Source organism: Nuphar pumila, chromosome 1 (assembly GCF_984573655.1).
Source record: "Nuphar pumila chromosome 1, dmNupPumi1.hap1.1, whole genome shotgun sequence".
In the NCBI taxonomy this organism is placed as follows: Eukaryota; Viridiplantae; Streptophyta; class Magnoliopsida; order Nymphaeales; family Nymphaeaceae; genus Nuphar; species Nuphar pumila.
The window spans coordinates 6719808-6791896 of record NC_143249.1 but is presented as its reverse complement, the minus strand read 5'-3'; the positions used below and the strand labels follow the sequence as shown (position 1 = coordinate 6791896).

Below are 72089 nucleotides of genomic sequence, written 5' to 3'. Positions count from 1 at the left end.
CCAAAGCCCTGTTGTCCATGGCTTCAGAAATATCAAAGCATTCGTCTTCCTTTCAGGTTTCATAGGCACGATCATGGACACGCCGGTCTCTGTGTAGGGCATTGTGAAATCCACATAATTTGTCCGGTTGGCGGTAACAGTAGTATCACCCACCACGGCATCAAATTTCTGTTTAATTTACACCAAGACAATGCGTTAAACAACTTTATATATTAATATTTAATAATGTTTTTTATTTAAGGCAAGCTGGGATTAGGCAGACCGGTGAAAAGATCCGGCAAAAATTTCTGATAAAAAAGCACCTGTGCACGTATCACATGCACCTAATGTTAAAGCACCTATGCTCTACTATATATACACACACATGGAAGGGGTACCATCTAACCAAATTAAGGTCCAAAAGCTACAACGAATGACGATCAAACAATTTTCTTCGCCAATGCTTGAGTGATCTCATTGATCAGACCTCATATATTTGTTATTTATAATTTATTTAGTAAGAAATATGCTTTACACATCATATAGACATGTTTTTTGAAATGTAAAAAATTGACGGCTCACAATGCATTTAAAACTACAATACAAAGTAATGTGGGCGGTTGATTTTTTGTGCGTTCAAAACTACATCTGAACATCAAAAATTTATTCAAAACATGTCATTCACTAAATAAATGATAAAAATACAATGTATAAAGTTTGATCTATGAAAAACTCAATCGTTAAAGAAGGAACACCATCGATTATCAGCTGTTTTGTAGATTTTGAATCTTTCTTTGGATATATATAATGTGTGTGTGAGATATCAACAAAAACCAAAAAGGAAATGATCTAACCTGATCATAAACCTGGTAGACGAGATCATTGTAGGTTCCAGCACTGTTTCCGTTATCATCTTCATAAGGGATGAACTCATGTGGTAGATAGTACGGCATAATCTCCAAGACCTTATTGAATACATCTATGCAGTATCCGTGAACACTTGTCTGATTGTTTGTGGGATTCTTTTGGACCTTCAGTAACTCAGTGAACCCAACCTTCACCGGGACACCAATTCTTAGCTTATTCCCATTTGTAGGTATAACCCAACCTTTTGGCACAACCGTTGTATCACCAGGCCAGATTACCGTTCTAAGATTGGCCGAAACATTAGAAAGGTTACGAATTCCGCCATGCAAAGCCTGTTTGTTTAGAGTTTTTGAGAGTCCGGTCCTTGGACTCCAAAATCCTACCTTTCTTTTTCCTTGCCCAATCACATTCACTATCTCAAAGATACTAGAGGATAGCTCCCCATTTGTTAGATGAAAATTACCACTCAAACCCCTGACTCTGGTCATTCCTAGTGCACGTAATATGCTTGGACCAGTTGGGGAGACTCCGAAATTCAGTATTTCAGTTGAACTGGACGAGTTCTTCCCATTGTGGTACTTGAAACTCCCAGCATTTGTTTTCTCTAGGGCAGAAGCTAGTGCATATATGGTGTCATATGCCCACAAACCAAACACGTCAGGATGCAGTGGTACTCGTTCAATATCGTGGTTACCAGATCGGAACCTTCGTCGCCAACTGACTGTGAAACTGTCCAAAGCTTTCGTTTTGGGCACGTAAGTTTTCACAACCAAGACCCCATTCATGGAATCAACTTCTGAGGGATCCAAGTCATCCAAGAGATTTCCCATCCCATTTGTGATGATCCAAACATACTCTTTCCTCATCATCCCCAACTCTTGCACCAGCGAGAAAAGTCGGGCGCCGAGAGAAGGCATCATGTGCACCACAAAAACCCGAGTCTGCATCGTCATCAGCATGTAGAGTTTTTGCTTAATGAAGTCATCGGTACAGTTGTATGGAAGAATGGTTCTGGAGGGCACCTTGACGTTTATTTCCTGAAGGGCATCCGTTAAGAAGGGCATCACCCCCTTCCCAAACTCGGTGTCTTCGTAGACGAGCACGACCTCTCCCCATCGGTAAGCCTTAACAATGTCTGCTACGGCACCCACTTGGCGTAAATCGCTCTGTGCGGCTCGAACAAAGTAAGGATCTTTGGGTAAAGACAGAGAAGGACTCGTCGCAGTAAATGAAATGGTGGGAACATGAGTTTTGTCCCCCAAACTGGCCACGAATTCTGCGTCTCCGGATCTCATTGGCCCGAGAATTGCCTCCACCTCGACGTTCTTCAAAAGATCAATAGCTACAATCGATGGAAAAAGAAAGAAAGGAAAAAACCGACTATTACACACAAAACATAAGCACCTGTATTTCTTCTCTCAATAATGATATATGGTGGTGCACATCATATATATATATATATATATATATATATATATATATATATATATATATATATGGAACGATTATGCAATATCTTAGTTTTGGATAAAGTAGTAAATGAAAGGAAATAATGCCGGAAAAAGAAAATGTTGGGTACCTGCAGATGCTGCTTGAATGATGTCAAGATGGTAATCGCGTTTATGGAGGACCAATTGTTTGGTGTGGTTACGGTTGGAGTAGAAATCCTCGAGGGCCATCTCTATGCATGAATTGCAGATCTTTCCTGTCAAAGTGCTGAAATCGAGAATCAATCCGACTTTTACTGGTGTTGCAGATTGGTTAACACCTTGTGACTGAAGGACATAATGCGAGATGAGGAAGAGGAGTGTGAGTTGGAAGGTGGTAGTAGCATGCATCTTTCTGCTCATGTAACCTACAAGTGGCCTGCGTATATACGAGAAGTTTTCAATCGTATAAATTTGCAAATTGGTGTTGATATGTCCAATTAAAAGCTCTCTCAAATGATGCATCCAAAGCTCCGGTATTCAATTTGGCCAGGTCCGTGGAAAACCGCGTCAACGAAGATACCAAGCGGTTGTTCTTTTTTTGTCCATATACAGTGCTGCCTCTATTGTTATTTTTTTAGGTTGTTTAAATCGATGCAATGAATGCAAAAGGCCCACACCAAGACCAAAACATTTGACCGTGTTTAATTTGTATGGATCCTTGATATATTGCAATGAGCCGTGTTTGAAAAGGCACATATGAGGGGTTTTTCCACAGTTCGGTGAGGATTCTTCGTCAAAAAAAACACAAGTCATACGATCAAGAATCAACCAACATGATCGTGTAAGTTTTTCTGTCACCACCTTCAAAGAGCGGATCAGGTCCAAGTCACCTTGGATGCAGCCCATCAACATAATGAACCACACCCAAAACTCATGAAATAAGATGTCAGACCACAAGAATTTTTTATGGCACTCATGTCTTGGATGAACCAAATGGTTCCATTCATCACCTATATCATCCCCTATCTTCACACCCTTCCATGGGTTTTCATTGATGCAAGTTATTTTGATCAAATCAGACTCTACAGATGCAATATACATAACTCAGTTAGTGAAGATCAACACTTGAATTGCCAAAATCATACTTGTGTGCCGGATTTTTTTGGCCATTCAAAAATCAACAGTTGACAAAATACAAAATTCTGTGAGTTAAAAAAATCATATTAAAAAAAAAATACAAGCTGAGTCTATTCTGATTAAATCAGCCATACTAAATCCATCTATAGGGTCAGATTGGATCAAAACAACTTGCATTATAAGATTTAAGAGGGGTACGAAGATGGGTGATGACATATGGGATGAGTGAAACTGAACTCTTGGATGAACAACATCAAACACTAAGAAATAGACGGCTGAGATTCATCCAAAACTTGAAGCTTTTAGTACTTCTTGGTTGCAGCTGTTCATTTTATAGATGGATGGCATCCAGGGTGCCTTAATATTTTTCTGTCCAAGGTCCCTTGGACCTGATCTGATTTCCCACTGATTTAATGTTCCCAACTGGTCTGTCAAGAGGTCCGATATCACTCGATCCAGTCCAGATCAGACCTGCTAGGATCCAGGCTCCGACTTAATGATCCCTATTGGCTAAACAGGTCAGTCAATACGATCAGGCTGGTACATATATAGACCTGGGTATAATATATAGAACATTTCAATCCGACCTGTGTTGTGATTAAGATCTGCAGTTTTTCAAAGTAAATATAGAATAGGGTAATTTATATATAAGTGCCTAATGTATGACAAATTTACTGCCTCAGTTTTCATATATTCATGATAAATGTGTATCTTTCTAGGAAATTCTTCATATTCTAAAAGCATAAGCAAGGGTATTTGGTGCAGCCCCAAAGGGGTTTGAGGTAGTGGGATAGAGCTTAGTCTGCCAGACAGACAGTCTAGGTTCAAATCTCACAGGCATCACCCCTTGCTCAAGCCGAAGCATGGTGATTCCTTGGGATGAGGGCTAAGCCCATAGAGTTTTAGGATGTTAGGACAACGACCGTAACTACAGCAGGCAGAGACAACGGCTACGTCTTTGATCTGGGGGGTGGTTTCTCCGTTTAAATATAAAAAAAAGGGCATGAGGTGCAAAAAATTGATTGCTTTATAACTTTTTATTAATCGGCATTCTTGTCATGTGAGTTAAGAATGTAATTAAAAATTTGTATGGGCATTTGTATAGCATTTTCATAAAAAAAAAGTGTTGTTTAAACGGCACATTGTAAACTTTTTTAAAATTAATTATTAATTTATAACTGCTCTCTCTCTTCTTCTCAAAAATATCTCTCCCTTTTCTTAATTGGCATAAACTCTTGTGGGTTGTCGGTGACTACTATACTATAAACACTTCGATACTCAGCGAGTTAAAAGAACCCTTGTATTTTGTGTCTGCATATATAATTCAAATTTGAGGGATTGAATTGACACTACAAGAAAAATGCTAATTAGTGATAAAAATTTGCGACAGATTTTTTCTGTCACAAATTTGTGACGGATTAGAGAGAGAAAACTTTATGTCGCTAACATTTGAAATATTTGTGAAATTAGCGATGAAAAAAATTTCGTCGCGAATCCATCGCTAATTAGCAACGGATTCACGGTGAAAAAATTATATCTCAAACTCCGTTGCAACTTAGCGACGAAATTTTTTCCGTCGTTAATCCGACACTAAGTTACGATGGATTGGCAGACATTTTTTTGTCTCCAAACATTACAAGAAAAGTGCTAATTAGCGAGAAAATTATTCCGTCGCTAATTAGCGTGAGAATTTTTTTATCTCTAATTCATCCCTAATTAGTGACAGAAAAATTCTATCGCTAATCCGTCGCTACTTTTCGATTTAAACTGACCCATCTAGGGCGCAAAAATTTTTCTCTCTCCCCGTGCGAAATTTAAATCGACCCAAAAGTAATTCGATTAAAGCACTGTACGACATGCTTCTCTTTTAAATCGTCCAGCTTCCTCGAGAAGCCTCCAGGTGACGGCCAGAATCTAAGGTCGCCGAGGTTCGTCGGACGGGAGAACTCTCGCTAGAATAACAGGCGATCCGCAACTGCGCTTCACATGCTAGCTCCTTTTCTACTATGACGTCTAGCTGTATCATCATCCTCGTTGTCGTCGTCTCTTTTTTCAGAAAAGCTTGATCTCACTCTATTTCATCTTCGTCAGATTTTTGATGTCTTTTTTATCGGAATGCAGCTTCGCTTTTGAGTGATTTTTGATCGGGTAAGTTAAGCGGAGCTTGTGTTTCCTTGGTTTTCTTTGTATATTTTTGTTATGGATGAGATACAACTTTTGCTTTTCTTTGCAGTGGCGGGCCGGGCCGGACAAGCGGGGAACCAGGTCGAGAGGGCGTCAGAGAGAGCGTCGGTTCTGTGCAGAAGACCCCGCAGTGGGGGGCTCAGGCCACTCGGGCTAAGACCCTGTGAAACGCTTGTGTGGTGCGGTACAAGTCCAGCCTATTGCTGTCGGAATACCGCTCGGCAGGAAGCAAAAAAATTTTTTATTTTTTTTTAAATTTAACGACGGATAATATCCATCGCAAAACCAAATCTATACTTATTTAGCAACAGACTCACGACGGATCATGTTCGTTGTTAATTTATCATAAATTAGCAACAGCTAAGTTCTGCCACTAATTAGTGACCAAAAATTTATGATGGACGCTAATCCATCGCCAATCCGTCGCAAAACAGTTTAGCGATGGATCACTACAACAAAGCAGTAGATTAGCGACGACCACATTCCGTCGCTAATCCGTCGCTAACCATGTTAGCGACAGATTAGCGACAACGCGGCGACAGTATGCTTACGTCGCGAATATTTCGACGCTAACTGGCGACGAAATACTTCCGTCGCCAGGTCCGTCGCTAATTGCGACGGAATAACGAGCGCTATATTCCGTCGCCAATCCGTCGGTACTAAACGGCGACCACGGCTTGGCGACGGATTTAATTCCGTCGCTAGATTAATATAAATAGCGAAGGATGGTTCCGTCGCTAAGCCGTCGCTAGATTAATATGAATAGCGACGGAATTATCCGTCGCTAATCCGTCGCAAAAATAAAAAAAAATAAAAAAAAATTTATTTAAAAATTAATTATCGGGAACTGTACAATTTCTATTTCCTGTACAATTTATATTTCCTGTAAATAAAAAAACAAACCACACAAAAAAATTCATATAACAAGTATCTATAATAATTAATCGTTCCACCTTAAAATTAAGAAGTTTAATTATTTACAATTCAACAATTACAATTAGGAAAAATAAAAAAAATAGAACTTCTTCAACACAGTTCTCTAATCATCGCCAAGATTTTGTGCGTCTTCTTGTTCATTGTCTTTATCTGTCCCTTCAGCTCCACTACCCTGATTATCGCTAGCAGCCTACACAAGAAAAGAACAGTCAGTATTGATAAACAAAATATAATGAAATAAATTACACACTATATGTGATTCTATCATGTGCTCATGTGTGATCTAAGGCAATAAAAAAACTCTATATGTGATTCTATCATGCTCATATGTGTGCTAAGGCAGTCAAAAAATTGAATATGTGATTATAGCATGTTCATATGTGTTCTAAGGCATATAAAAAAACTCTATATGTGATTCTACCATGCTCAGATGTGCTTTAAGGCAGGCAAAAAACTATATATGTGATTCGATCATTCTCGTATGTGTGCTAAGGCAGTAAAAAAATTGAATATGTGAATATAGCATGCTCATATGTGCTCTAAGGCAGGCAAAGCCAAAAATTTTATATGTGATTCTATCATAAATGATATATAACATGTTCATATGTGTTCTAAGGCAGTTAAAAAACTCTATATGTTATTATAGCATGCTCATATGTGTGCTAAGGCAGTCAAAAAACAGAATATGTGATTATAATATGCTCATATGTGTTCTTAGGCAGTCAAAAAACTGAATATGTGATTATAGCATGCTCATATGTGTTCTAATGCAATCAAAAAAACTTTATATGTGATTCTATCATGCTCATATGTGCTCTAAGACAGACAAAAAGTTAAATATATATATATATATATATGTGATTCTATCATGCTCATATGTGTGCTAAGGCAGTCAAAAAATTGAATATGTGATTATAGCATGTTCATATGTGTTCTAAGGCATATAAAAAAACTCTATATGTGATTCTACCATGCTCAGATGTGCTTTAAGGCAGGCAAAAAACTATATATGTGATTCGATCATGCTCGTATGTGTGCTAAGGCAGTAAAAAAATTGAATATGTGAATATAGCATGCTCATATGTGCTCTAAGGCAGGCAAAACAACTTTATATGTGATTTTATCATGCTCATATGTGTGCTAAGGCAGTAAAAAAATTGAATATGTGATTATAGCATGTTCATATGTGTTCTAAGGCATCTAGAAAAACTCTATATGTGATTCTACCATGCTCAGATGTGCTTTAAGACAGTAAAAAAAACTATATATGTGATTATACCTGAGAGGGACCTGGAATCGAAGATCTCCTATCCTGAACAGCGGCCTTGATCTCATTTCGGAGAAAGGGGGCGACGGTGTATTGGAAGTAGTTATTCAGTGATTCATTAATGATCTCGCGTATATCATCACCGGAAAGAATAGTCGGCTGCTTGGAGCTTATGTCGGCGCAAGAAGTCGGTGAGCCGTAACTGGAAGAACCAATAACTGGTGAAGTGTTCATATTACTCCCAAACCCGAACACGCGACCTTTTTGGGGTTCACCTGCTGCAGTCACCCATGCTGTAGGATCAAATGATGGATGCTGAGTAGCGTCTTCGCCATATCGCTCTACCATCTGTTGCTCATATGCCTCCTACAAAATAATGTTTAAAGTATTCATTAATAATTAATGATAACATTATGATAACTTGCATATATATTGCAATGATTATTAATAGAATTAATACATACCGTTGTCGTTCTCGCCTTCTCTGATACGAAGACTCCCGTGGTCTTCCGTTTATGTGTTTCTACAAACACATCCTTATATGGTACACTGTCTCCTTTTTCTGCTTCCTGCGAAGTTAAATGACAAAAGATTTAGTACACAAGTTTGCAACAATACTTATAAAATTAATATTATATATTGATGAGTTACCATTTTCTTTAGGTGGCTCCCAAATGTCTTAGATCCACCTGTGTGTAGATGGGCTTCGGGCATCTTCGATCGATTTTGTGAAGCCTTCGCAGAGCGATTTTTAAATGCATCTCCCGCCCACTTATCACACATTTCATCCCAGTAATCTCTCCTGATAGTAATAGGACCATGGCCCTTCCACAGTAATGGATCATCTACTACGCCAGATACTTTTTTTGCTGCAGTCTTCATAGTGTGCAGCATGTCTGCAAATCGATTGGCAGCCACCTTCTGCCACACCTTCCTTGCATCATTTTCTTCCACCGTAGTTGCAAAGCGATTCGAAGCCTACAAATATTTTCAGAAAGTTAGTAGACATTACTTAAATAAATTAAATATGAAACACATTAACTATGATGAACAACTGTATACCATGAATGAGGACCACAATCTGTCTAACACCTCCTTTGGGTACTCTTTCCATTGAGCAATTGGTCCTGGTAGATGTTGAAGAAGTGAATTCCTAATCTCCCGTACTACTTCTTGTGGCTCAAACCTCGTGCTGCACATGAATTGTTACACAGTAAATATCAATATAAAATATTTAAAAGATATGCAATAATTGAAAACAAAATACTTACGGTCGATTATCGATATACACTATTCGAATGAGTCTTCTTGTGCCAGCCTGAGAAGACCATGTTTCCTGTGTTGGCTTTTGACTTGTGCGATCAACTGGTGTAGGTGGGTCGTGTACAGGCGCAACATCATCTGTAAAAAAATACATTAGAAATTCTCAGAATGTGCATTTGAACTAATCAAGCATCTAATTAGTTATATGATATACCTATCACAGGAGCCCGTGAAGATGAAGGTTGAGCCTGGCTACTACTGGATGAGCGACCACTATAACCTCCACGAACCATATTCTAACAAATAACATATGTCATACAATACATTCAAATAATTCACATCAAGTATTACAATGCATTCAAGTCATTCACATCAAGCATTGCAATGCATTCAAATAATTCAAATCATTGACATCAAGTATTGCACTAATTCAAATCATTCGTTAATTGCATAAATTATAATACATTCAGATAATTGAAATCATTCACATCAAGTATTACAATGCATTCGAGATCAAATCGTGAGATGTGAAACTTCTGCATCAATGAGATGTGAAACTTCGTTTCGCAACTCTAGATCAAATCGTCTGCAAACCACAAATACTTATATTACCGAGTCATGTATCCACATATAGAACATAAAAGGATTTATAATTGAGTTGCATATACATATACTTACTCGATGTATGGGTCGATCGCTGAGCAATTAAAAAGAATATAGATGTGTGCTGCATCTTGCTCTCGATCTGTCAATATCCTTGATCGGCAATTACCAAATGCATGCCCAAGTGGTTGAAATATCGACAGCTTGTCAGCTACAGTTACTTGTTCTCCATCATCGTTACGGGGCGGGCATGTGTAACGTGTTGGAATATGAGATTCGAAGTACATAGATGAGAAATTTGAAATCTCTTCTAAAGTGTACGCCTCACAAATAGAGCCTTCTACTCTTGCTTTATTACGAACCTTTTTTTTAGGTCGAACATGCATCTGACAAGAATATACATTTCAAATTTTAAATATCTGTCATTAAAGAGACAAATATAAAAAAATATATACCTTTCAAATGGGTACATCCATCGATATTGCACAGGGCCACCAACCCTTAGTTCATATGGCAGATGTATGATCAAATGTTCCATAACATCGAAAAATGCTGGAGGAAATATCTTTTCTAACAGACAAACAGTGGTGATGACAGAGTCCTCGAGATTCTTTACATCTGATACAATGACCTCCGATGCGCACAATGTTCTGAAAAATCCGCTCAACTCAGACAATACCCCCCGTATAGGTTTGTCTAACATATCATGGAATGCTAGGGGTATCAATCGTTGCATAAAGATATGACAATCATGGCTCTTCAACCCATATAACTGTCCATCGTCAATCTTCACAGCCCGAGCAATGTTAGAGACATATCCATCTGGAAATCTCAGTTGTCTCAACCATTGACATACATGTTTTATTTGATCAGGTCCGAGCATGTACTTCGCCTTTGGTTTCAGTACTTTGCCATTATACTCTTTGAGTTCCAATTCTGGTCTTTTACATATTAATTTTAAATCCATACGGGCCTTCGGATTATCCTTCGTTTTTCCTTTAATATTCATTACTGTATTGAACACATTATCAAACACATTTTTCTCTACATGCATCACATCCAAATTATGTCGTATCAATAGGGTCGGCCAATACGGTAGTTCCCAAAAAATAGATTTTTTCGTCCAATTGTGTTTCTTCCCAAATCCACGGAAGGGTGTAGGACTGCGTGCATCTGTTAATACATCTGGAAAGTATCACAATCTTCTTAAAATCTCTATGCCAGACAATCTTGAGGATGGACCTTCCGTTTCAGTTGTGCCTGCTGTAAATGCATTCTTTTGACGTCAGAACGAATGATCGCTGGGTAGAAATCGACGATGGCAATCAAACCAGCAAGGCTTCCTTCCATGCCTCAATCTAAAAGCTTTGGAATCCTCCATGCAGTACGGACAAGCCAACCTCCCATGTGTGCTCCAACCAGATAACATACCATATACAGGGAAGTCACTGATTGTCCATAGAACAGCGGCCTTCATGTTGAAAATTTGTTTTTTGTGGGCATCATACGTGGTAACACCATCATCCCACAGTACTTTTAATTCATCAATCAATGGCCTTAGATATACATCAAGATTTTGGCCAGGTGAGGTCGGACCAGGGATCAACAGAGACAAGAAAAGATTCGGACGTTTCATACACAAGCTTGGTGGAAGGTTGTATGGAGTTACAAATACTGGCCAGCATGAGTATGGAGTTGATCTACCCCCAAATGGATTAAATCCATCTGTACATAGACCGAGTCTAACATTTCGCACTTCCATTGCGAAGTTCTGATGAGTACGATCAAAGTGCTTCCAAGCTTCAGCGTCAACAGGATGCGTGATCTTGTTTTCATCGTGTCGAACTTTATTTGCATGCCATCTCATGTGTTTAGCTGTCTTTGAAGACATATACAATCACTGCAATCTAGGAGTGATAGGAAAGTAGCAGAGCAACTTGTATGAAACTTCCTTTGATCTCGTGCTACCATTGCCTCTTGTCTTTGGCTTGAACCGAGGATGCCCACATGACGGGCATGATATGTCGTTTTCCTGCTCCTTGAAATACAACATGCAGTGATTTGGACAAGCATCAATCTTTTTGTAACCCATACCTAGAGCGTTGACCATAACTTTCGCACGATAAAAATTTTGTGGCAATTTCTCATCTTTAGGCAACATACTCTTCACAATCATGCACAAACGGTCAAAACATGATTGACTCAAATTATACTCGGACTTCAAATTCATTAGTTGAAGAACTGCAGACAAGATAGTGTGACTCTCACAACCGTTCCAAAGTGGCTCATCAGCATCTTTAAGTAAATCATAAAATCTACTAGCTGCATCGTTTGGTGATTCTTCATCTACGGCAGTTCTTACATCACTAGAACTCATAGCAGAACCCAGTTCTGTTCCTGCAGCATCAAATATCAAATTCGTATATGGATTATCGTGCACCACATTCACCCGTGCATCAAAATAGTTTCTAAATTCTTCTCCATGAAACGTCCAGTTCTGATAATCACTCACAAAACCCTTCCTGTATAGGTGATGTCTAACGCCATGAGGTTCTACAAATCGATTATTCTTACAAATCTTGCAGGGACACCTAATCCGACCTGTGGGATCCACTGTAATGACACTTGCCGTTACAAATTCAATAAAACTGTCAACACCATTCATATATTCATGCGATAACTTATTGTCCACTATCCTACGGTACATCCATTCACGGTTTGCAGTCATTTTTGTTGTATGATGTTATGAATAGTATCCTAACGAATTAAGAAAAAAACAATCAGAATGCTACGATGAAGAAAATATCAAATTTATCATGCAATATATTATGTCAAACAATAACAAGAATTTTGATGCATGCATTGATAACTTAATATTTTCATGTGCAAACTATTAATGACACGATACAATCATTTGAAGCATGCTTTTATTATAAAATTTCACATGGAAGTCAAAATCAAATTGAAAGTAACTACATGCAAGCATGGATACAATTATATCAAACATTACAATACATCATAATCATTCATATCAAATAAATGGCAAACATGTACCTGCAACAAACACACTTCAATATCTCACTAACTACTACCATGCTTAGCATGGACTTCGTACTTCAAAAATAAGAACACTTCCATATTTCTACATTAAAATCATGCTCAGCATGATCTCCGAACTCCAACAAAGCAGTCCTAGATATCAACAACTAAGTGAGTGTGTGAACAATAAAGTGTTGCATTCAATAAATTAAATAACATGTGATACGTTTGCATCACTCACTCACCACGGGTATTTACCCGATTTGCATTGTTTTTGTCATTTACTTACCACAGGTGGCCGAGCACGAGTTGGTTCCGTTGAAAAATCTGCACAAAAACAAAACAAATTAAGTAACAAACTAACTAATCATGAAACAAGATGAAACACTAACTAAAAAAATTAAAACAAATTAAAACAACTCTAACTAATTGAAAGAAGAGAAAAGAAAAATAGTGTATATGTTAAGCCAAATCTCACTAGAAGATGCTAATTTAACAAACCAGCTATAACATGTTGAACCAGTCGACTAACATAAAGTCATAGACAATTTCTAATCTGAACTACTTAGCAAAGGAATAGTAAATCAATCAATTAGTTTACTAGAAAAGATGTGAACTCCGTTTAACCACCACTATCATAAAGAATTCAAATAGCCCTAATCTAACTAACTGATTGTGAGAACATTAAATACCAATCTATCTAAGAAAAATATAATTATAAAAGACTAATAGATTGAAATACTCTAACTAACCAGATTTCAAGAAAACAAATTGAAGTAAAACTAACTACCAGTAGACATTAACAAACTAACAAATTGATAAAAATTTATGAACTACTCTAACTAGAACAAACTAACAAATTGATAAAAATTTATGAAATACTCTAACTAACCACAGTTGATTAAATCTCAACCTAGCCAGTTGATTTCGATTTGATTTTTTTTTTATAATTAATTTTTTTTTTGAATTTTAAATCTCAACCTAGCCAGTTAAACCCCCTGCCTTTCCGGCAGGGAAGAGGGTTAAACCCCCTGCCGGAAAGGCAGTTCCGGCATGGGGGGTTGACCCCCTGTCGTGCCATTACGGCAAAGGGTTAAACCCCCTGCCTTTCCGGCAGGGGGTTTAACCCCCTTGCGTTTCCGGCAGGGGGGTCGACCCCCTGCGTTTCCGGCAGGGGTGGTCGACCCCTGCCGGAAACGCAGGGGGTCGACCCCCCTACCGGAAAGCACGGGGAGCGGCGGCTGGCGAGGTCGCTGGTGGCCGGCGCAGTCGACAGCAGAGAGGGGGAGACCTGGAGCGAAGCTCGGGGGCCACTGGGTCGCCGGAACTCAGAGCGGAGGCGAAGAGGTGGCTGCAGGGAGGATCGTCTGTCGTCGGCGGCTGAGGACGCCGATTGCGAGTCGCCGGCGAAGGGGAGACAACACCTCTCGGCAGCAGCCACAGGGAGGAACAGCAGGGAGGAGGAAGAGGTCGGCGGCGGGTCGCCGGTGCTCGGGGTCCCTGGCGCAGCCGCTAGCCAAGCAGGGAGGTCGGCAGCGAGGATCGTCGGCGAGGCGGCGGCGGCCGGATGGTGGCGAGAGCCGACGGGCGGCGGGAGGGAGAGGGCGGCGGGCGGGAGCAATACAGCGAAACAGGAAAAAGAGAAAGAGGGATTAGGGATTTACGCGATATTTAGCGACGGCTTAGCGACGGAAACATTCCGTCGCTAAGCCGTCGCTAAATCAAAATACAAAAACCGCGACGGAATATATTCTGTCGCTAATCCGTCGCTAATTAGCGACGGATTAGCGATGACAGAGTTCCCTCTCTAAATCCATCGCTAAAATAGTGTTCTTGTAATAAAAAGTAGCGACAAAAAATTTAGTCGCTAATCCGTCGCTAAGTAGCGACAGATTAGCGATAAAATTTGTTTCCTCGCTAATCCGTCGCGAATTAGCGACAGATTCTATCTCTAGCTAATCTGTCGCTAATTAGCGACGGATTTTTTCCGTCGCTAATTAACAATTTTCTTGTAGTGGATTAACAATGGATTAGCGATGGATAGCGTACTTAACTGTAATTAGAAAATGCACCTTGAATCAACTTATTTTACATATAGAATTAGTAAAATTGTAATGAGTTTTGGCATGCTCATGACTATTAATGCATCAAACAATAATACCAACTTTGAATTTATAATGGTATAAATTTGTGGTCAAGTTTGATAACATTCATGTTGCTTGTGTGTGTATTAATTTTTATTTGTGCACCATTACACATTTTTTGATCAGTTTTCCAAAGTTTTAACTTAAAAGTAGGTTAAGGTGAATACAATTCTGATAGAGAGCAACACAACGGCAATGACCATTCTTTAACTCATTCCAGTACTTCACATCATCGATTCTAAGCGCTCCCCTAGGTACCATCCATCATCCCTTCATTAAAATGGATCATGATCTCCTCTACTTCTGCTGCTACTGGTTTATCATCCCTTTGTTTTATAACCGAATCTCTTTCTAAAATGTATTTTTCTCCTTAATGATCATAAAATGAAAATATTTTATAATGTTTAAATGTATCGATATGTTTATGATTCTCATTATTTTTTCTTTCAATCTTGATAAATGCATATGATTCAAAACCTTTGTTTTGTCATATGGCCAAACCGATTATCTAGTACTCTTAATTGTGGCTACAAAAATGGAAAACTGCAAAAGTAACATTCAGCATTTGAGGCCCCCTGCCTACCGAGGGTACAGCCATCTTCAACCTTACAGCCAGGGATGCCTTCCATGGGTTTCGAATTCATGATGTGCAGTCAACTAAGTAAAGTTCATAGATCGCTCCTACAAGATGAGCTGAGCCCTCGTGGATCCGGCTCTATGACTAATTAGTAGTACCAATGATAGAATTCTTTAGTTCTGATTTGGGGGTTTTCACCTACTTTGACTTTTCAAGTCTATTACTTGAAGATTCATGGAGTGTGACAACAAGGTGAAGCTGGTTCAGAATTCAATTAACCATACTATTCAAGACTAAAAGACTTGTTTGTATCTGGAATTGGCCCTCAAGTCCATGATCTAACCAACCTAAGAAGTCAAGTTTTGTTTAACGTACACTTTTAGTCTTTTGGCGTCATTTTACACTCATTGTGTAAGAAGTGAAATAATGGGAGCCGCCCGCCCAATTCCCCACCTGACCTCATTATGAGGTAATATCAGCAAAAAAAAAATGTTTCTTTTTATGTACATAACCAAGAAAAACCCACTTTACTGGCAAGCTCATTGGTATAAAAACTAGGGGTGTCAATGGGTAGGGTTTTACCCAGACCCAATTCGTACCAAACCCTATAGGGTCAGGACTTGGTGATAAATAAAGAATGCCTGATTAGAATCCGGGTCGGACCCAAAGGATCTGATTAATATATGGAGTCGGGTATGGTTTGTGAAATTTCATACCAGACCCCGGGCCTGACCCGAGTTCCGATTAAGATCGGCAATTTTTCAATATAAAATTGATAAAAAATATTATTTTACCAGGTATGGTCCGGGTCTGATTCATGTAATCCTTATAGGATCTGAGTATGGCTTCTCGTATGGTGGGTACGATTAGATTTGGTACCATCACATCAAATCTGGTTTGGGTATGATTTCACCTGGGTCTGAACCAAACCCGACCCGATGACACCCCTAATAAGAACCCTAGGTCCCCCTTGCCACCAAAAAGTACACCCAGTTTTGGCTTCGTGGCCTTGAACACACACCTGTGGGTTTCGAACTCTGATATGCCTTCAGCTTGGTACAGATCTCCCTCTCTCCCTAGTGGTAAAAAAAAATGCAATCTTTTAACATGGCAATTTACTGAAAACGAAGATTCGTGATAAGATCATGATAAATATAATAATTTTTTATTAATTAGTGCTATTGTGATGCTGTTTTAGCACAAATTTGTTGTTATTTATTTTTGTTTATCCCCTTCATTGACCGTTTTTTCCTCCTTAGCTAATTAATGACTTCGCTCCATTCCCACATTACTGCCCGCCCCTCTTCCCTATTCCAGCGCTACTATTTTTCTGATTTGCTATTCATTACAAGGGGTCTAACCTAAGACTCGGTTTGTTCTGCTTAATCTAATTCCTTTGCCTTTGCCTTAAAAAAAAAAAAGATCCCTTCGTTAGCTTCTATAAGAACGCCTTACCAACAGGGGCTCCGCGTGGTTGGTTGGAGCTGTCAGTGCATGTCTCCTTGTGGTGGGACGTTGCAGGTTCAAACCCCAGTGGTACGTTGAATAATAACTGGGGTGGGGGGCCTCCCTAACCCCAGCTTGCCTTTCAAAAAACGAAAGAAGAACGCTTCTTGACCAAAGCGTGTGAGGCTCAAGACGCTGACAGCCTTATGTTCCAAGTCTTTGTAAGACTCTGAGAGCCATAGAAATTAATCCCTATGACCATACAATGGCTGGTCCAACTCATAGTTTTACTAGTCAACTTGATCTAAGTAAGACTTCAACATTGTGACCAACTGATGCATACGACCTCTCTTTGTCAGCTGCCATGCTTACCAACTTGTGTTTTATGCCTCGGGTTGGAGCTTGGGCTGAATAGCTGATCCGAGATGGACCAACCCAAAAAGCCCAATAAGAGTCAGGCCTAGCTCAGCATAAAGCTTGATAGAGCCTGGCCCAGCTCGACCCCACTTAGAACTCACTGCGATAAGATTCAAACCCAGCCTCAACCTGATAACATGCAGTTGGACAAGCTTTCGGTAGAACCGGGCCTGAGTCGGACCCCAACTGCTGATGGGCTGGGCTGGCCCGATATCCACCCCCTACCCATGGCTAACACTCTAGCAACAGAGTCATGATGCAAGTGCATGTAGTTCTATCATCTTTCTGGTTGCAATTACAGAGCCTAGTTCTTTTCGCTACATAGGTAGCCGGTGAATGGGTTCATCCAGCCAACATGGTCAGAATCCAGTGGGGGTGCAGATGCTAGCTACATGTGTAGCTAATTCAGGTTATGTTTGAACCGAATATGTTGCTCTATTCTAAGAAGGATAAGGAGATGTAGATTGAGTGGGAATGTACTAATTCTAGCATATTAACTATTATTCTTGGGTTGGAAGTTTGAATGCCTCCCATTTAAGTGTCTTGGGCACCAATATTCACCGGCAAAGTTACCACCGGATTATCTAACCATCTAGTTTCTAAAGTTAGTAGCAAATTAGAATCTTGTGATGGTCAGCTTTTTGTCCACGGCAGGTCGGTTGCTGCTCATAAAGACAGTTATTTATTCATTCCCTCTTTTATGGGTGACTTATTTCATTCTGCCCAAGGCTGTTGAAATTTTTTTAGATCGGCTCACAAAAAAAAATCACGTGGCATGATTCTCCTAATAATCATAGACCACATTTACTGGCTTGGGATCACCACAAGAAAATATGGAATTAGCGACGGAATTATTCTGTCGCTAACTAGCGACGACTTAACGAGCGAAATAAATTCGTCGTTACAATCAATAATCTTTACGAAAATAGCGACGAAACTGAATCTGTCTCAAACACCGTCGCTAACTAGCAATGGAGTTTGCGATGTAAGGTTTTGTCGCTAAATAACGATGGATTCAGCGACAGAATAGATTCCGTCGTTATTTTGGTATTTTGATTTACGATGGCTTAGCGACAGAATTATTCCGTCGCTAAATGTTGCGTAAATCCCTAATCTCATCCCTCTTTCTCTTTTCCTGTTTCGCTGTCTCTTCAACTGCTCCCGCCCGCCGCCCTCTCCCTCCTACCGCCCGTCGGCCTCTCTCTGGCCCCCACCATCCACCGCTCGCCAGCCGCAGCTCCCCGTCAGCCTCCCGCCACCGCCCGGCGATGCGCAGGTAAGCGCTTCCGTCGGCAGGGGGTCGCCCCCTGCATTTTCGACAGGGGGTCGCCCCCCTGCGTTTTTGACAAAGGGGTCACCCCCTGCGTTTTTGACAAAGGGGTCGCCCCCCGCGTTCTATGAAACTGCATCTGCCTCGGGTTTTTTTTTGACAGGTGGTGACTTCATTTTAACACAGTATTTTTTGCAGATTTTTCAACAGCACTCGCTTGTGCCCCGCCACCCGTGGTAAGTAAGTGACAAAAACTATGCAAATCGGGTAAATACCCGTGGTGAGTAAGTGATGCAAGCGCATCACATGTTATTTAATTTATTGGATGTAACACTTTATTGTTCACACACTCACTTAGTTGTTGATATCTAGGACTGCTTTGTTGAAGTTCGGAGATCATGCTGAGCATGATTTTAATGTGTGAGAATAGAAGTGTTCTTATTTTTGAAGTACGGATTCCATGCTAGGCATGGTAGTAGTTAGCGAGATATTGAAGTGTGTTTGTTGCAGATACATGTTTGACATTTGTTTGATATGAATGATTTTGATGTATTGCAATGTTTGATGTGATTGTATCCATGCTTGCATGTAGTTACTTTCAATTTGATTATGTCTTCCATGTGAAATTGTATAATGAAAGCATGCTTCAAATAAATGTATCGTGTCATGAATAGTTTGCACATGAAAATATTAAGTTATCAATGCATGCATCATAATTCTTATGATTGTATGACATCATATATTGCATGATAAATTTGATATTTTCTTCATCATAGCATTCTGATGGTTCTCTTTTAACTGGTTAGGATACTATTCATAACATCATACAACAAAAATGACTGCAAACCGTGAATGGATGTACCGTAGGATAGTGGACAATAAGTTATCGCATGAATATATGAATGGTGTTGACAGTTTTATTGAATTTGCAACGGCAAGTGTCAGTACAGTGGAGCCCACAGGTCGGATTAGGTGTCCCTGCAAGATTTGTAAAAATAATCGATTTGTAGAACCTCATGGTGTTAGACATCACCTATACAGGAAGGGTTTTGTAAGTGATTATCAAAATTGGATATTTCATGGAGAAGAATTTAGAAACAATTTTGATGCACGGGTGAATGTGGTGCACGATAATCCATATACGAATTTGATATTTGATGTCGCAGGAACAGAACTGGGTTCTGCTATGAGTCTTAGTGATGTAAGAAATGCAGTAGATGAAGAATCACCAAACGATGCAGCTAGTAGATTTTATGATTTACTTAGAGATGCTGATGAGCCACTTTGGAACGGTTGTGAGAGTCACACTATCTTGTCTGCAGTTCTTCAACTAATGAATTTGAAGTCCGAGTATAATTTGAGTCAATCATGTTTTGACCGTTTGTGCATGATTGTAAAGAGTATGTTTCCCAAAGATGAGAAATTGCCACAAAATTTCTATCGTGTGAAAGTTATGGTCAACGCTCTAGGTATGGGGTATAAAAAGATAGATGCTTGTCCAAATCACTACATGTTGTATTTCAAGGACCAGGAAAACAACATATCATGCCCGTCATGTGGGCATCCTCGATTCAAGCCAAAGACAAGAGGCAATGGTAGCACGAGATCAAAGGAAGTTTCATACAAGTCGCTTCGCTATTTTCCTATCACTCTTAGATTGCAACGATTGTATATGTCTTCAAGGACAGCTAAACACATAAGATGACATGCAAATAAAGTTTGACACGATGAAGACAAGATCACACATCCTGTTGACGCTGAAGCTTGGAAGCACTTTGATCGTACTCATCAGAACTTCGTAATGGAAGTGCGAAATGTTAGACTCGGTCTATGTACAGATGGATTTAATCCATTTGAGGGTAGATCAACTTCATACTCATGTTGGCTAGTATTTGTAACTCCATACAACCTTCCACCAAGCTTGTGTATGAAACATCCAAATCTTTTCTTGTCTCTGTTGATCCCTGGTTCGACCTCACCTGGCCAAAATCTTGATGTATATTTAAGGCCATTGATTGATGAACTAAAAATACTGTGGGATGACGGTGTTACCACGTATGATGCCCACAAAAAACAAAATTTCAACATGAAGGCCACTGTTCTATGGACAATCAGTGACTTCCCTGCATATGGTATGCTATCTGGTTGGAGCACACATGGGAGGTTGGCTTGTTTGTACTGCATGGAGGATTCCAAAGCTTTTAGAGTGAGGCATGAAAGGAAGCTTTGCTGGTTTGAGTGTCATCGTCGATTTCTACCCAGCGATCATCCGTTCCGACGACAAAAGAATGTGTTTAAAGCAGGCACAACTGAAACAGAAGGTCCATCCTCAAGATTGTCTGGCATAGAGATTCTAAGAAGATTGCGATAATTTCCAGATGTATTAACAGATGCACGCAGTCCTACACCCTTCCGTGGATTTGGGAAGGATCACAATTGGACGAAGAAATCTATTTTTTGGGAACTACCCTATTGGCCGACCCTATTGATACGACATAATTTGGATGTGATGCATGTAGAGAAAAATGTGTTTGATAATGTGTTCAATACAGTAATTAATATTAAAGGAAAAACGAAGGATAATTTGAAGGCCCGTATGGATTTAAAATTAATATGTAAAAGACCAGAATTGGAACTCAAAGAGTATAATGGCAATGTACTGAAACCAAAGGCAAAGTACGTGCCCGGACCTGATCAAATAAAACATGTATGTCAATGGTTGAGACAACTGAGATTTCCAGATGGATATGTCTCTAACATTGCTTGGGCTGTGAAGATTGACGATGGACAGTTATATGGGTTGAAGAGCCATGATTGTCATATCTTTATGCAACGATTGATACCCCTAGCATTCCATGATATGTTAGACAAACCTATATGGGGGGTATTGTCTGAGTTGAGTAGATTTTTCAGAACATTGTGCACATCGGAGGTCGTAGTATCAGATATAAAGAATCTTGAGGACTCTGTCATCACCACTGTTTGTCTGCTACAAAAGATATTTTCGCCAGCATTTTTCGATGTTATGGAACATTTTATCATACATTTGCCATATGAACTAAGGGTTGGTAGCCCTGTGCAATATCGATGGATGTACCCATTTGAAAGGTATATGTTTTTTTATATTTGTCTCTTTAATGACAGATATTTAAAATTTGAAATGTATATTCTTGTCAGATGCATGTTCGACTTAAAAAAAAAGGTTCATAATAAAGCAAGAGTAGAAGGCTCTATTTGTGAGGCGTACACTTTAGAAGAGATTTCAAATTTCTCATCTATGTACTTCGAACCTCATATTCCAACACGTAACACATGCCCGCCCCGTAATGATGATGGAGAACAAGTAACTGTAGCTGACAAGCTGTCGATATTTCAACCACTTGAGCATGCATTTGGTAGTTGCCGATCAAGGCTATTGACAGATCGAGAGCAAGATACAGTATACATCTATATTCTTTTTAATTGCTCAGCGATCGACCCATACATCGAGTAAGTATATGTATATGCAACTCAATTATAAATCCTTTTATGTTCTATATGTGGATACATGGCTCGGTAATATAAGTATTTGTGGTTTGCAGACGATTTGATCTGGAGTTGCAAAGCGAAGTTTCACATCTCACTGATGCAGAAGTACAAAAAGAACGTGAAACTAAGTTTGTGGAGTGATTGAAACAGTTGGTAAAGAAGCTAACATAAATTTTGTACTTATAAACAACACTAAGTTACTTAATTGATCGTGATCACAATCATTATTTATGTCTGTGCGTAGGTTCGCCATGGTGATGTTAAAGATCAAGGAATATGTGATTTAGAAAATGGTCTGACCAAAGTTGTGCAATGCTACAACGGGTATATCGTAAATGGTTATTGATTCCATACAAAAGATTACGGTATAAACAAATCAACGATAAATAGTGGCGTGTGTGTCAAGTGTAGCAGCTATGGTGAAAATGAACATGATTACTACGGTGTTATAGAGGAAATAATGGAGTTAACTTACTTAGGCATGAATAACAGGGTAACTTTATTCAAGTGTCATTGGTTTGATCCAATTGCAACAAGACTCGACAAAGATTCAGGCATTGTGGAGGTGAATCATAAATCCAGGTTTGGAACATATGAACCATTCATATTAGCCTCGCAAGCTCAACAAGTTTATTATACTTCATATCCGAGTATAAAAAAATCAGATAGAAATGAATGGTGGGCAGTTTGCAAGGTGAGGTCCAAACTATACCCCGGGTCTGGGGGCTCCCCCCCCCCGTAAGGGCAAAAACTCTAAATCAGAGTCCATAACTCATCAAGTTGAATGATGCTACCAACGCTGGGAGGAGCCCCCAAACCCTCTCCTATAAGGGCAAAAACTATGAATCAGGCTCCACAACTCATCAAGTTGAACGATGCTACCCACGCTGGGAGGAGCCCGCAAACCCCCCTCCTGTAAGGGCAAAAACTCTGAATCAGGCTCCACAACTCATCAATTTGAATGATGTTATCCACGCTGGGAGGAGCCCCCAAACCCTTCTCTTGTAAGGGCAAAAACTCTGAATCAAGCTCCATAGCTCATCAAGTTGAATGATGCTACTCACGCCGGGAGGAGCCCTAAGACCCCCCTTCTGTAAGGGTAAAAACTCTGAATCAGGCTCCACAACTCTTCAAGTTGAATGATGCTACCCACGCTAGGAGGAGCTCCCAGACCCCTCTCCTGTAAGGGTAAAAAACTCTGAATCAGGATCCACAACTCATTTAGTTGAATGATGCTACCCACGCTGGGAGGAGCTCCCAAACCCTCATCCAGTAAGGGTAAAAACTCTGAATCAGGTTCCATAACAGTCAATGTGCAGGTCAGTCGGTGCTTGATGGAGCAATGTAGGATCTTCTGCTAGATGTGCACAGAAGCAGAAAGAGAAGGGAGAGAGAGAAAGAGTGAGAGGGTTGATGTTCATGGTCTCCTTCAGGAGAGATTTCTTTCTCGGATAATCCTGCAGTGCAGAGACTGAGTGTTAAATAATCATCTTCGGGGCACTTAAGTCTTTACAACCACTCCTTCTCTAGAATCGTCATTTTTTTTGCACCAATGGAGGAGAGTTGCAATCGCATCAAACTCCAACGCTATTTAATGCTGACAAACATGGGGATACGAGACACACATGCTTAAATACGTGGTCCTTTTTGGGACCCCCGAGCATGAGATGCCTTGTTTGGGGGGGGGGGGAGAACATATAACCTGCTTCGCAAATTCATAAAGCAGAGCATATGGTAGGGCTTCCATGGCTGCCTTGAATACGTCTATGCTATACCCCCTCACCGTCGTCTCGTTGTTAACCGGATTTATTTGAACATCCACGAACTCCCTGAACCGATTTTTCACCGGAACACCAATCTTCAGTTTCCTCCCCTTAGTGGGTACAACCCAACCTTTTGGTACCGCTGCTGTCTCACCAGGCCACATTACCATCTTCAGATTCATGCCCATGTTAGAATTGCTTCCACCATTGCTCTCCACAACTTGTTTGTTCAGTGTCTGTGAGAGACCCATGGTTGGACTCCAAAATCCAACCCTCCTTGTTCCTTTCCCTATCACATTCACAATCTCAAACGTGTTAGACAACAGATGCCCATCTCTTAGATCAAAATCACCACTCAAACCCCTGAATTTGGTTCGCAGCATTTCCTCCAGCTTTGGACCATTTCGAGAGACTCCCAATCCTTCTAAATCAGTGAAATTCGACGACCTTTCCAAACGGTACTGAAACTTGGAATGATTTCCGGCGTCTGTTTTCTCTAGCGCAGAAGCTAATGCCCACATGGTGTCGTATGCCCACAAACCAAACACGCTGGGATGGAGCGGTGGCGCTTCGATCTCAGGGTGCTCCAAACGGAACCTTCTCTTCCATCTCACGGTGAAATCCTCCAAACCTTTCGATTTGGGCACGTAAGTATTCAATCCCAGCACTTCCTGCATGGAATATATCTCCCTGGGATGCAAGCAATCCAAGAGATTTGCCATCCCATTTGTGATTATCCAAACACACCCTTCGTTCATCATGCCCAACTCTTGCACCAACGAGAAAAAATCGGGTGCCAAGAGGAGGGCCCATGTGCACCAAAAAAACCGGAGTCTGCATGGTCATGAGTCTGAAGAGCTCTTCCTTAATAAGTCATCGCTGCAGTTGCTAGGAAGACGGGATCTGGAGGGCACCTTGACGTCTATTATTTGAAGGGCGTCCGTTAAGAAGGGTATCATCCCCTTCCTAAACTCGCTGTCTTCATAGATGGGTACGACCTGCCCCCATTGATAAGCTTTAACAATGTCTGCTATGGCACCCACTTGGTATGAGTCGCTCTGTGCAGTTCGAACAAAGAAGGGATTTTCGGCTAAAGACAATGAAGGGTTCGTCGCGGTGAAGGAAACGATGGGGACTTGAGTTTTCCGTCCCAACTCTGCTATGAACTCTGCTTCTGTAGAGGTCACCGGCCCAAGAATCGCTTCCACTCCGGCGTTCCTCAGAAGGTCGATGGCTGGTGCAAGGTAAATTCGATTTGTTAATAGCACTTTTTTTTCTCTTTTCAAAAAAACAAATAATAATCTAACAAGGCAATATTCACAAAATCGTTACATTTTGATTTTGATTTTATAAATAAATAATGTAAACTCCGAAAGCAAAGCCTTTTCCTGACGACTAGAAGGTTTAATAGTTGCTACAACGGATCGTACCTACAATCAAGTTAACTGAGTTCGTTTTTTTCACTTTTGGTTTTTTAGTAAATCTACCTCAAACTCAGCTTTTGGGTCTCTGGAATCCAACATGTAAATGGTAATCCAAAAATTGATAGTTGTAAATGCAGTAACTTTTTTTTAGTAAAACACTTGTTTTTTGTCAAAAACAAAACAACACAATCCAAGAGTATTGCCACCGAATGGATCATGCTGTGCATATCTAAGAGATCCAATTGAGGCAAACCAACTTGAATTGTGAGATACAAGTAGGTTATAGGTATAAGACCCCCCAACCCAGTTACACCTCTAAGCAAATATATATATATATATATATATATATATATATATATAGAGAGAGAGAGAGAGAGGATGGTAGGCTATTGGTTTTTCAATCCCTAAAAAATCCCATATACACATTGCTATTGCATGCTAAACCAAACATGATCATCATATTTGATAGGTCTAATGTGCAAAAAGCATTAAAAAAATGAAAAGATTAAATGTTTTCACCAAGGGCTCCTTACCCACGAGGGTAACATGCATTACCCCTTCATACATTGTGAAACCAAGCAACGACGCACAACAATCAAAGATATGGTGTGCCAAGTCTATTTTTGGGGGAATAGGTAAAAGGAGCAAAATCATTACGAGGTGTTTGGCTCACACCCAAAAAATCGTTTCGGGAGCTTAATTTTTCTAAAAGCATGACAACGTTTGCTTACAACACTTCCAAGATGGAATTCTCGTAATAAAACAGCGCGGACCTTGTTTTTCATATCTCTGTTTTTAAAAACGACAATCATTTGCGGGCCCTTCTCATTTCGTCTCCCTTCTCACACCCAACGTTTTCACCGCCAATTGACGATGACTTCAGTAGTCATCTGTCATACGTTTTTGGCTTTCAGACCTCGGTGGTTGGACAGATGGGCGTGGTGGTGGTGGTGGCGGCCGAACAGAGGCAATAAGTTTGATTATTCTTGTGGTTTTGGAGTTTTGGTGGGGGTTGGATGGCTACAAAACACGCTTGGATTGCGCTCATGGCTTGGCTGAATGTTGAACTCTAAAAATAAGCTCAACAAGCTGATCATGAACAATAGGTATCTAATTTTGCTGGGCTTGTATAAGCTCATTAAGTAGAAATATATGTATTTAAACATATTTTTTATATTAGTGTAAAACAAATAATTAAAGTATTTACTTTGCAAGCAATAGGTTTAAACTTTAACGATAAAATCTTGTTGCTCTGAAACTGTTACAGGCCTATTTCCTTCAATGGGTCAGCGCGGCGCGACGATCCCTCCTCACCGCCGCAAGCCTACTTGTCAGCTCGCTTGTCGATCGCGAAAACTTGTAATCATAGTGCAAGAGAGCAAGAGAGAATAAAGGGAGAGAAATTGCAATCACAAGAAGCAATCACAATGAGGGTGAACAAAAGAAAGCTTAACGCATTTACTTCATTCACAATTTTGCCCGCAGGCGATTACAGTGCAAGTATACGGACTGCTCCTTCAGGGTATTGATTCACCTGAACCGGGTAGCTTACATCAGACTCAACAAAAGCAAAACAGACTCTAAGTGCAACTGTACAATGTAAGTCGCACAGGAACATGCTCTCCCATTCAAATCATGCGTCGTCCTCAACGCTATCTGTTTCGTGATAAGCCCTGACTTCAACCGGGTAGCAGTTGTTTATTCGTAATGCAGGCTCTCACGTTGGTTATGTTGTTTTCTTCCACTGCACAAAGTATTTCTTCGCTTCACCCAAGTAGTTGACCTTGTGGCGAAGGATCTGACTGAGGTGCTTTTTGGCCCATTGTGTTGTCGCGACCCTCTGCATGATAGGAGTGCATTGTGGCACACTGCGTTCTGGGTCTCCATCATCTGGATGAAATTGCTTGAGGTTGCACATGTGGAACACCGAGTGCACCTTGAAGTCTGGGGGCAACTTCAGCTTGTACGTCAGCTTGCCCACCTTCTTTGTGATGGTGAAGGGTCCTTCATACTTTCTAAGCAGTCCACGGTGCCACCCGCGAAAGATGCATGTGCGACCAGGATATAGCTTCACCAATACTTGGTTCCCAACTTGGAACCCTACGGGTTGATGATGCTTGTCTGCCCACTTCTTCATTCTCTTTGCTGCCTTGTGTAAGAATGCCTTCGCCAACTCATTCTCCTTGTGTCAGTCATGAACAAACTGATAGGCGAAAGATATCCTTCCCTTTTCTTATGTGGCAAGAGTGTGCGGGGTCAGTGGTTGCTGCCCCGTGGCTATCTTAAACAGGTTGTGGCCTGAAGACTCACTCTTCTGCAGATTGTAACAAAATTGTGCTACGTCAAAGAGCTTCACCTAATTTTTTTGATTGACACTAACAAAGTGCTTAAGGTACTGCTCAAGTAGCCCGTTGATGCACTCTGTCTGTTCATTTGTCTGCGGATGAAAGCTTGTTGAAAATAGCAAATCAGAACCAAGCAGTCAAAATACTTCATGCCAAAACTTGTCCATGAAGCGAGCATCATGATCGCTCACAATGCTCTTTGGTATGCCCTCGTGCTTCACCACATGCTTTATGAATAACTCTGCAGGGCTGTAAACACCCCAAATTTTCCACATTCATTCTCAAACAATCCTCCTCAGGCAGTGCCAACCCTATTAGGTCAGTGTAGGAGTCAAACCCCGAGTCAGTTTCAGAAAATCACCATTTTACCCATTTTCACTAGGAAAATTACCATTTTACCCCTAGGTCATCCCGGACCCCAGTCAGTCAGAGTCAACCAAACTTGTTGGTCAGTTCAGAATAGTTAGAATATCAGTTATTTCAAGCTCATCTGAGCTCACAATGAACAGACCATTTTCATTTCTGACCACTCCTGCCAAAATGGGATCATTTCTTCAGAAATGAACTCATTTTTCACTCAAATCCAAGCCAATTGTCTCAAAGTCAGTCATTTATAGTCAGTCATACTCCCAAGAGTCTAACTTGAGCTCACCAGGAGTTCAAGCGCTCCAGTTTTAGTTCAAAACCATTTCCAAGTGTTCAGGAGCCCATTTTAGTCCATTTCAGCTCTTTCAGCTAAAATTGAGCTGAGTTCAGCCAATTGAGCTAGTGTTCGAGCTTCGATTTTAGTTCACGTCAGTATTATTGACTTTTTTTTTAGCTCGAAGTCAGTTCAAGTTCATAATTCACTTCACTCCAACGACCATTCCGTACCATTTCTCTAAAAATGACAGCTTTTCCTGAAAATTCAGTCGGAAAGGTCAGTTGAGTCAGTGCCTTGTCAGCTCATTGGAGTTCTGAAACTCTAAAACCCAGCTCAATCTGGCTCATCTCAGTTCAAACCCCAATTTTCAGTGTCACTTTGACCCAGTAGAGTCCCGAAAACCATTTCTTAAGCTATTTTGCAAATTTTATCAATTTTAATGCTCTTTGAACTGGTACAAGTGTCAATCGGGGTCTAACATCCAAAATTCTTCATTCAAGGTCTGCATTTCGCATGTCATTTCTCATCATTTCATATCATTTCTCATCATTTCATAACATTTCATAACATTTCATAACATTTCATCACATTTCATTCTATTTTCGAAGTCCAGAACTCCAGTTTTATAAATTTCAATCCAGATCGAGTTTTAAAAGCTTTCAAAAATCAATTTCAAACCCTGGGTTTTCAAAATTGACATTTAACCCCCAGGAGTCTAAATTTGGAAATATTATCTCAATAAAAATAATCTAGATTTATTTCAAACTCAAATTTTTGAATTCTACACTGAATTTGCTTCGCAACGGGGTATTGAATTTCAAAATCCAAGCTCGTTTCAAAAATTGCCAAAAATAGCTCGTTTTGTTGGAAGCATTTTCTCGAGAAAAACAATATGGATTTCTTTCAAAATTACATTTTTAAATTCTACATTGGATTTGCTTCGCAACGGGGTATTAAACTTCAAAATCCGAGCTCGTTTCAAAAACTGTCAAAAATAGCTCGTTTCGTCTAGAAATTTTCTAAAAAGACTATTTTACCCCTCTAATCGTCAAAATGAATTTCAAAAGTGGAATTTGGACCCGCTCTGAGATGGCCATCCATTTACATTTCCCTTTTATTAAAAAAAAATTATCTTTTTCTTTATTTTTTTGGTTTATTTTATTTTATTTATTTTAATTTATTTTAATTATTTCATTCTTCCTAAGGTGGGACCCACAAGGTGGTCACCCAAACCTCCAGCCCCACTTTCCATTTTTTTTTTCATTTTTTCTTTCCCTTTTCCTTTTTCCCTCATTTTCTTTCTTTCCTTTCTTTTTCCCTCTTCTTTCCTTCTTTCTTTCTTCCTTCCTTCCTTCCTTCCTTCCTTCTTTCCTTCTTTCCCTCTTGCCCAACCCATTTACGTGGATTCCTTTCTTTCATTAATCAAAAAGAAAACTTAGGAAAGAGTTTATCTTTCCCTAAGTTAAGAAAACCAAAAGAGGAGAAGAGGCTATACGGCTGGCCCCAAGGAAGCTCTCTCTCTTTTTCTCTCTCTCTCTTTCTCTCTCTCTCTCTCCCTTGATTCTCCCTTTGCTCCAGCTTGCAGCCACACCTCCACCTTGAAGGTCCAGCACCACTCCAATGCCTTGCAGCAAGATCCACACCTCCATCTTATTGCAGCCAGCTCCCAGCCCTCCTTGGTCATTGCTCCAACGTCTCCAAGCCACCATTCACAACATAGTTGAAGCAGCCACCATTGCTCCAACTTTGCCGTGGTGATAGTCATCTCCACCACAGCAGCAAGTCCTCCTTCCTTGGCGCCATCTCCAATCGGTTCCAGCATCATCTCCAACCTACCAAGCCAAGGTAATAAGCTCTTTCTTCTTCTTTTTTTTAGGTTTTACATGAACTTAGGGCTATACGGATGAGGAAGTTCATCCGTTCAATGGATGAAGCCCCTTATTCCGAATAGCTAAAGCAAATTTCAAGTATGCCTCCTCGATTATTTTCTGTTTTTTTTTTTATTATTTCTCGTATAGCTTTCATGTTTTAGACAGCATGTTTAGTTTGCTTTTCATTCATTTCATTTAGTTAGTTGTCTTATTGAAATTTCATTGATAGTTTATAAATTTAAATTCATGCGTGTAGTTCAATTATAATTTCATATTTAATTTTCTATTCATAAATCCTAAAAATATTACTATAGTCGTAGTTATGTGTCTGTGTTTCCCTGCCAAAAACTTAGGTCCGTTCGGGTATCGAAACCCTCCTTAAAAAAATCAAATCCCAAACCGGGATTCTGCATTTCTGGAACTTCCAGTTTGCACTTTAGCAGACAAGAACCTCCGACACCCTTGTGGGAGATCTGGATTGTTCTCAAAAAAATTACATTGGATTCACAATTGAATCTACTTATGATCTGGAAATTTTGAGGATTTTCCTGACAGTTTTGACCTCTGTAAAAAATCGGATTTCTCAGACCTTTGGGAAAATATCGATTTTCTTTCGTCAGGGTATAGACAGACCTTAATGCACCAAGTCCATCCAATCGGTAACTCGTATACAAAAACTTTCAACATTAAAGTTGTTCTTAACATAATTTTCTATCATTTCCCAAAATTTGGGAATTTTGGGATCTGTTTCATTATTTTTCCTGGATTTTCCCTTTCTGTCTAACACATCCAATGTCCAGAAATTCCAAAGATTTAGGTCTCTGATAACAGTGTGGCCTTTTCCAAACCGTAACCCGAATCCCAATAGTGTCAAAAGATCAAATCTTCCTTTGTTTTTCAGGGACATTTTCTTACAATTTTAGCCATTTTCCCATCTGTCTGCCATTTTTCCCATATTTTCTACCAAAACCTGTCTGTTTCCTTCATTTACTAGAGTCACCGGATTCCAATCTGACTTGCCAGAGTGGTACAGCTCCAACCATAGGTCAAAACCAGAAAGTGTAAAAGGAACAAATCCTTTCTCTACTGTCCTATGTCACCCCATAAAATTTGGAAAATTTTTATGGAAATTTGATATCCTAAATCCCCTTTAGAATCAATATTTTAGGCAAAAATCATAAAATTTAGGGTTTTTATTTGAATTTTCATATTTAAAAGTACAAAAAAAATATATTTTCGAGCTCCATTCTATTTTTAGGGTTATTTTAGGGGTCCATGCCAAATTTGGTTTAATTCCAAGTTCATTTGCTCCATGTGTTAGTTTATCTTTAAATTCAGAAGCGAAAATCAGGCGAAAATCAGGTTAAATTTGATATTTTGTGATATTTTTGTCATTTTAAGGTTTTTATCATGTACATGAGCATGTAGAATCATATTAGGGTTAATTTCAATCTCATTTGCATTTCATATTTTTCCATTTTGCAAAATTTATTTCAGAAAACCCTGGTTTCAAGGCCATAGTCTTGTTATCGGGGGTATTTTGGTCATTTTGACCTAAATTTCAATTTCTAATTCTCCAAAATTTCATGCATATCATCATATTTCATCATATTATGTTTGATTTATTTTATTTGATTTTCAAATTTCCAAAATTTATAAAAATTCTTTCAGAAAACCCTGATTTCAAGGTCATCAGGGGCATTTTGGTCACTTTGACCCCAATTTCGAATTTCCAAGTTTATTTTCAAAATTTATTCATTATTTCTCATGTTTATATCAAAGGGGGTATGATTATGGGTTTATATCTGAATAATGTCCGATAATTTCCCATATTTTCGGATAAATTCAGAAAAACCTACATTTTTGTGCTAACATTGTTTTCTAGTTTTGCAGGAATATTCAAGAAGAAGATTTTATTTTCTTATTTTATTTCAATTCAATGTAACATCAAATGTAATAATTTAGAATAAGAGTTACATTTCTGCTTAGAATAGGGCTGCATTGCATATAGTTTAATTTATGCAAATTTCAATATGTGATGTATCATTCATGCACATTATTTCAAATGCACATAAGCATGAAAAGTGGTGACGAGACTTTTCTAGTCACAATCTGTGCTACGGATGAGGCAGAAGAAGCCGCGAATGTCCCAAAGGCCTTAGTACCAGTATTGAAAGAGTTTGGCGATATTATGCCCGCCGAGATGCCGAAGAAGCTACCTCTGAGGTATGAGGTTGATCATCAGATTGAATTAATACCGGGTGCACGACCACTCGCAATGGCTCCTTATCGCATGGTAATTCCTGAGCTGCAGAAATGACGCAGACAATTGGATGATATGCTTGAAGTAGAAATCATCCAACCATCCAAAGCTCCCTTTGGAGCGCCCGTGCTCTTTCAAGCAAAGCATGATGGGTCGAAGCGGTTGTGCATCGACTATAGGGCACTGAACAAAATGACGGTGAAGAATAAGTATCTGCTTCATTTGATCACGGACTTGTTTGATCAACTTGAAAAGGCTAAGGTCTTCTCTAAGTTGGATTTAAGATTTGGCTACTGGCAAATCAGAGTTGCAGAAGGGGATGAGCCAAAAACTACCTGTGTAACGCGATATGGGGCGTTCGAATTTCTGGTCATGCCCTTTGGCTTGACGAACACGCCCACTACCTTAATGAATAAGATCTTCTACCTGCACCTTGACAAGTTTGTCGTCATGTACTTGGATGACATAGTGGTGTATAGTGACTCGATGGAGAAGCATGTTCAACACCTTCGGATTGTGTTTCAGACTTTGAAGGACCACGAGTTATATGTCAAGCGAGAGAAGTGCCTATTCGGCCAGAAGGAAGTCCATTTTCTGGGGCATATTGTGGGAGGAGGCACTCTCAAAATGGATCATAAGAAGATTGAAGCTATTCAAGCATGGGAGCCACCCTCTAAGGTTCCTGAGTTGCGCTCCTTTTTGGGGCTTACAAATTATTACCGACGCTTCATCAAGGGATACTCTCAGATTGCAGTTGCGCTCACAGATTTGTTGAAGAAAGACAAACCATGGCTATGGTCTGATGTCTGCCAGAAGGCTTTTGATGAGTTAAAACATGCCTTGACAGAGGAGCCAGTGCTGAAGTTGTCTGATTGTCGGTAACCATTTGAAGTACAGACCGATGTGTCTGACTTTGCTATTGGTGGGGTGTTGCTTCAAGAAGGACATCCTATTGCATTTGAAAGCAGGAAGTTGAACGACGTTGAACGTCGATACACGGTGCACAAGCACGAGATGTTGGTGATCGTGCATTATCTTTCCACATGGAAACACTATCTTTTGGGGTCACAATTCGTTGTGTGCATTGACAATGTTGCGACAAGCTACTTCCAAACTCAGAAGAAGTTGAGTCCAAGGCTAGCATGTTGGCAGGATTTCTTGGCAGAATTCGGTATGGTCCTCGAGTATAAACCAGGCAGGACCAATGTTGTGGTTGACGCCTTGAGTCGAAAGGCGGAACTTGCAGCTTTGCTCACCTAGGATGACGGTGTGAGCCAACCAACGAGCGATCTTCTTGAACAAGTGCGCAAAGCTTCAAAAAGTGACCCAATAGCTCAATAATTGAGCACATTGGTGAAGGAAGAAAAGACGCGGAGATTCTGGCTAGAGGATGGTTTGTTCCATGCTGCGGGTGATCGTCTATATATTCCTCGACAAGATACCTTGAGGAGGCGCTTGATGCACAAGTGCCATGATACTACTTGGGCGGGCCACCCAGGACAACAGAGGACCTTGGCATTGTTGAAACGTGCATTCTACTGGCCGCAGATGTGTGATGACGTAGATGCTTATGTGCAGACTTGCTTGATTTGCCAACAAGATAAGTCCATCAATCAGAGACCCGGTGGACTATTGGAGCCTCTAACTGTGTCTAGTCATCCGTGGGAGTGCATAACCATGGACTTTATTGTAAGCTTGTCGAAAGCACAAGGTTGCAGTTCGATTTATGTGGTTGTGGATAGGTTCTCGAAGTACGCTATCTTCGTACCTGCCCCTGCCACCTGCTCAACTGCAGATACTGCAAAGTTATTTGTGCGAAACATAATTAAGCATTGGGGAATTCTAGAGAGCATCGTCACTGATCGTGATGCACGCTTTACTGGCAAGTTTTGACGAGAAGTGTTTCGCTTAATGGGGACGAACTTGCATTTCAGCACAAGTTTTCATCCCCAAACCGACGGACAGACAGAGAGAATAAATGGCATGCTGGAGGAATACCTGCGGCACTTTGTCAGTGTCAACCAAAGGGATTGGGTTGATTTACTTGATGCGGCTCAATTCTGCTACAACCTTCAAAAGAGTGAGTCACCCGACCATAGTCCATTTGAAGTCGCAACTAGACAACAGCCGCAGACTCCGCACTCCCATGCTGCGCGAGGACGTGGAAAAGCACCTTATGAATATCAGTTTGTCAGGAACTGACAAGATCAGACAGAGTTGGCGAAGGCATATCTAAACGAGGCAACCAAGCGCATGAAAAAATGGGCAGATGAGAAGCGTCGCCCAGCAGAATTTTGAGTTAGAGACAAAGTGTTGGCCAAGCTCTTTCTTGACTGCACAGCTATCTTTCGGGGCCACCACTGAGGCCTTATTCGCAAGTATAATGGTCCCTTCACCATTATCAAACGTGTGGGAAACTTGGCGTACCGGCTAGACTTGCCAGCAAACTTTCAAGTGCATCCGGTATTCCACATATGCAACCTGAAGCCATTCTATGAAGATGAAGGAGATCCTCAACGAAGCATGCCTCAACGTGCTCCGATCCCGCAGCAAGCTCCTTCAACAGTTAGTGTACCAGGCAGAGATCCAGATATCATCCTCAACCATTCCAACAACTATCTAGGGGAAGTCAAAAAGTACTTAGTGTAGTGGAAGGGATTGCCAGAATGTGAAGCCACCTGGGAGAAAGGCCAACAGCATGTTTCAGCATCGACAGCTTGTAGAAGGCTACTATGAACAATTGGCATCGAGGACGACGCCAACTTAGGCAGGGAAGCGTGTTTCGGACTGCCATGTTTTTCACCTTTTTGCTCTGATGTATATACCTCTTTGGCACTCTAGAGTGCCCCACAAGGCCTTACGGCCTAAGATCTCCGTGTATTCGGATCCTCTCTCCTCCTCTTGATGTACTTTGCTTTCAAGTATCTATAAATAAGCTTTTTGCATCCTTGTCTCTTTGCTCTCTTTGTGTTTGGGCATACGCGTACTCTTGCTTTCGCTCATGCGCGTGTGTTGTGTGTTCTTGTGCGCTCAAAAGGCCTGCCTTTGGTGTTTGTAATTGCCCGAAGCTGCGTCACTGGGGCCTTCGCTTCTAAGCCCGTGACACTAGGTGTGCGTTTAATTAACCATGAAAAGGTTTAAGTGTGTCTTTAACAATATTGAAAACTAGGTGAGCTTTTTATTATCGCCCAAAGTTTAGTCATGTTTCTGAAAATTTCAAATTTCCTCATCATTTTTTATTACTTCCAAGAGCACCAACAATTCAGTTTTACCTCACTCCAATGGTGATCATAGCTACGGTGGTTGGCCAGGTCTTGAATCCTAATTGTAGTTTAGCTAAGACCCAAGGGGTTTGGCATAGTGGAATGGGGCCTAGACCGTTTGATGGACAGTCTAAGTTCAAATCCTGTGCGCGGCACCCTCTTGCTTAAAGCCGACTCCCTGAGGTTGAGGGGTAAGCCCTCGGAGTTTTACGCTGACATAGACAGAGACCGTAAGTACGACAACAGTGAGGCTAGGTCTATGTGCCTGGGGGTAGTTTCTCCGAGTAAAAATAAAAAAATACAGTTTAGCTAAGTAATTTAAAATAAAATGCAAACAAAAAAAGTTTGGGCTAGATTTGATGGTCCTACACGATCGCATGAAGACCGGGACGCAGCCTGGATTAGAGTCAAGCTGTGGGGTCCCCTAAGAATAGACAAGTCAAGTCACTTTAGCCAAATTTGACTGACATAAGGGTCTTTTGTTCAAAGGGTTGAAGCATTCATCTCCTTTGTAACCAAAACTTGGTTCAATTGCCCGTACCAGCGACAACCCACATCACTTTCGACAAGAGTTCTGGTTCACTTTCCTTCTTTTCTCAATCTTTTCTGAGCAATAATTTAGGATCCCATTGTTTATTACTTTTAGGAATTCTGAAATATTCTTGTTATATCCATGGTGCAAAGATTCATGGACACGAGGACACCTGATGCTAGTTCGACTTTAGAGTTAAAAAGAATAAAATTTGTACACAATAAAAAACTAATTTCTTTGATATTTTAATAGTAATTTCATCAAAAATATTACATATTATTAAAAATATTAAAATAATATTCATACTTGTCATGACCATGTCAGCGTATCCATTAGTGTCATCAAGGATATGCATGCATCTAAAATGGTGTGTCCCTGTGATATAGGTTATATAGATATTTTTTTCCGCTGTCATAATTCTTTTCTTTTTCACCGTCTTAAATTTCTCATATATATATTTGGGTAAGACAGTCAAAGTCAAGCTTTTGCCTGTCTGATGTTTGCGAATTTGGCCCAAACCAATGTCAGCAAATTAATCCTGAGTTTCAATCTGGTCCTCCTTATGCTTATCATGCATCTTTGGCGGTGACAAGAGATGATTCGTGGTACCGATTCAGATGCCTCACACCACACATCTCACCAGACCTGAATGCTTTACCGATTCACTTGGACTACCAATGAAGTGATTCAGTGAAGATCAGCTGTGGAAAATCTCTCATATTGGCAACTCTACTTTTCATTCAAGTGGTTCTCAATTTTTACTTAATGATATCTTAAGTGTGTTAAGCATGACTAAATGGTTGCTTTTTGTGTAAAGATTCACCCAAGACAAAGTAGCATTCGAGTTCCACCCCTCATTTTACTGAGTCGTAGATTCGAAGATAAGAAGGGAGCTTGCTCGTGGGAGGTCTAAGAATGGTCTTTACTTGATTGATTTAGTTAGATCTAATAGTAGCAATGAGACTGCTTTTATTGGTGAAAAAGTTTATTTTGATACGTGGCATTATAGATTCGGATATGGTAATTTAAAAACTATTCAAAATATTATTCAGCCTTATAATTTGCCATATTATGATAGCATGTTGCATGTTTGTCAGGTTGGGAAACAACATAAACTTCTCTTCTCTAAGATTTCATATGATTTTGTTGCGCCTTTAAAAATTATTTTCTCCGATGTTTGGGTCTGGCTCCGATCTTGGGTATTGATGGTTCTCGTTATTACGTAGTTTTTGTTATGCTCACTCTAAATTTACATGGTTATACTTGAACAACAAATCGGATGTGTTGTCTATTTCTTTAAAGGTTCAAAATTTTGATAGAAAATGTGGTTGGAAAAAATCAAATATTTGCATACTGATGGTGGTGGTGAATTTAGAGCTCTGAAATCATTCTTAAAAGAGTGGGATTAGACACTGGTATTATGTCCTCACACTCAAAAACAGAATGGTGTCTTTGAGAGTATGCATAGACACATCGTTGAGGGTTAACTCTTATGGCTCATGTTGGGTTCCACTTATCTTTGGACTTTTGCTTTCTGCACTGTGATAAACATGCTTCCTACACCCAAACTAAGTCATAAGTGCTCTTAAAAAAAAATAGACAACAACCAAATTATAAAGTTTTCAAAACTTTTTAATGTACATGCTTTCCTAACCTCATACCATATCGTTCCCATAAATTTGATTTTAGATCTAAACTCCATATTTTTATGTGTTACAATAATAACCATCATGTTTGTAGAGAAGTTGATTGGTGTCTCGAAGAGGATTCAGAATCAATGTGGAATATGATAGCGGGTTGCATAAGAAAGGTGGCTAAGGAGGTATTGGGTGAGTCTAAAGGCGGTGCACCGCTACGTAAGGATACATTATGGTGGAACGAGGATCTCAAATTAGTTATTAAGGTAAAAAGAGTGTTATAGAAATCTAAGTAAAAGTCGTGATAATGAGAATTTAGAAAAGTATATGATAGCAAAGAAGGAAGCTAAGAAAGTAGTTTGAAACGTGAGGGATAAGGTATATAAGGAGGTTTATGACAAGTTAGATACCAAAGAGGGCGAGAAGGATATTTATAGGCTTGCAAAGATGAGAGATAGGAAATCGAGGGATCTGGGTATGATTAGATGCATCAAAGATAAAACTCAAAGGGTTTTAGTCAAAGATGAAGAGATTAAGAAGAGATGAAAAGATTATTTTGATAAGCTTTTTAATAAAAGTCATGCTCAGGATCTTGGAGACTTCTCCATTCCTTTTTATGAGGTGAATTGTGACTTCATGCGCAAGATTCAAAAGAAAGAAATTGCAGAGGCTTTAAAGAAAATAAAATCAAGAAAGACAGTTGGACCAGATGGTATACCTATCGAGGCTTGGAAATACTTGGGTGAGAGTGGTTTAGAATGGTTGACAAATCTTTTTAACAAGATTTGGCGGACAAATAAGATGTCTAACGAGTGGAGGAAGAGTACTTTGGTGCCTCTATATAAGAATAAGGGTGACATACAAGATTGCACAAACTATCGTGGTATAAAACTCATGAGTCATACTATGAAACTTTGAGAGAGGGTGATTGAGCATAGGTTGAGGAAGGTTGTCATGATATCGGTTTATCAATTTTGTTTTATGCCTGGAAGATCAACTATGGAAGCTATACATCTTCTTAGACAAATTATTGAGAGATATAGAGAGCGGAACAAAGATTTGCATATGGTTTTTATTGATTTAGAGAAGGCATACGATAGAGTACCTAGGGATGTTCTCTGGTGAACAATGATAAAGAAAGGTGTTTCTCTCAAATACATTAGTATAATTAAAGATATGTAAGAAGGAGTAGTAACCAATGTCCGCACTTGTGGAGGGGTGACAAACAATTTTTCTATAACAGCTGGGTTACAGCAAGGATCTACATTAAGCCCTTTCATATTTGCTATAGTGATGGATGAGCTTACGAAAATAATTCAAGAAAATGTGTCATGGTGTATGTTGTTTGTTGATGATATTGTTTTGATTGATGAATCTAGAGCTAGGGTTAATGCTAAGTTAGAATTATGGAGACAGACATTGGAAGCAAGAGGTTTTACGTTGAGTAAGAGTAAGACAAAATATATGGAATGTCGATTTAGTAAGCAACGCAGTAGTGATGAGAGTGTAGTGAAGCTTGGCGAGCAAGAAATATCGGTGGATGACTATTTCAAATATTTGGGATCTATCATTCAAAAGGATGGAGAAATTGATGGAGATGTAAACCATAGGATAAAGGTTGGGTGGATGAAATGGAAAAGGGCAACTGGAGTGTTATGCGATCGTAGAATGCCATTGCGGTTGAAGGGAAAGTTTTATAGGACGACAATTAGGTCCGCTTTACTATATGGTACGGAATGCTGGGCTGCAAAGAGACATCATATTCAAAAAATTAGTGTAGCTGAGATGCGTATGCTTCGATGGATGTGTGGAAATACAATAAAAGATAAGATTCGAAATGAGGAGATATGTAAGAAGGTAGGTGTTGCATCCATTGAAAATAAGATGAGAGAAAATCGTTTACGGTGGTTTGAGCATATTCGGCGAAGGCCTAATGATGCTCCAGTTAGAAGGATGGAGAAATGGCAAAATATATTAGTTAAAAGAGGTCGGGGTAGGCCTAAGAAGACTTGGATGGAGATGATAGGAAAGGATATGAATGCTTTGAACCTCACCGAGGACCTGGCATTGGATAGAAATGATTGAAGGAGAAGGATTCATGGGGAGGACCCAGAATGATTTTTGTTTTTGGTTCATATCACTGACCCCAATTGTTTCGGGATAAAGGCGTAGTTGTTGTTGTTGTAATAGTAACCATCATGGGTACCTATGCTTAGATCCTTCCACAAATAAAACTATTGTTTTGAGGATTTCACTTTTGATGAAAAATCCTTTCCTCTAAACAATAGTCAAAGGATTGTCCAAACCAGACCACCTACCTCCCAGCGTTTTACCATCCCTATTTCCTCTCCTCAAGTCCTTCCTATTCAGGAAGAGCTGAAGGAATTAACCTTGTCGTTGATTTAGATCTTGTTCCTCCAACTCTTGATGCACCTTAACGAACTCATCATATGGTTACTTGTGCATAGGATGGAACTCTTTAAGTCCAGAATTTTTACAGCCTCAACTATGTCTAAATATGCCTTCCCTATTGCCTTCCCCAGTAGAACTCTCTAAAGACCAAGAACCAACCCACTTCAAGCAAGCCTGTCAGGATTTAGGGGCGCGATCTCTTGAAGGAGTGGGAAGCATATGACCACTGCTGCTCACACCATGGAGGCAGAGTTTATAGCATTGTACGAGACTACTTCATATGCCATATGGTTGAAGAACTTCATATCATATTTATAGGTGATCAATTTCATTGAGAAGCCACTAAAGGTCTACTGTGATAATGAAGCTGCGGTGTCCTTTTCGAATAACAATAAAAGTACTATGTCATGTAAGCATATGGAGCTAAAGTATTTTGTTGTTAAGGAAAGGACAAAAAATTATCTAGTGCATATTGTTAATATTGGTACCAAAGAGATGATTGTTGATCCTCTTACTAAAGAGCTAACGCCGAGATTATATTTTGAACATGTATTGAGAATGAGCTTGTTAAATTCTTTTTGACATATGCATATAAATAAAGTGATCACATACAATTTATTGATTCTCATTATAGTTGTTGTTAATCTCATAAGGCTTAGAGATTTAACTAAGGATTTGTAGAATAGATTTTAAAGGCTAATCTATTCATCAAGCAATTCTCGTAAAGTTTACTGGTTTATCGTCGAAACAAGTAAGAGAATGTTGAGATAAGCCACTATTTATGACAGTTACCCACATTTTGGAGACTTTCCTTTTTGGTGTTCATTCCGATAAACATACAGGAAGGAAATGATTACGCTAACCGTTCCCTTGCTGCAGCTATAAAGAGGGTATTCATAAGCGACCTTGCATAAGCAAGCATCAAGAGAAAAACAAAAAGAATAAAAATTTACTTATTTATGAGTTTTTCGATTAAAGAGGAAAAAAGAGATCCTGCTCACCGACTGTTGAAGGAGCCTACGTTCATTGGAGGGTTGCAGTCAGACTGAGGAGCACAGCTCATCCTGTTTTAGCCCCCAAATGGCCACCTCAAGTATGTTTTCCCTACCTTTGTTTTGTTCGGCCTTGCAAGAGGAACCCGACAGTTTTTTCTATTACCATCTATTTTTTTATACTTAAATTCATTCGTACATTCCTTCCTGTAAAAGATTTTGCATGAGCTGAATTGGTAGTACTTTTAGAAGTCAGTGTCCATTTTCATGTAAAACTTTTTCTTTACACGAGAATAAAATAAATGGGGGCCTGAGAGGAATTGTGAATAAAAAGTAGGTAAGTGCTCATAGCAAGCACCAACGGTATCAGATGTCGTTCATCCATGCGATGAACTGCATCCCAAAAATCATGAAGGAACTATTTTTCAGCCATTCATTTCTAAAACCTTAGATGCCGTTCATCCAGGGCATCAACTCTTCTGAAAAAATGTGGGGTTTCATCTAGAAGGCTTAGCATCTATCAAAATCCCAATTCAATTTACATTAAAGAAAAAGAAGGGTGAAAGAGGCCTGCAGGCAATGTGCTTGCTCTGACCTGATACGCACTCATGAATAAAGTGTTAGAGTTGCCTTATCGAGGACGTAGAAAAGACTGTGTTGTTGTAATGTCTTACAATTAATTGCAGCAGTCGCAGCTATGCTTGAGGACAAAGAAAAGTTTTATTAAAATCAGAAAAATCAGGAGTTATCAGCTGCCACAAAACCAAGCATATCATTAGCTACACAACAAGATTGACATCAACCTCAGTCGGATCCAGCGCGTATGTGACACAGCCAATCACATGACAGCATTTTATGTAGGGCCTGCAATGCTGTCAGGTGATTGGCTAATGTCGTCTCCCAATGTCCTATATTCATCCCGAACCTCTTCATTATCGTTTGGAACACTGGATGGACTCTCAGGCTCAGCAGCTGGACACTTGCTTTCTGTAACAACTACGAATGGATGAAAGGACAAATTCTTTCATCGAAGTGCCTGACCAGAGCAACTACATTATTCCAAATTGTGGTGGCCCCAACTCCAACAGCTTCAGAGATTTGTCTCCTATGTTCCCAAAAGACGCAAAAGAGGAAGATGCCGAGTGCTCCAGCTAAAGCCGTTCCCATTAACAGGAACAGGCCCCAAAAGCTAGAGAGAGTCAAGCTATTGGAGTCATCCTCTGCATTAGAATCCAGGCATGTCTGATTCCCAAACCATGCTTTATCAATTGCCACCATTCGATCTCCCTCTGTAACGTTGAGAACTGCTCGTGACATATCAGAAACCAAGGGGGATCCCCTAGGGAAGACCTGGAAGAATTGCTGCTATATGAGAGAGTGAGAACCCAAAACATCCAGTTTTATATAGGGTCACACACACACACACACACACACACACACACACACACATATATATATATATATATATATATATATATATATATATATATATAGAGAGAGAGAGAGAGAGAGAGAGAGACAGGCCCTAAAGTGGACGCTTTGTGGGTCCACTGTTAGTTGACACTTCTAAGCCGTTGATCCCATGCGAATCAGTGGCTACACTTTTTTTTTTTACGTTTTTTAAGGAATTAGCGCGATGGTCGTTAATTCCTTATTTTTTGCCCAAAGCATTAGCGGCTGTCACGTTCCATGCTTGTTGGATGGAGTGGCCATCCACTGTTACATCCTCTCATATATAAAGTGATAGCTGCCTACCAGAGTTTTGGCCTACCGCTAGTATACCGCCTCCACCAAATTTATTGATTTTTAAATTTTCTGAAAGTCTACCTATGTCGGAATCAGACAATCCAAGAGCCGATTCCTGTACAACTAAGCATGTATAATACATCAGTAAGTTTAGATTTAAGGAAAATATGAAAAAATCTATTCAAAAGCACATTAGGCTGGTGGTAAGCTAGAAAAGTAGTAGGCAGTTCTCTCTCTCTCTCTCTCTCTATATATATATATATATATATATATATATATGCCATTGCGGTTGAAGGGAAAGTTTTATAGGACGACTATTAGACCCGCTTTACTTTATGGTACGGAATGTTGGGCTGCCAAGAGACATCATATTCAAAAAATGAGTGTAGCTGAGATGCGGATGCTTAGATGGATGTGTGGAAATACAATAAAAGATAAGATTCGGAACGAAGAAATACGTAAGAAGGTAGGTGTTGCACCCATTGAAAATAAGATGCGAGAGAATCGTTTACGGTGGTTTGGACATATTCGGCGAAGGCCTAATGATGCTCCAGTTAGAAGGTTGGAGAAATGGGAAAATATATTAGTTAAAAGAGGTCGGGGTAGGCCTAGGAAGACTTGGATGGAGATGATAGGAAAGGATATGAATGCTTTGAACCTCACCGAGGACATGGCGTTGGATAGAAATGATTGGAGGAAAAGGATTCATGTGGAAGACCCAAAATGAATTTCTTTTTTGGTTCATATCGCTGACCCCAATTGTTTTGGGATGAAGGCGTAGTTGTTGTTGTTGTTGTATAGAGAGAGAAAGAGAGAGAGAGAGACTCACAAAGCCAAAACCTCCAGTTCTGTATATAGGGCCAACCATAGCGAATCCTTTGCAATGCTTGGCAAGGAACAGTTCGAGATAAGGGATCTCATCAAAAACAACAGCAACTCCACCATTTTTGCTGCCTGCAGCAAGTGCACCCACGTATTCTTCAGCTGTGGTGTATCCTCTGAGCTTGAATTCATCAAATTTCAATCGCTTCAATATATCAAACACAATGGATCCTTTTTTATAGCCAACGTATTCTCCATATCTGATAAGTGTTTGGATATTTGTGAATGTGGGTTGAAGCTTTCGAACAGTGAGCATGGAACTCAAATTGGCCGTGTAGCTCGAGCTCAGGATCAAAACCACAAATATCCAAACAATGTTCACAAACCGGGTTAGGTTGGAAGTGAGTCTTTCCCCTATAATCATAAAAGAAGAGAGAGAGAGAGAGAGAGAGAGAGAGAGAGAGAGAGAGAGAGAGAGGTCAATATTGAAAATAAAATGAACAACGGCAGCGTAGAAAAAGAATCCTATATGAGGGACCCTATGTTGATCCCAGCAGTTCAACAGACGCATCTATATTATATTAACAAATATGGGTGATATTTTGAAAATATCATGACTTTGTCATGTTAATTCAAACTCCCTAAAAAATCATGATATTTTTCAAAACATCATCCGGAGAATATTAGCATTTTTCACAACATAGCATTTTTATATATTTATATATTTTTTATGTTGGTTACTACAATTTTATATATTTTCTTGTATATTTGTCAAATGTAAATGTATCGATATTCCCCCAAGATTTTCTTTAAAAAGAAAATTAAATATCTAGATGTTATCCTTGCCATGTAATCCGGAAACCGAGATGTGTGATTATGATCTGGACAGCTAGGTTTACTCCACATCCCCGTGAGAATGTAGACTAATGTTAGCCATTGGTTGGACGGCTAGCACAAATGTTGTCAGTAACGGTATGGCCCCTGAATCGTTGGGCTGTTGATTCAGCTGTATAGATTGATACCGATACCCAGTTTAATAAAAAAATATTATGTGTCAATTATGTGACACGTGTTAAAATAATTTATTTATTTTTTATATTTATTAAAAATTAGTTGAATCCGCCATGCAGCATATCGAAATTTGTATTTTTTACATTCAATTTTTTGCGATGATTGACACGTAAATGTAAAAAAATACATTTAGCTATGTCACTCGTGTGTATGAACCTAACCATCAAGCCGTTGATCGAACCATACAGATGTTTATTTACTATGTCAGATGGTTTTATCATGTCTAATATATCATAAGATTCTTTTTTGACGGTGAAAAATCAGTAGCTCACAGTTCATTAAAATAAAAGTGGTTTAGAAATGGTATAAAACATGATATTTCAGTCAACTTAAAGACATGAAAATAGTAAATAAATCGTTGCTTTTGGTCTTAGATCTATGCAAAGCGAGTGTGTACCACCATAAGTTGTTGTCAAGCAGAGAGAGAGAGAGAGGTAAACATTGCTTACTGTGGGCAAAGACCATAGTGGAGAAGGCAAAGTATAAAGTCACACCAATGTGATGAGAAGGAGGTCCTCGGAATTCAGGATTAGTTCTGTGCTCCAAAACCCAGACTACCACTCCAAAAAAAACAAAGAATGATGCAATTGTCAGCCAAAGCTCCATTGTCAAGGGTTTAAGAAATACGAAAGCGCTCTTTTTGGATTCAGCCTTCACTGGCACAAGCATAGACACTCCAGACTGTGCGTAGGGCAAGGTAAAATCCACGTATTCTGACCTATCGGCTAGAATCGTAACGTCAGCCACCACTGCATCTAATTTCTGTTTTACACCATGTAAAAAAAAAGAGAGGGAAATTGCTCTATTATTGACCAGGGTAAGTAAATGGATAAGTCTTGCGTAAAGCCAAAAGTCATTGACTAAAATTCTCTAATAAACTGTATAAAGCAATAAATTTACTACTACTTCGATTGAGAATCCCATTCAATTTCGACAATATATACAAAAATACTTTGAGCACCAAGAAGATGTTAAATATTAGCGTGCGTTTAGATGACATGCCAAACCGGGTTTTAAACCTGGTTTAGCACACAAACTGGGTTTTAGTTGTATAACTCAGTTTTTGTATTGTATTTGGATGACACCAAAACCGAGGTATTGCACACCTGATTTTTGTTAAAACCAGGTTTTACCGTGTACTCGTATCAGTGGCTAAAATGTTTAGTAATTGTCAATTGAAAGGTAATCTTGGCATTTATATAAATTAAAGGACAGCATGGGTATGATGATCATGTTTAAAAGTATAATTAGTGAAAATAGAATGTTCATGTAATGGCCATATGTAGATTCGTGCATTCATGCATGTACGCAGCCAGAATGTATAGTCCTACAAGCATGTAATAATCTGTGTATGAAAGTTTTTGCATATGTTAGATTCATGGATGTACGTAGTGGAAATGTGTAGTCATACATGCACGTAATGGTTGAAAATGTTTGAGAGTACCAACGGGGGCTCCGCTTGTGTGGAAGGAGCAGTTAGTGCACGTTACCTTGTGTTGGGACGTTGCAAGTTTGAATCCCTATGGTATAGTTGTATAACTGGTAGGGGTCTGCCTAACCCCAGCTTTCTCAGTCGAAAAAGAAAGTGTTTGAGAGTCATGCGTCATGGTCATTAGTGTCAAAGTTCATGTATTGTGGTCATTGATCTCAAATAAATTGTCAATTTTAGCGTGTTTGGTTATAAAGAAATGAGTCTAAAGTTCGTCATAATTAGGGGTGGCAATCGTGTCGAGTTGGTGGGTCGACCCGACGGGTTGGCGGGTCAGCATACATCAACCCGAACCCGACCCGTTTATTAAACGGGTCGGCTGTGGCAAACACGAACCCGGCCCGTTTAATAAACGGGTAACCCGACATGACCCGCCAACCCATTTAATAAATGGGTTGGGTCGGGTAAACGGGTTCTCAGGTTCACGAGTCAGGTTGGCGGGTCGGGTTGGCGGGTTGAGGGGTCGGGTTGGCAGACGGGTTGGCGGGTTGACTCACCCGCCTAACCCGTTTATTAAACGGGTCAGGCGGGTTGGCGGATTGGCATACCCCTAACACGAACCAGACCCGTTTAATAAACGGGTTAGGAAGGTCGACCCATTTATTAAATGGGTTCATTTTTCCAAACCCGAACCCGCCTAAGAGGCGGGTTGGCTGGTCGTGTCAGGTTTTGCCACCCCTAGTCATAATAGCTATTAAAGTGTGTAGAAGGCTCTCCTACACACACACACACACATATATATATATATATATATATATATATATATATATATATATATATATATATATATATATATATATATATATATATATATATATATATAACACTGCATGACATTTCGTCCACTGTTACATCGGACAAAAAAGTGTGCTGATCACTGGAGCGATTAGCGGCATTCTTTTATTTCGTGCAAAACACCTAGCGGTCTTGACTGGCACTAAAGACCTTGGTGAAAAAGGTCTTTAGCGATGGTGAAGGACCGCAAGATTTTGCACAAAATAGGACACGGAGCATCCGACGATTGTTCATGGGAAGGGGTCCGATGATACTCCTTCTCTCTCGCACCCCCCCCCCCACACACACACACACACACACACACACATATATATATATATATATATATATATATATATATATATATATATATATATATATATATATATATATATATATATATATATATATATATATATATATATATATATATATATATATATAGGCGGCACACACTTGATTTACAAATATCTAAGCTCTATATACAAAATCTAACCTTTGAATAATGTTTAACATGTTCTATTTGCTATTTTTATGTGTTAAAATTGATTAAAATACACTATTTTATACTCTTTCTAAACCACCCTTATTTTCATGAATCGATGATTTTCATTGTCTTATAAATTGAATCTTATGATGTATTATAAATGATAAAACCTTCTAATATAGTAAATACACCATGCTAAACACATTTGTAACCACCATATGGTGTGATAGTGCAGAACCACCATATATATATATATATATATATATATATATATATATATATATATATATATATATATATATATATATATATATATATATATATATATATATATATATATATATATGTGTGTGTGTGTGTGTGTGTCATTGAGAATGCAAAAGAGAAAGAGCTATAATATAAAAAAAAGAATAATATTATCGAGAGCTTTTTGTTTGGCTATGCCAAGGAACACAACCCCTCCCACCCTTTATTCAAAAAAGAATCGACTGCATAGGGGTGTCAATGGGTCGGGTTTGATCTTATAATGTGTTATAAATGATAAAACCGTCTAATATAGTAAATACATCATGCTAAACATATATGTAAGATTGGATCTACCATTTGATAGCTACAAAGTGTTTTATGATAGATTTGAACCGTTAGATGTGTTTAGCGTGACCGATTTAGTGGGAATCGACTCTTGAATCATGTTTTTTCTATGAAAAAACATGTTTTTATAAGGCAAAAAAAACGGGTACCTTCATAGCCATTGATTTTGGATCACCGAAAAAACATGTATAGAAGTTAGATTCCGGAGATCCAAAAGCTGGTTCCTACTAAACAAACCTATAGATCACATCTACAGTGTTAGACGTGAGAAAAAAATACATAAAACTATGATTTTTGAAGGGGCCTAACCAGACCTAACGAAAAAGGGTGCCTAAGGCATGCATTACTCTCTCTCTCTCTCTCTCTCTCTCTCTCTCTCTCTCTCTCTCTCTCTCTCTATATATATATATATATATATATATATATATATATATATATATATATGTGTGTGTGTGTGTGTGTGTGTGATTGTGTGTGCACGCGCACATTGAGAATGTAAAAGAGAAAGAGAAAGATATAATCAACAAACAAGAACAGTGTCATCGATAACTTATTTTTTGTCTAGGCCAAGGAAAGCACCCCTTGCCAGGTAGGGTTGTCAATGGGTCGGGTTTGACCTAGACCCAACCCTTACAAAAGCCTATAGGGTTAGGGTTTGGTGATAAATAGGAAGGTCCAATTATAATCTGGGACTGACCCGAAGGGTCTGATCAATATATGAATTCAGGTATGGTTTGTGAAATTTCATACCAGATCCGGGCCTACTACGGTCTGCAATTTTTCAATGTGAAATGGATAATATATATATATATATATATATATATATATAAAATTTTACCTGATACGGTATGGGTCTGTTTCATGTAATCCTTTTAAGATCCGAGTATAGGTTTTCTTATGGTGGGTCGGGTTCAGACCTGGTACCATCATCTCAAATCAGGTCTGGATCTGGTTCTACCTTGACACCCCTATTTGGCAGATGTTTGGTTGGTAAAACCCTTGAGGCTCGCCCTGCATCAAGAAGGACGGACCTCACGTGGGCATTTCATTTAAGAATTAATTTCTCCATTTTTTTTCTTGATCCTATTTGTTGAGTTGGTGGTTATCTTTCTAATCAAGGGTTGGTTTTGTCCTTATAAAAAGATTAGAGGAATTTAAATAAAGTTAGAAGACAAAACTCATATGTGTTGGATCTGAGTACAGGCTGGATTTTCGTAACTACCAATACCATGTGTGCGTTTCATGTGTGTAGATATACGTGTGCAATATTAATCGAGAAAGGAGTGTTGGGAAAGTCTAACCCCAAGGAAAACTTGGTAGATAAGATCAGTGTACGTCCCGGCACTATTTCCATGTGCATCAGCAAAAGCGACGAATTCATAAGGCAGAGCATATGGTAGGACCTCCAAGGCTGCTTTGAATATGTCTATGGAATACCCCCTCACCGTTGTCTCGTTGTTAGCCAGATTTGTTTGGACATCCACGAACACCTTGAACCGTGTTTGCACCGGAACACCAATCTTCAGCTTCCTCCCATTAGTTGGTACAACCCAACCTTTTGGTACCACAGATGTCTCGCCAGGCCACATTACCATCTTCAGATTCATAGCCATGTGAGAATCGTTTCCAGTACCGTTGCCTTCCACAACTTGTTTGTTCAGTGTCTGTGAGAGACTCATGGTTCGACTCCAAAATCCCACCCTTCTTTCTCCTTTTCCTATCATATTCACTATCTCAAACGTATCATGAAGCAGCTGCCCATCTCCTAGCTCAAAATCACCACTCAAACCCTTGAATTTGGTTCTTAGCAGTTCCTCCAACAGCTTTGGACCGTTTGGGGAGACTCCTAATTGTTCTATATCCGTGGAATTCAACGATCTTTCCCATCGATGGAACTTGGAATAATTCCTGGAGTCTGTTTTCTCTAGCGCAGAGGCTAATGCCCACATGGTGTCGTATGCCCACAAACCAAACACGCTGGGATGCAGCGGTGGTGTTTCGATCTCAGGGTGCTCCAAACGGAACCTTCTCTTCCATCTCAACGTGAAATCCTCCAAACCTTTCGATTTGGGCACGTAAGTTTTCACTCCCAACACGCCCTGCATGGAATATATCTCCCTGGGATGCAAGGAATCCAAGAGATTTCCCATCCCATTAGTGATTATCCAGGCATACCCTTCGCTCATCATCCCCAACTCTTTCACCAACGAGAAAAATCTGGCGCCAAGAGGAGGCACCATGTGCACCACAAAAATCCGAGTCTGCATGGTCATGAGTCTGAAGAGCTCTTCCTTGATGAAGTCATCGCTGCAGTTGCTAGGAAGAAGGGATCTGGAGGGCACCTTGACGTCTACTGCTTGAAGGGCATCCGTTAAGTTGGGGATCATCCCCTTCCCAAACTCGCTGTCTTCGAAGATGGGTACGGCCTCTCTCCATCTGTAAGCTTTAAGAATGTCCGCTATGGCATACACTTGGAATGCATCGCTCTGTGCCGTTCGAACGAAGTAAGGATTTGCTAAAGAGAGAAGAGGACTCGTCGCAGTAAAAGAAATGATGGGGACTTGAGTTTTGCCTCCCAACTGTACTATGAACTCTGCTTCTGTGGAGGTCATTGGACCAAGGATCGCTTCCACCCCTGTGTTCTTCAAGAGGTCGATGGCTGGTACAAGGGAAAATCTATTTGTTAATTGCAGCATAAATAATGTAGTGAACTACTAAAATAGTATTGTTTGCAAAATCATTACAGATTTTATGAACAAATAATATAGATTCTGACAGTAAAAAAGCTTTGCAAAATCACTTTTTTATTTTTTAGTAAATAAAACCTGATAGATGCGATCTACATGCTCTATCTAGTTTATCAAATCAGCTTCAGAATTATTGGAATGATGCAAAATTTACGGCATTAAACGCACCAAACTTTTTGCTTTTATGAGGAAGGAGCCCTCAATGAGAACCAGGTCACTTAATGGGCCCCCGCCTCCTGTGAGGTATAAAACTCCCCGGATAAGACCACCCAAACTTTCTCAACTCAAAAAGATGTTTTTCATCAAAAGAAGCTTTTTTCATAAAAAAACATGATTCAAGAATCAAATTCCACTATTAATTGACCATGCTAAACACGTGCCAGATTAGATTAGATTGGGTGAAAACAACTTGCATCGTTACATCTCAACTGAATTGTAGGTGATATGGTGCACACATGTGCATGGTGTCAGTAAGTTGAAACCCATAGGTGCGAGTTGTTTAGACTCAATCAACACCATAGATGTCATCTACATGTTTTGCGGATCATTACATCTCTCTCTTAGGCGTCTTCCACAAAGAGCATAAAAAAACAGTTTCCAAAAAAACTCTAATTTTCATTAGGAAAACACAGACTTACACTAATATTTTAAGTGCATTTAAATTAATAGAGAAAGAAAAGACATGGGACAAGCTTTCAACGTCCACTTGCTTATCCACTTGCATTTAAGTTAACCTAACTAATTAAAAAAAACCCTAACTAAACCCTACCTAGCTGCCTATTTTATGACAAAGGAGGGAGGAGAGACTAACGCCTCTTCTTCCTTGGGACTTAAAACCACTGCCCCATTGGGACCAATGGGGCGGGTCCAGTCCAATGGTTGGGGTGAGACCCAACAAATGCCCAACCTGATTCAAACTCGCTCAAGGAGATCCAGTTGGTTGGAAACAACAGAAAATAAAATAAAAAATAAAAACTACCTCAAACATTCCTCATACACCGGCCGGGCATTTTGCGCTAAATCCAAGAATATTACAGAAATTAAAAAAAGCAAATCATCTTCAAAAATAGTTTTTAGCTCTAACACATGATCTGAGGCAGCGAAACAACTCGCTACATTAATGAGAGAGGCATCTACAATACATTCATCCAATGATAAAACCTTCATTTTAAAAGTAGATTTAGCCAAGGCCTTTGACACGGTAAAGTGGGACTATATTCTCTCTGGTTTGCAGGTGATGGGATTTGATAATAGATGGACAAATTGGATTAGAGCACTGCTCCATTGCACCTCTATCGCGGTTTCAGTAAACGGGAAGGGTAGGGGGGGGGGGGGATTTTTCAAACCCTCTAGAGGTCTTAGATAGGGAGATCCGCTGTCCCCGCTCCTCTTTAACATTGTTATGGAGGGTCTCTCTTGTTTGTTGAACAGCATTGCTATGGGTTAACTTTTTAAACCGCTATCTCTCCCGGGCCTTGATCACTTCTCTCACCTTTTATTCGCCAATGATGTTTTTATATTTGGTGAGGCAATCGATGAAAAATTTTGGACTCTTTGGACAGCCCTCCAATGCTTTTCTGCTATCTCAGTTTTACAAATAAATACGTGTAAGTCACAGATTCTGGTGTTCAATGGTGATCAACAACTTCACAAAGTTGCCACTAGTATTTTTCAATGCGGTTTTGGCTCCCTCCTCATCATGTACCTTGTCCTGCCTTTGCATCTAGGGATCTCTGGGGCTCTTCATTAGGAACAGGTAGAATGTAGGAAATGGGATAAGCTGCAGACATGGTCCTACAAGTTTCTCTTATTGCGGGGCGCACAACCCTGATCAAACACTCACTGGTACGCATACCCATACACTTTTTACAGTTTTTTTTTTCAAAAGGGTTCTAAAGCGCCTAAACAAGACCCTTGAAATTTTTTAAAAATTTTCTTTGGTCTGGTCACAAAAATGTTGTCCCATCATCATGTTAATTGAGATATTGTCACAAGCACTAGTGAGGAAGGAGGGTTGGGGATATTAAACATTGCATGGTCAAATAAAGTGCTTCTCATCAAGCGCTTGTGGTTAATCTGCACAAGAGATCTTTGGTGGACCAGGGTTGTTAAAGCTAAATATGACTTTGTGGGCCATCTGTGGCAATGGATGCCGAATTCCAAGTGGTCAAAGGGCTTGGGTATTTGGAGAGGATGGGCAGTGTTGCTTCACCTCTTCCTTGCAGCAATTAGAATCAAGATGGGAAATGGAAACTCAACAATTTTTTGAAAAGATGTTCGGCTATTTGAGGTGCCTCTTAAGGGCATGTTCCCTTCTCTATACTGGTTGGCGAGGCACAAAGAAAACCATGATTGTGTTGATGGAAAATTATTCTCGAGAGTTCCCCTAATATGCAGGAAATGGATGAGCGACACACTCTTATGAACAGGTTAAATAGGGACCACCTTAATGACATGCTAGACGCATTATCATGGAACCACTCTGTAAATTGTTCAATCTCAACTGCTTCTTGCTGCCCCTCCTTTGCTCAATGGTTACCAGCCAACTCATTATGGGGTGCGGGTTTTCCCCCCAGAGGAGCTTCCCTGGGCTGGATGATGCTTCAAAGAAAAAGGGTTTTCACCTTGTGAGCAGGTGTTACTTATGCTGCACAACGGAAGAGTCACGCAACCACCTATTCTGGTGGTGCAGTTTTATCCAAAAGCTCTACCAGGTATGCTGGCGGGGTCTTGAACTAAATTGGCACAGGGAAGATGACCTAAGCTCTCTACTCATTGCCGACAGCGTTCGTCGGTTTGGGTCCAAGTGAACCTTTACATGGCTTCTTTTCACCTTGAGATGGATCTAGTTGGAATGTAACAATCGTATTTTTCGGTTCACTACTTCCACACTGCAGCAGAAGGCCATTTACGCCATCACACAGGAATTAAGGGGCAGGGTCAAGCTCAAATGGCCCAACTAAGATACCTCTTGGATTGACTCCATTAGATCATAATCAACTCATCCCCTATTTTTACTTAGGGTTGTTGTTGTCGGACTCTGTTATCTGAACTCATGTTTTCTGTTTACTGAGCGGGATCACCTGCACCAGCAATCGGTGATAACTCATCACCTGCTTATGTGCAAACTTTTCCTACTAAATGTGATCGTTTTTTATTCTTTCAAAAAAAAGAATACATTTTTTTTAATTATTTTGCATCTTTTGATATTACCTGTATATTTACGTTTATATATAGGGCATATATTTATTAAAATTAATTGTACTTACAATCTAGTTGGATTATCAAGATGCAAATCATTATAACTCCAATCTAACCCCGTAGATGAGTTCAGCATGGTGAATATAATGGAAATTGACTCTTGGATCAAGTTTTTTAACAACAAAATTTCAGCCAAAAAAAAGTTTATTTATAACTTGGATTTTTGCATTGCTGAAAAAAAACCTGCACACAGATTGGATTCCGAAAATTCAAAATTCGGTTTCACTGAAACAATATGTAGATCACATTCATAGGGTCATTTTGAGCAAGAAAAACAAAACGTTAAAAAAGAAAAGTGTGCATAGTTGTATGTACATGCAAACAATTGGTAGCTGCCTACTCGACTTACCATCATCCTACCGAATTTTTGAAAAGTTTTTCATGTTTTTCTCAAATCTGGCCATACATGTGCGTTCTAGATGCTTTCTTTTATAAGAATTGACTATTAGATCGTTCTATTCCGACAAGTGGGTAAGATTTTTTAATTCTAGAACTCGTCTATCATACATTCTTAGCTTTCAACCCTGAGGGATCAGGTGGATATTGGGCTTGGTGGTGGTGGTGGGGGGGGGGGGGGGGGGGGGGGGCTACTAGCGTAATAAAGACAATGAGCTTAATTATTCTCATGGTTCTGGAGTTTTGGTGGTGGTTAGTTGGCTACAAAACACACTTGGGTTACAGCTAGGGTTGGGAAACGACCATGACCCTCTTATGTTTTGCTCATAAAGTGCTCGTTTCAATTTTGTAAATAATCTCCGCAAACCAAACATGAACAATAGGTGCCCATCTCGGCCTAACTTGTATAAGCCCGTTGAGTAGTGAGGAATATATTTTACTTCATATAATACAGCGTAGAACAAATTATTGAAGTATTTGATCTGTAGGCAAAAGATTCAGAGGCCCCAAGGGGGTTTGGATTAGTGAAGTGGGGTGCCCTGAGACAGGGGGGTGCTAGACACGGAGTTCTAAGCAGCCGGCACGATGGCCGTAGGTATGACAGGCAGGTTATAAATTAAAAAAAAGAAGCAATAGGTTCAGAGAGATAAAACCTTATTACTTCTTACTCTAAAATAATGTAATTTTTGTAATCCAGTTACTTCTAGTTTTGGAACAATGCATTTTTTTTTATAAATGACCTTCTCAAACTCCTCATTCGCATTTAATGCGAGCACATAGTCAGCTTGAACTCAGCTGGCACCCGGCAAAATTGAAGCAAGCCCGGCTCGTTCTAAGGCAGTAGTGGCTGGACGAAGCAAGCCCGGATTGTTCTAAGGCAGTAGTGGCTGGACGGGCAGTGATGATGGTCCTTTGGGGTTCAGGGAGTGGCAGAGATGGAGGACTAAATATGTCGAAAGTGAGACTATAAGAAAAGGAAAACAAGTCAAAAAGAGGCATTCAATGGGGCCTTAAATTAGCTCCCTAGTTTATCTTCAAATGTGTTGCCAACACCATCCTTCCGAACAGCCATCTTGACTACAAAAATAGCAAGCAGAGAACAGGAGAAAAGTTGCATACCGGCCGATGCTGCTTCCACAACGTCATCCCTTTGGTAGCTGCGGGTGTGAAGGACTAGCTTCTTTGTGCGGTTGTGGGCGGAGTAGAAGTCTTCTGCGGCCATCCATATGCTTGAGTTGCTGACCTTCGCTTCCATCGTGCTGAAATCGAGTATCATTCCCACGTTCACGGGCGCTGAGGAATGATGGGCAGCTTGCAGAGAACAAGCTTCAAGCCCCAGCACGAAGAGGAAGAGGAGGATGCGGCAGAACTTGGTGGTTTGCATCTTGTGCGCCCAAGTGCAACTTCCTGTCCAATACTACGAAGCAAGTGTGAGCAAGGCAGCATTTAAGCTCAAATCCTAAGTCTTAAATATTATAAAAGCTGAAGAAGCCAAGTATTTATAAGTGCATATATTTGAATGATCTATGGATTTTTTTCTTAATTGACATTCTTGTCGTTGTCACGTGAGTTAAGAACGTAATTAAAATTGAACAAAGCATTTGCAGAGAGTTTTTATATATAAAAAAATAATGATTTTTCTGTGGGGCCCACTGCTCGGTAACGTGGCGTTGATTTTTGAGCCCACATCATGTGAGAACGGGATTCAGGCATCCGAAGTCATCTCTATCGTCACACACCTCTAACCTCATCGAAAATTCTTATCGCTCGGTCTTCAAAATATTTTTCGGATCGGGCCATGGATCGAAGCAAGTCTAAAATTCAAAATACCATCAACACCCTCTCTAAGATCTCATTGTTGCAAGCTGTTTTTAATCAAATCCTACTCCATGGATGCAAATTACATGGTTCGTTCAGTGAATATCGCCATTTGAATTGCCGGAATCCTACACGATCTCTTTGCAATTCAAAAAACAACGGTCGAAAAAAAACGCTAATAACATCTTGCAACTTAAATGATTATTACAAAAACCCAATCCAAGATTTATTGAATCCATGTTGGACATTTTGAAGGACATTGTGGGTTCTCGTTGCCCGAGTGTGTAAAGGGCGAAGCCAACAAGAATTTATCTTTGGTAGGTAAAGGGCGAGTAGTCCTGGAGTTTTACACCGCTGACAGGTGATATGTCAAAACACAACAGAAGTGTTTTGAAATCATCACCGTCCATAGCCTTCATCCTTGTGCAATGATATGGCTTCAGCTTTTCTGGTGAGCCCCACTGTTTGTCCCGTGATGAGAAAGACTTTGAACGGTGATGTTTCAAAACAGACAAAAAAGAAAATTGCGTGTTTTGACTTATAACAGGGTTATGGTCAACATGGTAGCGGGATCACGAAGACAAGGACTCGTAGTCAAGCTTATGTTTTTTTTTTTTTTGGATAATCCAAGGAAAACCCCCCTCAGTCAACAGGTCGGGTTTGGTTCGGACCCAGGTCAAAGTTATCAGTATTGGTGTGTATTAGTCGTATCGGCAGAAAATCGATATGCTTCACCCCTGAATCGGCAATTTTTTAATAAATATAAATAAATATTAAAATTTTTAATATTGTTTTAATAGTTTTAACACATGTTTAATTGACACATAATATTTATTATTATTTTTTGGCCAATACAGCTGATTCGGTGGCCAAACGAAATCAGGGCCAATACCAATACTGACAATATTAACCCAGGTAGAACCAGACCCAGATCCAGACCTTATTTGAGATGATGGTACTGGGTCCGGACCCAGGTCGAATCAGACATACCCTAAGAGAAACCATAGCCAAATCCTATAAGGATTACATGAACTAAACGGGAACCATAGCCGGTAAAATAAGAATTTGTATCATTTTTAAATTGAAAAATAGCAGATTTTTGTTGGAACTCGAATCAGTTCTGATTCGTTTGAAATTTCACAAACCATACCCGGTTTCATATATTAATTGAACCTTTTTATTTATCACCAAACCTTATCCCGATAGGGTTTTGTACGGGTCGGGTCAAACCCTTTAAGTCTCCCTGCCTACCGGGGAGTAGGCCCAGCTTCAACCACTCCGGATGTTCAAAGAAATAAAAAAGAAATGAAATGAATCAAGTCTTTTGGAATCATTTCTTCTCAATGACAAGCCACATCGCATTCAACAGGATTTCATTGTCCGCTATCTTTCTTTTTTTTCAATTTTGCATGGAAACTATGTTTTCGTCCTTTGTTAATTTTAGTAGTTTTAGAGATGAAGTCGATGACGATGAATGATATTGGTTGCTAGGGCAATCAAGGGCCCCTTGTTGCTGGTGAGGGCTGGGAAAAAAAAGATGGAGACGAAAGCCGAGATAGAGAGAACGGTGGCTGCTGCCTTCCACAGGACCCCATGCTCCCTGCCGGACAGTAGCAATGACATTATGACCCAGTAACGGCTCCCTTCAATTCCCCACCTACCTCAACCTCTTCGGCTTAGACTGAGGAAGGAAGATACCTCCCCCATCAAGACCTGTTGGAGCTCCCTGGACAATTAGAAACCACACATCGTCATTTCAGAGAATGGCTAGGAGGAACTGATGGAACCTTTGCGATGGACAGTGATTGCGGGCTTCCCCGACGGACTGCAAGATCTGCTGATGCAGTACCGCTTCATGTTTGACTCACTCACAGTATAATGGCTCCCTATGTCTCGGTTATCATTCTCCACTCTCCAGGACGGATTGTTCCTTATTACTACCGCCTGTGAAAATCACTTCTACACGGTTACAAGGGGTTTGCACGTGGTGGATAAGACATTGGTCACAAATTGGTGGAAACCTGACGCCCCTATCCGGTTAAAAGTCCACACGACTATTCCGATTTGGATTTGCGTTCCTGAGTTTTCCCCCGAACTCTGGTCACAGGACATCTTAGTGGGAACAGCGAACGCACTAGGACGGATGTTTGTGGCAGTTGATACCTTCACTAGAACAAATGAACAAAGACAGTTCGCTAGAGTGAAACTCGAAATGCCATTAGACTTTCAGTCAGCGTCTGAGGTGGACATCAAAGTTGAACAAGGATGCACGTATCAACAAGAGATCCTCTACAAAAAAAATAGCATCAAGTATTGTGTCCCCTGACAGGGCCGGCTGGCCTTTTTGATATTTGAGTCCATCGCCTAGGGCTTCAAATTAAAAAAATATATATCTCTTATATTTCACATGTTAAAGGCCTCCAATGAAACATGGCACATGCATGGCCCTTGGGCTTCTAATGAAAAAAAAAATATTGAGAAATATGGGGTTCTAATAAAATATGCCTAGTGTGTCAAATTTTATTCACGGGTTGAGCATTGCGGCGGTCCTATGGTGACAGCGTGTGTTGCTAAGTGAAAAGCTCATGTTTTGCCTATAGTATGTGATGACTGCGCAAGGTAAGACAACATTACTAGTTAGCAACTTAGCAACCAAGCCTTAGTGTGAGTATTACATCTCCAGTATACATCAACTCAGCTCCATGCTCCTTGCTACATGGGGTTTCTCAAGCCACCAGTGGTTATGTGCCATGCTTTAAGGGATGCTAAACTACCTGTGACCCATCTCAACTTCATGTTCGCAAATGGAAGACTTTCATGCGAATTTCATTTGTTATGGTCAACTATTCTCCCGCACAATCATATGTAAGGAACGTGTTCTTGAAGTTAGAACATTAAAATGAGCTATTTTATCTAGAGGTGTCATGCTGGTGCATACGATGGGCTCGCACAAACTTCAGGGCCATGTATCTTCATGAACATTAAGAGTTATCGAGTTAAGATCAAAATCTTACCAACACATTCATATGTGAAGAATGTAATGAAATGGTGGTCTTCAACAAATGCACAAATAACTCACAAACAAGTGTCTATTGGAGACACTACAAGCATGACCCTTGAAAGGGTATAAAAAGAAGAACACTTGAAAAATAAACAATACTTTATTTATGAACAAAATGCTTAAGAAGCATGGTTTATTACATTGAAGGGGTTCACCCCTATATATACAAAAAAGTAAAAGAGTGAGGAGAGCTAATTTTGAGCTCTCCAAAAGAGACGTTGGATTCCAACGTCTCTTAATATAGCTGTTGGATTACAGTCCAACAACATTTATTATTATAGATGTTGGACTATAGTCCAACAACATTTATTATAGCTGTTGCACTACAGTCCAACAGCTATTTGCACAGTCAAGTTCCAACAGGAACTTGACTGGATCAAATATCTAGTTTCTATTGAACTAGATGCTAAAAAAGAAAATAAAGAAAAATAGAAAAAGAAAATAATAAAAGAAAATATAATAATATTAAATAATATATATATATATAACAGTTTACATTTTAACACTCCCCCTCAAACTTACGGTACAATGAGCGAAAGTTTGTCTAAGAGGAAGTGAAATCTGGGAGCAGCGAGAGGCTTCGTGAAGAAGTCAGCTAATTGCTATTCTGATGTAACATATGGCAGATCAATGGTTCCATGTAAGTATTCCTCTTTGACATAGTGACAGTCCATCTCAATGTGTTTAGTGCGCTCATGGAATATCCGGTTGCTTGCAATGTAGATCACACTTTTCTTGTCACAGCACATCTTTGAAGCTTGCATTGCTTTAACTCCCATATCCGCTAGCAATCGTCTGAGTCAAACAACCTCCATAGTGGTGGTTGCCATGACTCTGTATTCAGCTTCGGTGGAGGAAAGAGAGACTTTCTTCTGCTTCTTGCACCTCCACGAAATTAAGGTTTCACCTAGGAACACACAAAAATCAGTAGTTGAGTGTCTATTATTGGGATCACCTCCCCAGTCAGCATCAGTATATGCAATTAAATTTAATGAAGATGAAGCAGACAAGAAGAGTCCTCGTGAAAGAGAGGATTTTAAGTATCTAATAATACGCAAAATCGCTCCCATGTGCATGGAGGTGGGAGCATGCTGAAACTGACTGACTGTATGAACCGCATGAGTTATATCTGGCCTAGTAATGGAAAGATAAGAAAGAGCTCCAACAAGCTGTCTATAAGGAGTAGGATCATCAAGAAGTTCTTCATCATCAATTTTCATTTTAACATTGACAACTTCTGGAGTGTCTACTTTTGTATCATCTGTAATTCCAGACCTGAAAACGATATCAAGAGCAAATTTAGATTGAGATATCAAATACCCCCGAGGGGAATAAGTAACTTCAATGCCTAAAAAATATCTTAATAAACCTAAGTCAGTCATTTCAAAGTGAGTTTTAAGAAGAGATTTGATATTTGCAACTCCCTGTTTGTCGCCTCCGATGATGATCATATCGTCCACATAGAGAAGAAGAATAATGATGTCTGCATCAGATTTCTTAACAAACAAAGCAGTGTCAGTTAAACAAGGTTGAAAACCAATATCAAGCATAACATGACTAAATCGGTCATACCAGGCTTTTGGAGCCTGTTTAAGACCATAAAGAGTTTTTTCTAGACGAAGAGCTTTACCCTTAGAGATACTAATACCAGATGGGGCTTCCATGTATACTTCTTCAACGAGATTCCCATTCAGAAAAGCATTTTTGACATCTAATTGAAAGATAGGCCATGTTCTAATGGAGGCCAAGGCTATTAAAGTTCTAACAGTGGTCATACGAGCCACAAGAGCAAATGTTTCTTCATAATCGATGTCATGCTCTTGGGCATATCCTTTTGCTACTAAACAGGCCTTATATCTTTTCAGGGTCCCATCACTTTTGGTTTTGACTTTGTATACCCACCTACAACCTATAGGTTTCTTACCCGGAGGAATATCTTGTATCATCCAAGTATTGGCCTTTTCTAGTGCATCCAATTCTATTTTCATGGCTTCTATCCATTCTATATAATTTTTTGCTTGAGAATAGGATGATGGTTCAACATATGATTGTATTAATGTAATGATGGCCCTATACGTGGGTGAAAAAGATTCTTAAGACACAATTTCTTTTGGAGGTTTAGAGATTCTAGACGTTCTTCTAGGTGAGACTTCAGAGTATTTTTGTAATGCACATGGAAAATTTTGCTCTCTACGTCTTGAATATTGTAGACTAACATCCCTATGGATTTGCTCTTCATTATCATCATTTTCAACAACAATAGGACTTTGATCATTGTCAAGGTCACATCCAACATCACATTCATTGGATTTCGAAGTTGGATCAATTAAAAACGAGTATTCAGTGACATCCTTGGATTTTTCAAATTCAAAGAGGCTTTCTTTTTCCAAAAAAGATACATTTCTTGACACATATAATTTGTCATTTTGAAAATCGAAACACCTGTAGCCTTTTTTATTATCAGCATATCCTAAAAAGGCACATGGGATTGCACGAGGAGAGAGTTTGTCATTTCTGTTGGTGAAAACAAAACATTTGCATCCAAAGACTCTTAATCTAGAATAATATGGAGTTAAATTAACAAGCTTTTCTATTGGAATTGTATTCTTTAATGAGGAAGATGACATCCTATTAATGAGGTAGGTGGCAGTTAGGACCGCTTCAGCCCAAAAACTTTTTGGAACTTGATTTGCAATTAGCAATGTCCTAGTAGTTTCCATAATGTGCCGATGTTTCCATTCGGCTAGGCCATTCTGTTGTGGAGTGTGTGGACATGATCTTTGATGTGTAATACCATGTAAATTGAGATAGTCTTTGAATTCGTTGGACATAAATTCTCCCCCCGAATTAGTGCGAAAAACAGAAATATCATTTTGAAACTTATTTTTAACCATTTTATGAAATATTTGGAAGTTAGCAAAGACATCAGATTTATGTTTAAGAAAATAAATCCAAGTATGTCTAGAAAAGTCATCAACAAAAATGACATAATATGTATAACCACCTTTGGAAATAACTGGTGCGGGGCCCCAAACATCCGAATGTATTAACTCAAGTGGTCGTGAGGAAACAAAAGTTCTACTAAGAAATGGTAACCTTTTCATTTTGCCAAGAATGCAGTCTTTACAAGAAAATTTTTCAGAATTACAAAATTTTTCCAAACTTGGAAAATATTGAATTTTAGACATATGAGGATGGCCAAGCCTTTTGTGCCATAAATCTAATTCTAATTTCTGAATATTATAATAAGATGCATTCTTGGGTAATTCCAAAAAGTCCATGTAATAAAGTCCTCCTTCTCTATGGCCTTCCCCAATCAGCTTCCCTGACTGGCGATCCTGAACCCAACAACCATGAGAAGAGAAGGAGATATTACATCCATAATCAGATATTTGCGAGACAGATAAGAGATTCAAATTAAGTTTAGGGATATATCTAACTTTTGGGATAAAAAATCTTTTGGATTTTTGAAGATTTTCAAAACATCCTATTCCTTTTACTTCAAGAGATGTGCCATCGACTGTAAAAACCTTTGACACACTTGAGTTATTTTTAAGACATTCGGATAGACTATTAACATTTGGGGTCATATGAAAAGAAGCAGCAGAATCTAAAAGCCAAGGAAAGTTACCTGGACCGGAGAAAGATGCAACTGCCGCTCCAGTTGAGGCTTTGGTTAAGGAGGATACCCCTTTGAGAAGATGTTGAAGGATTTCCATCAGTTGAGCCATAGACATAGGTGCATCTTGATCTTTTGACTCAGATGCAACTCTTTTTTCTTCTCTTCTTTTTAACTTTGGATATTGAGGCCTATAGTGCCCCGATTCATGACAATGATGACAAATAACTTTTCTTTTATCAAAGTCGTCGTTTTGCCTTCCAAAATGAGGCGGCTTGTAAGTACGAGTATGATTCCCCAGTCTAGATACAGCTAAAACGGAGTCATCATCAACTTTTGGAGTACTTTTTCTAAGTCTATTTTCCTCCATAGTGAGCTCTTCTATAGTATCAACAATAGAAGGAATTTTTCCACGATGTAAAAGGGCCGATTTGGTGGATTCAAACTCCGGCCTTAGACCATTCACAAATTGATAGAAATGTTCCATATCGAGTTGCTTTTGGCGAAGCTCGATGTCTTCGGCACAATGCCATTTGGGCTCAAGAAGAGCCAATTCTTCCCAAAGTTTGGACAACTCATTATAATATTCTCGAATAGTTTTATCTTTTTGAGTCATTGTCCGAACTTTATCTTGTAAATTGCATACATGTACAATATCTTTAAGGGAATACATGTTTTTGAGGTATTCCCAAGCCTTATCGACATGCTCAAACTTAGCTAGACTAGAGCATTTTTTAATGTCTATGCTATTGATGAGCCATGACATAATTTTTGCATGCCCTATCCTCCATTCTTTCAATTTCTTTTCATAAGTGGCTAACGCCTTACTCTTCTCTTCTTTCGTTAGAGAAACCTCTTTATCACCCTCTTTCTTGGTAAGAGATAGTTTAGGTTCCAAATCGGAACCATCTACTATACCCCATAAACCTTTTCCCTAAATGTGGTGCTTCATAATCGAAGCCCACATTACATAGTTAGTATCATTTAGCTTCATAGGAATGATGGTGATTTTATCATTGTCATCCATCTTTTACAACAGTAAGAGAAGAATAAATAAGAGAAGAGAGAGAGAGAAAAAGAAAAGAAAAGAAAAAGAGTAGACAAAGGAATAAGAGAGGATACAAAACCAATTTTTTTTTGTAGCACAAGTTCGCCTTTCTTCAAACAAATCTTCTTGAGCCAAGAACAAGGTGATGAAACACCTTTTGTAAATGTGGCATGGAAATCGAGGCAGAAGCACTTCAAGATCTTAGGATTTTGTAGCTCTGATACCATGTAATGAAATGGTGGTCTTCAACAAATGCACAAATAACTCACAAACAAGTGTCTATTGGAGACACTACAAGCATGACCCTTGAAAGGGTATAAAAGGAAGAACACTTGAAAAATAAATAATACTTTATTCATGAACAAAATGCTTAAGAAGCATGGTTTATTACATTGAAGGGGTTCACAAAAAAGTGGAAGAGAGAGAAGAGCTCATTTTGAGCTCTCCAAAAGAGACGTTGGATTCCAACGTCTCTTAATATAGCTGTTGGACTACAGTCCAACAACATTTATTATTATAGCTGTTGGACTATAGTCCAACAACATTTATTATAGCTGTTGGACTACAGTCCAACAACTATTTGCACAGTCAAGTTCCAAACAAATATCTAGTTTCTATTGAACTAGATGCTAAAAAAGAAAATAAAGAAAAATAGAAAAAGAAAATAATAAAAGAAAATATAATAATATTAAATAATATATATATATTATAATTTATATTTTAACAAAGAATACCCTGGTGTGATCATTTTGTTGAAATATGAAGTCTATGATTGAAAACTCTATTGAGAACAAAAACATTGCATTTTCAAAGGATATAAGAGTTCTTCTTATTGACGGGGGTTTAGCACCCCTAACACCTATATAGGGGACTTTCTTCTTGGCTTGTATTGATGCACCACCGTGCGGTCTTGAGTAGACAACTCCTATATCTTGTGAGTTGCATATCGAAGTGCACAGGGGTGATCATGAGTATATAATCTTTTCATGGGCATCTCAGACATGCACGAAGCCCACTCTTGTCACCTGCCTTACCGCCCAACCTCGCACCCTTGTGAGGGGATCAACGAGTGCATGTCGAGTGACGATAATTTCTCTTGGCTAGAGAGTTTTACTATGTCATACTAGCAACTGACTTAAGCTAGGGGTCGAACGCTCTTCTTTATCATAGTGGGGTGCACACTGCGATCCACGAAGCCCCTAAGTTTAAAAAATCAATATACTCCTTATTCAATGCATCTTAAGAACTCGATGTTCACTCCAATGTCTGTGATTCTTATTTGAATACATAACAGGCTCGACACACCCCTCCCTCATTGGCTTGGACGCTTATATGTCAAAGGCTTTGGCATCGACGCACTATCGACCCATTTGACTCTATTGCTCCAAATATTTTATTGTGCTAAGCAAGATATACACTTTCTTAAATTCGCTTTCGTCAGGCTTATGTAGTTCTTTGACTTTAAGGCATGCTGCGTGTCACACAACCCAAACAATTCGCCAAACTCTCTCTCTCTCTCTCTCTCTCTCTCTCTCTCTCTCTCTCTCTCTCTCTCTCTCTCTCTCTCTCTGCGTGAGACATGAAGCACGAAGAAAAAGGCCGTGACACTAGGGACTCAACTTCTCTTGAGCCGCCCTTGGCACCTGCAAGTTGAGCTTGCACTCGATGGACCGCTATGGATATGAACAGAACCTCAAGAGTTGATGACTCTTTCGAAAGACCAAGGATAGACCCAAGTCAAGCTCACACGCTGGAACCAAAAATGAAACTGATCGGCGACCAAGCAGACTCTAAGAAATTGATTTGACATGCTTGTAAAAGACGGTGAAGAGGGCGAATAATCAACAAAAATGATCTAAAAAGAAGAGGAGAATAATGTTTTCGGCAAGACCCAACAAGCCGACACCATGCCCACACGAAAGACGTCAGAAAGGTCATCACTGCAGGAGGGTTTATAACCCTATGGTAAAACAAACAGGCGTGTGACATCCCTGTCAAGCTCCATCGGCAGATCAACAACCACGAACCAGGAACTATGTGAGAGGCCGAAACTCTCAACACAACAATAAAGAACACAAAGATAACAGACTCACCATGCAGTCCCGATCAACCCCTCTACCCAAGATAGTTGAACAGAGGTTTTGACTACAACCAGAATCCCCAATGGAAAGATGAGGAAACAATCACGGGCGTATGGTTGAATACAAACCGGTTGTCCTTTCTGGTTTCCCCTCTGTTCCAGGAAAACCAGCTCAACAAAAGCAATTCTGACTCTCTCTTCTTTTGAACCAGATCCAGCTGAAGTCGATTAGGACATCTGTATCTGATCCAAGAACTAGTTCAGGAACCCCTCTAAGAAGCTTACAGGCAATGAGAACTGAGGCATCTCCAAGGGCTTGACCACCCCCTTAAAAGAGAAAAGGCATACCTCCCCCCTGTAGAGTAATGAAGATAACAAAAATATTCGTGCGGAAGTAATATAGGATCTAATAAAGGATAATCAAATCACAACACAAGGGTTTACATGGTTCGGTCAACATGACCTACATCCACGGGGCACAGAGAGAATAATCCACTATAATAAAAGTAGAGAGTACAATGTCCAATAGCTTACCCAAAGCTAAAGAGAATAACAATAAAGGAATCACATGAAGAGATGAATACAAGATTACCTCCCGGGTGCATAACCCGAGTCAAAACCCACACCAAAACCAACACCTCTATCTGAGAATCAATGCGTGGTGACGCACCTTCTTTCATCTTCTTCTTCTTTCTACTCTCTCTCTTACTTCTTTTCTCTCTTCACACTACCACTCTGCTCACAACACTCTACCCTCCTACTTATAGATGGCATAGAGCTTTTTAGATGTAAACCTTCTAGATGTGAGCCTTCTAGATGTGGGTCTTCTAGACTCATTTCAGAAACCAAAGGGGTTTTGGCCCTTGAACTTCTCCTGCATTAATGAGAAGCAGTGAGTGGCTATTCCACTTCCCCATATCATTAATGAGGGATAAGGATGAACCCAATAATCTTCCCCTCCAGCCCAAGGGGTACTCCAATACATCTAATCAACAGGAGTCCATGCCGGCTAGCTACCGACATGTATTTTATTTCTTCATCGATAAGGCCTTTGTCAGCATATCTGCACCATTATCATTTGTGGAGATCTTTGAAAGATGAAGCAAATTTTTCTTAAACACATCTCAAATCCAATGGTACCTGATATCTATATGCTTTGACTTTGAGTGAAAACTCAAATTCTTGGCAAGATGAATGACACTCTGATTGTCACAGTACACAAAGTACTTATCTTGTCTTAAACCCAACTCCTTCAAGAATCTTTTCATCCACAACATCTCTTTGCAAGCTTCTGTAAGAGCAACGTACTCTGCCTCAGTAGTAGACAAAGTAATACACCTTTGCAATTTTGACTGCCATGATACAACCCCCCTGCAAAAGTGAGTACAAAACCTGATGTGGACTTTCTTGTATCAATATCTCCAGCCATATCTGCATCTGTGTAACCTGTCAAGACAGGTGGTCCACCCCCAAAGCTTAAACAAACTTTGAAGCTCCTTCTGAGATATCTAAAGATCCACTTTACTACTGCCCAATGCTCTTTTCCTGAATTTGCAAGAAATCTGCTGGCAACACTTACTGCATATGCGATGTCTGGTCTCGTACATACCATCGCGTACATCAAACTTCTGATTGCTTAAGCATAAGAAACTTTCTTCATTTTTTCCTTCTCATCACTTGATGGACTCTGCTCTGAGTTCAGCTTAAAGTGACTTGCAAAAGGAAAACCAACTGGCTTTGCATTGTTCATACTGAACCTGTCCAACACCTTCTCGATGTACTTCTCCTGTGATAACCATATCTACTTGGTTTTTCTATCATGAGAGATCTGCATGCCCAATATTTCCTTTGCTAGCCCCATGTCCTTCATTGCAAAGGTCTTACTCAGTTCCTTCTTGAGCCTGTCAATTATAGACATATCTTTTTCAAGGATAAGCATATCATCAACATATAATAAGAGAATAACAAAATTCTCACCAAACCATTTTATGTAGACACAATAATCTGAAGCCAATCTATTGTATCCATTTTCAGCCATAAATAAATCAAACTTCTTGTACCACTGTCTTGGAGCTTGCTTCAGCCTATACAAGCTCTTTTTCACCTGCAGACAAGATTTTCCTTACCTTTGACTTTGAAGCCTTCTGGTTGCTCTATGTATATCTCCTCCTCCAAATCACCATGAAGGAAAGTAGTCTTCACATCTAGCCGCTCAATCTTCAAGTCCAGGCTAACAACAATACCTATAGCAACACAAATAGAAGACATTTTAACAACAGGAGAGAAAATCTCTTCAAAGTCAATACCTTGCTTTTGACCAAAACCTTTCACAACCAATCTGGCTTTGTACTTTGGTTGAGAACTTTGTTCTTGAGTCTTCATCCTGAAAACCCACTTGTTTTTCAAGGCCTTTCTGCCTTATGGTAGTTCTACCAAGTCATAAGTGTGGTTCTTCTGCAATGCATCCATCTCATCGTGCATAGCTATTAGCCACTACTCTTTTTGCTCACACTCTTGTGCTTCTTGGTAACTCTCTGGTTTACTTGCATCAGTAAGCATTACATACTCATGTGGAGAATACCTTTTAGAAGGTTATGATCTGGAAGATCTTCTCAGCTGAGGTTCTGGAGAAGGTTGCTCTCCAACTTCTTTCTGCTCAACATGGCCTGCAGGTAAATCAACATCAGCCTTTGCATCATCTTCCTTCAACTTGTGTCACTAGAGGAGTAACTGGATCAAAGTGGATAGATCCACCTACAGAAGTCTGAATTGACACCCCTTTTTTGATATCTTTAAGTGTCTGGTCTTCAAAGAATACCACATCTTTGGATCTAAATACCTTCTGCTTCTCTGAATCTCATAGCCTGTAGCCGAATTCAGCATCACCATATTCCAGAAAAATGCATTGACTCGTCTTATCATCAAGCTTGGACCTCTCCTCCTTGGGGATATATGCAAATGCCCTGCATCCAAATACCCTCAGGTGCTTGTAGGATGCATCCTTTCTTGACCACACCCTATCTGCAACATCATTTGCTAAGGCATGAGCAGGAGACAAGTTGATCACATCAACTGTTGTCCTTAAAGCCTCACCCCAAAATTTCTTTGGCAGCTTGGACTGTGCAAGCATATACTTGATCCTCTCTGCAATTGCATTGTGTTGTGGGGTACCTGAAACTGTCAACTTTTGACAAATTTCATGAATTTTATAATATTCATGGAATAGACCTATGTACTCGCCACCATTATCTGATCTGATGCATTTCAGTTGTTTTTCTGTTTCCCTCTCAACCATAGCATGAAATTGCTTGAATACATCAAGAATCTGATCCTTGATTTTTAAAGGGTATGCCCAAACCTTCCTGGAGAAGTCATCTATACAAGTAACAAAATAAAGTGCACCACTGAGAGTTTTCACATCAGTAAAACCATTAACAATTTTTGTTCTCAGAGGACCACAAACATCAGTATAAACTTGCTCCAAAATGTGAGATTTTCTATGAAAGGCATTTCTAATAAAAGATACTCTATGTTGCTTACCAGCTAAGCAATGAACACACGGGTTTAGATGTGTACCTTTTAACTCTGGAAGTTACTCCCCCTTAGCAAGAATCTGCAAGCCCTTCTCACTCATGTGACTTAATTAATCGACTGTGCCACAAATCAACAGAAGAGTCCTCAGCTGTATTCAACTGTTCATTGCATACCTTACCTTGCATCTTGTAAAGAGTACAACATCTTTTTCCTCTAGCCTGAAGAAATGACCCACTGTTGAGTTTCCACTATCCTTGGCTAAAACACTACTTCTGCCATCTTCATCAAGCTTCCCTACTAAAAGCAAATTCAACCTCAAGTTTGGAACATGTCTGACATCCTTGAGCACCAACATATACCCAAGACTGGTATGGAGATGAATATCTCCAATCCATACAATTTTTGATGTTCCTATGTTTCCCATTTGGACAACACCAAAATTACTGGTCTTGTATGTACTGAAATACTCTCTCCGTGGTGTGGCATGATACGAAGCTTCTGTGTCTATGACCTAATCTGTATCCTAACACACGCAAATACATGGATTATTAGTAGTAGACAAAATCACAAGCTCACCTTCAACTGTGGTTGTGGTATCTTCTTTGTTTTTTGATGATTCTGTCTTTTTCACTTTTTTCTGATTTTTCTTTGGCTCTTTGCACTAATTCTGGAAGTGCTCTTTCTTTCTACAATTGTAGCAAGTGATGTCCTTTCTTGACCTGGCCTTGCTCCTATATCTACGGTCAATTTTTTTGTCCTTTGACCGACCCCTACCTTTGGATGAACTCATCATCAATCCTTCACCAGAATCCTCATTCGGTGATGGTCTTCTTCTAATTTCATTTGAAATGAGCATACATGTGACCTCTTCCATATCCAATGTTTCTTTTCCATAAATTATGGTTGTCACAAGATGCTCATAAGATGGTGACAATGAGGTTAGTAACAACAAAACTTTATCCTCATCTTCAAGTTTAACATTCAGACTAAACATACCATCAATAATCTTATTAAACACACTAAGATGGTTAAGAATGAGAGTACCTTTCTTCATACGAAGACTATAAAGTTATTTCTTGAGGTGTAACTTGTTGGACAAGTTCTTGGTCATATAGAGGCTCTCTAGCTGCAACCACAATCCCACCACTGTCTTCTCTTCCATCACGTTACACATGACTTCATCTGATAGATACAACTCAATCACACCAGCGACCCTCAAGTTAAGATCATCCCATTCATCATCGGTCATGGTCTCTAACTTATTCGCCTTCCCGACAAGGGTCTTGTGCAACTCTTGCTGTGCAAGTAGAATCTTCACCCTTCTTTGCCATAAGAAGTTTCATTTGCCATCAAACCTCTCCACCTCAAACTTGGAGCTAACTGACTTGGAAGACATGACTTTCCACAAACCAACTATGATACCACTTGTAGAGTAATAAAGATAACAAAAATATTTGCACAGAAGCAATATAGAATCTAATAAAGGCATAATCAAATCACAACACAATGGTTTACGTGGTTCGGTCAACATGACCTACATCCACGGGGCACAGAGAAAATAATCCACTATAATAAAAGTAGAGAGTATAACATAGATAGTGCAACGTCCAATAGCTTGCCCAAAGCTAAAGAGAATTACAACAAATGAATCACAAGAAGAGATGAATACAAGATTACTTTCCAGGTGCATAACCCGAGTCAAAACCCACACCACAACCAACACCTCTCTCTGAGGATCAATGTGTGATGACAAACCTTCTTCCCTCTTCTTCTTCTCTCTACTCTCTCTCTCTTACTTCTTTTCTCACTTCACACTACCAATCTGCTCACAACACTCTGCCCTCCTACTTATAGATGACAAAGAGCCTTCTAGATGTGAGCCTTCTAGACTCATTCCAAAAACCGAAAAGGTTTTGACCTTTTAACTTCTCCTGCATTAATGAGAAGCAGTGAGTGGCTATTCCACTTCCCCATATCATTAATGAGAGATAAGGCTGGACCCAATACCCCAATACCGCTAGGGTCGGTAGTGGTCCCTAACATCGAGAATGATCCAGACATCTTCTTCAAGGAGATGACACAACTACTCTCACACAAGAGAAGATGATGGATTCATTGGGTACAAAACTTGTGATTTTGAAAGCCTAAGTAGCATCTTTCTCTACAGTTGAGACCCCACCACTCCCCTTTTTAACTAAGATTTTAACATTAAATGTTAGGGGACTGGGGCGTCGGTGGGCTCATCGACAAATCATGGAAGAGACAATTTTGTATAGTTTTGATGCCTTTTGTATACACAAATCCAACTTTAGC

At 39.6% G+C, this 72089-nt stretch overlaps 2 protein-coding genes across 3 annotated transcripts in view; both read right to left on the bottom strand.

The window, feature by feature from the left end:
* LOC149847823 (glutamate receptor 2.9-like) overlaps positions 1 to 2822 on the bottom strand; it is a 5744-nt gene extending 2922 nt beyond the window's left edge. The window contains exons 1-4 of one of the 2 annotated variants that reach the window (XM_090009569.1): positions 2426 to 2822; positions 1869 to 2188; positions 834 to 1787; positions 1 to 168 (exon numbers count right to left, since the gene is read on the bottom strand). The exon at positions 1 to 168 is cut by the window's left edge and continues 145 nt beyond it. In XM_090009569.1, coding sequence (XP_089865695.1) covers positions 1 to 168; positions 834 to 1787; positions 1869 to 2188; positions 2426 to 2798 — 1815 coding nt within the window. In that variant the 5' untranslated portion in view covers positions 2799 to 2822. Of the gene's footprint in view, positions 169 to 833; positions 2189 to 2425 lie in introns of both variants that reach the window. The other variant, XM_090009565.1, reaches the window with a different exon arrangement.
* A 39406-nt stretch (positions 2823 to 42228) lies between these two features.
* Positions 42229 to 71025, bottom strand: LOC149847822 (glutamate receptor 2.8-like). Its single transcript, XM_090002360.1, has 11 exons — positions 70947 to 71025; positions 69955 to 70070; positions 69336 to 69426; positions 69220 to 69278; positions 69082 to 69106; positions 68369 to 68485; positions 55736 to 56023; positions 49514 to 50871; positions 45321 to 45633; positions 43808 to 44214; positions 42229 to 42582 (listed from the first exon to the last, which is right to left on the bottom strand). The coding sequence occupies exons 1-11, from the start codon at positions 71023 to 71025 to the stop codon at positions 42229 to 42231; spliced, it is 3207 nt and encodes a 1068-aa protein (XP_089858486.1).
* Positions 71026 to 72089: the final 1064 nt, after the last annotated feature.

What these genes read in the sequence shown, in the direction of transcription:
- LOC149847822 (XM_090002360.1), bottom strand. Translation starts at nt 71,025, where the DNA reads ATGACCGATGATGAATGGGATGATCTTAACTTGAGGGTCGCTGGTGTG. An exon ending in TACTCTTTACAAGATGCAAG is followed by an intron (nt 69,427 to 69,954) that starts GTAAGGTATGCA and finishes ATTTGTCAAAAG; the next exon opens with TTGACAGTTTCAGGTACCCC. An exon ending in TGTGGAAGCAGCATCGGCCG is followed by an intron (nt 50,872 to 55,735) that starts GTATGCAACTTT and finishes CCCTTGTACCAG; the next exon opens with CCATCGACCTCTTGAAGAAC.